Below are 72,089 nucleotides of genomic sequence, written 5' to 3' on the forward strand. Positions count from 1 at the left end.
TTGTGACAGCTCCATTGGCTAACGCAGGTTTGAGGGATAGAAAAATAGTGTCCGCCTCTTGTTGGAGGGATATGTTATCACTTTGCAAGCTGGGAAAGGAAAAAAAATGTGGTTATTTTTACAATCTACTCCAGGGACTGTCTCTGTTTTGTTCACTTGTGCATCCCCAGCATTTAAAACAGTGCCTGGCTCAGAGAAGGCTCTCAGCAAACATTTGTTTAATAATTGAACAAGGGTAACTCCAGAGAACTAAGAAACAGGGAATGCAAAATCAGCCTGAACACTATCGCTACTGAACACCACTGCTGAGACCATCACCACCGTATACCCACTATCACCCCAGCACCCCTGTTGCCATGAGGATGTGCACCTTTCTCCTTGAACCAGGAGAGCTTTCTCCTTGCTCTCCTGTTCAAGGTATGAACTCCTAGTAGGAGATTTTTGTTAACCCAGCCTAGGTCATGAGATTGCCCTGGCTCTTAGAGGGTTGAGGGAAGGAGAATCGGGCTATAAATCCCCATACACGTTGGGGAATTTCCCACAAAATAAGGAGGAGATGGAAGCTGTAGAGGTAGGTTTCCCATAATCCCTACAGATGTCCAGTACAGATGGACTATTTAGAAACTAACCTCATGGTCTGTTTTTTTATTCATTAATAACAATGGCTAATATGCATCTGGATTCTACACACACACAAAAATTAATTTGCAGAGGAAGATAATATTTAAATTCAGACAAATAGCTATTTGTTCTAAAAACAGCTGTTTAGTGAATGTAATAATTATTCTGTTCCTTAAGAAAACATTTAGATTGCATGTAGAGGCTGCAAGTTTTTCAAGTACAGAATGCTTGCTACCCATTTATCTCACAAAGGATCATTAGGATGAGTGGATTAAAAAAGTGCTATAACGCTCACTTAAAGTCATCATAGGAAATAGCACACAAAGACCTTGTGCCATTGTCACTGGAATAAATACGTGAATTAAAAAGTAGAGTACCTAGAATTGGTTACCGTCACGCAGAGCAGAAGACAATTTCAATTGTATTATAGAAAGCCTTAGAAACAATAATAGTATATTGTGGCCTTTAAATCAAAGCTTCTTAAGAAGAAAAGGCAAGCTATGGAAAATACCTAAACCACATAAAACTGGTATGATTTTTCATTGTTTCCTCCGTTGTTTAAAAAAAAAAAAAATTTTTTTTTTAAACAGTGGAGGAAACAATTAGAAGACAGTTATATAAACCACACACAAACACACACAAACCTATACACTGAACACAGTTGAACACTATCCCAATTTCCAATTTGGGCTCAATATCCCTTTTTTTTCTTTTAACTCTTGGCCTAGAAGGGGTAAAACGTGATGGTGTCCCTGGAAGCTATCTGGAATGTCCCATCCAGGATCAAACTCCTAGTTTCAAAGCCTATGGTTTCAAGAACTCCAAGGAATTTGTAGCAGTTTGGACAGTACCCTAGCGCCATGCCCATATCCCCTTGCCTTTTCCATTTCAGTAACTTCTGGCCTGATTTCTAGTGCCAGCACCTGCTTTTCTTTGAGAGTTTTCTCTAGCCAAGGGAGCCTGCTTTGCCATCCATGTGGCAGATCAGAAGCAGCAAGGAAATAACACTCTCCACCCTAGCAGGCTCAACCAATGACCAAGAGAGGAGTGTATTAATATCCAAGTTTCATTGCCACTTGAACAGGATAATTCTGAGGCATATTAAGATCCAATGTCCCACAGAGGTAACTTCTTGATAAAGCAATTGTTAGTGGCTGCCTTCCCTTCCCTGCTTTATTTCCCCAATCCCTTGCCAGGGGCTCCTTCACTTCTCAAATAAATGGCTTGCTCTGCAATTCTTGACTCAGAGTTGGCCTATGGAGGAAACAAATAATCCACCACCACTTGAACACGTGCAAACACAATCCTCCCCTAAGTCCATGGGTTGGTCTTGCAGCTCAGTGGTTTTCATCTGTGGTTCAGATGAAAATGCACAACCCCTAAGAGAAGCCTCCTCTAAAGCATCCTGAGCCATTTATAGCTTAATGGGCAAAAAGCATTTGACAACATGCTTGGCCAATGAGTATAAGGAGAGAACAAAGAGGATGGGATTCAAAGAGTCCAGGCTGTGCAGAAGGATATAGCCAGGAAGAAGGACAAGGAGGCTCATCCCTTCATTCTTTCCCTTTGTTGGGAAAAAGGTATGTTAGGGTGGACTGCTATAGACTGAATTGTGTCACCCCAAAATGTGGGTTGAAATCCTAATCTCTGTACCTATAAATATGACTCCATTTGAAAATAGCAGCTTTCTTTTGTAATGTTAGTGAGGTCATACGAGAGTAGCGTGGGTCCTAAACCTAATGAGTTCTGAATTATTAAAAGAGCGAAATAGACACAGAGACACACACAGGGGAAAGACACCATATGAAGACACACAGACATGGCCGATACATCTGCCTGCCCCAGAATGCCAAGGATTGCTGACTCCTAGAAGCTGAAAGAGACAAAGAAGGACATCCCCTTAGAGCCATACCCTGAATTCAGACTTCTAGCCTCCCTCCTAAACTGTGAGAAATAAATTTCTGTTCTTTAAAGCCACCTACTTGTAATACTTCTGTTACGACCTAACTATGTAGCTAAGACACAGACGCAGCTCTAACTCAAATCAGAACACTGCAGATGAAGCCCAATCCCCTCTATTTCACTTGAGCAAGTCCTGTGTTCTCTTTAAACCTTGATTTCCTCATCTTTACAATGGGAAGAAAGAATACCTAACCAGAATGCTCCCTTGAAGCAAGAATGCCATGACTTCATCTTATATACTTTGCACATGTTGTCAGGAGGGATCAGTCCCTGGAGAAGGACATCAGGCTTGGTAAAGTACAGGGTCAGTGGAAAAGGGGAAGACCCTCAAGGAGATGGATCGACACAGTGGCTGCAACAATGGGCTCAAGCAAAACAACAATTGTAAGGATGGCTCAGGACAGGGCAGTGTTTCGTTCTGTGGTACATAGGGTCACTATGAGTCAGAACAGACTTGACGGCGCCTAACAACAGCAACATAGGTTTGTTAGAATTAAATGAAATATTCCACATAGAGCACTTGGCACAGTGCCTGGCACATAAAATTTAAGTTTTTTTTTTTTTATTAATTAATACTTTCTCAAGATCACCTGTATAATTTTAAACAATATAATTATACCCTGAATTTTTTTATTTGTCCTCCTGGTCTACCAAGAAGTTGCCATGAAAATCATCTACCAAAGCAAACAGTAATCGAAAAAGCCTGAGCTGGTGCTAATAACTCTACCTCCTGTCTGACCCCACCCCTAACTCTCTCTCACAGGCACACATACGGCAGCTCTGCTGACTGTTTTTCCCTGTGCATTTCCTTCCTGAACTATGACATGGAAACCGTAGGGTGAGGGTGTGGAGGGACAGGAACCTAACACAATTTGGTCCAGTGCAACTGCAACAAAACACAAAAGGGAGAGAGGGCCAGTAGTACTCATGGCTGCAAGGTTAAACTCCCGTGTAGAAAGCTCATTATCTCCTGTCTTCTCCCGTCCAGCTCCTCTCCACCATGTGAGCTGTTCTGTGGCGTCGGCAGCCTTCCAGAGCCATTTTTCAGGCGTTTTGCAACAGATGTGATAATTATAAAATGCATCATCAAAGGACTTTGGCATTTATCTGCTTTCCTTAATTTCAATTTTTACTACCTTTCCTTTAAAGACAGCAAGACACAGATTGAACCATAAACTGACAGATTCCCTGTCTTATGAGGCTACTGTTTTGTGAAATGTGAGATGATTTAAATTTCCAATCAAACGGACAGATAGGAAAACGCATGGCAACTCCAGCAGGAGTTGTAAAGCTCTCAAGCCTTGTTTTTCCCCGTTTTAATCTTTATCAGCTTGGTGTATTGATATGGACATAGAGAAAATAATTGCACATTCAAAATTAGATGCAGTTTGTCAGAGCCAGGCACTGGGTGGTTGGAAGTAATTCTGGACTCCTCACTGAAGATCCCCTCTCCCTACAGTCTGGTGGGTTTAGACTGATAATATGCTGGATATGATGTCAAGAATCAAAAAGATTATGCAAGCTACAGGTTAAGAACCTGTAGGAGGGATGGCTGGAATTCTGTCTGGAAAGTAGTTTTGAAAGCCAGCCATGTAAAAACTAATACACTTGCAAAGACCAATTCAGACAATTAGGACAAGTCCTCTGTGGACTACACAACAGATGTTGCTAGTTTTTGTTGTTGCTGTTGCTCTTGTTTGTTTTCACTCTGTCTGTTTACACTTTTAAACATGATTTCCCAGATGAGATCCTTTGCCTGGCAACTTTAACACCTTGAAGCTTGGGTGGTTCTCCCAGAACTAGATCTGAGATAAGAATTTGAGTGCTAGTAGTTTAGTTGGGAACTGATCCCAGGAAATAGCAGTAGGGGAGTGAGATGGGGAAAGGAAGAAAGCCAGAATACAGTGTGCTACTAGTAGGTTTTTGAGTCCCTGGGTGGTGCAAATGGTTAAGTGTTTGACTAGTAGCAGAAAGACTGGCTGCTTGAACATATCCAGAGACACCTCGGAAGACAGGCCTGGTAATCTGCGTCCAAAATGTCACAGCCTTAAAAACCCTATGGAGTAGTTCTGTTCAGCACACATGGGGTCGTTGTGAGCCGGAACCGACTCAACAGCGACTATCAACAAATAGCAGGTTTTCACTGTGAGCAAATGGAGATCAGTCCTGCTGGGACCCCCGGGTGACTGCATACTGCAAGCCTCAGAGTGGCCCACAGAAGGGGCAAGGAAATTGGGGTGTTTGCCTATGAGACTGAACGAGGTCATTCAGGGGTCATTCACTCAAAGGACAAGCAAAGCAGTGGGAGACTACAGGACAGTGACTGCTGAGAGGATGTGGGCAGGGCCCCAGCAGCATCTGATACAAAGCCCCACTCTTCCATGCATGTGCCCTATTCCAGGCCCAGGAGCAGCTGATGGCCAGCAGCCAAAGAAAGCAACAGGAGAACCTGATTCCAGTAAAAGCCAGCAGCCCTAAAAAGGAAGTGGTACTACAAACACGTGGTGATGTTTTGCTAGGCGCGCTATTGTAGGTTCTGGAAAGGGTCCTCTGAGAGGATTTGCAACGCCTATGGAACCGTCCAGAAAGGAGCTTCCAGCTTGGTGGTGGAATGGTGTTCAATAAGTAACAGGCATGGAGAAGTGAAGGTCGCCTGGGATTTTGGGCTAATTAAATGGAATCCTGTTTCGCCTTCCTTCGCTGTTGAAACACATAGCCCAAATCTCCTAAAAGTCCTGAATTTACAGTCATATTCATCTCTTTAATTCCTGTGTCTGGTGCACTTTATTTGCAACCATGGGAGCTTTTTACAGAACTTCCACATCTCAGTGCGAGGTGTCAAAGAATCATAAAGACTCAGGGGGGAGAAAGGAAGGAAAAATTTCACTCAGGGCAATGGCTGAGCTACTGGCCCTTCTCTATGTCACTGAGAAGTTATTTAAACAGCTCAAAACTGAAGGAAACTTTAGTTGTCAAAGCACCAAGGGCTGAGGGACCCTGGGACTAGGTTTAAACTGAGAGGGGACAGACCAAAGTCATGGCTGGAATGGGTGCCATGTGTGCCACCCAGATGCTTCCCTTCAATATCAAGGATGTATTTTCCCAGTTCCTGGGAGTGTTGCCGTCTAACAGCTCCTAGCCTGGTTTTTTTTTTTTTAAGGAATTGTTCTTAAAAAACTGCCCAACCCAAGGATACCTCATCTCCCTAGGGGTAGCCCTCATTCAATAAAGGTCTATGGGAGTTATAGGCCCTTCCACATTGCCTCAGTTTGGGACATCTCTGAAGGGCCATACGAACTCCAGGGCTCCCTGTGGGATAAACTGAGGCCTTTGTTGCACCTGCAGTTTAGCTCAGTTTCTCTCTCTTCCCTGCTTCCCTCACTCTTTCACAAATGTCATTCTCAGGAGCACCCCCCAATAAACTTCCTGCATATAAATTGCTGCCTTAGAGTCCTTTCCTCAGGGAATCCCATCTAAGGCAGCTGGCCACCATAGATGTAGGATGAAACGGCAAATATGGTGAACCCCTTTTCAGGGCTTTCTGGAAAGCACTGTGTTGCAGGTAATGTCCTGAGGGTAGGAAATGTACCCCAAGGCTGGTTGAGCAGAAACTGGGTGCCTGGCATTTCTTTCTGTGTTATTTTACCAGGTTCTCAAGACATTCTGGAAAAATTAACACATTTGGTATGATTGAAAACATTACTACATGAAAATTTTTTAATTTGCATTACAAAATAAAGAACTACATAGCATTAAAACCAATCACTAGAGAAGGACATGTTTGGTAAAGTGGAAGGTCAGTGAAAATGAGGGAAACCCTCAATGAGATGGATTGACACAATAGTCCCAGCAATGGACTCAAACTTGCCAAGGATCACGAGAACGGCAAAAGACCTGGCAGCAATTTATTCTGTTACACATTAAGGCCACCACGAGTCACAGCCAACTCAAAGGCAACTAAAAACAACCATTAACACGGTAAGACATGTGAGAAACTGGGGAAAGTATTTGCAACATATGTGATTGACAACAGGATACTTTTCGTAAAACATAAAGAACTCTTGAAGATCTTTAAGAAAATGACTAGCAATCCAAAAATAAAAAGAGCAAAGAGCATAAACTGAGTTTGCAGAAAAACAAATGACAAAACGACCCCTTCATCTATGAAAAAATATTCAGTCTAACTCAGAAGGAAATAAACGTAAATTAATACTAACCCAAGATGGCATTTTTCACCTAACTGATGAAGGAAGATCCAAAAGTTGAATACCATGCTGTGTTGGTGTCTGTGTGAAGTAACGAGTATTCTCATAAAGTTTGGCAGGAGCATAAATTGGTAAAACCTTTGGAAGGCAAATTAGCAGTTTTTAATGCACAGACCCATTAACTCAACAAGAATTTGACTTCTCCTAAGAATTTTATAAATCCCAAAGTGTGCAAAGGCCCAATATGGAGTTATTCATTTTAACGTTGTTTTGGTAGCAAAAGATCAGAAGTCATCATTATGTGATTGATTAAATAAGTTTATGGTAAATCCATCAATAGAAAATTTTTCAGCCTTGAATGTGCTGACCTCAAACCCATCTCCTGCATATACTGTAAAGCGAAAAAATCAAGGTTCAAAACACAGTGTGGTTATATTTGTTAAGAGAACGGTGGGCGGGAAGGAAGTGCACATATGAACATATACAGATGTGTGCACGCCAGATGGATACTTGCATTTTGTAGCTAGTCTCAGAATTAAAACAGATGAGAACAGAGGAGAGAATTGAAGCACTGGCCAGCAGAGATAGGAAGGTGACTTTTCACTCTTTGTTCTTCTGCTCTGTTTGACCATTTCCCCCGAGGGACAACTATTACCTTTTTAAAAAATCCAGAAATACTTTTCAAATGGACTTGAAGAATCCTGAGGAGGTTTTTTGATAGGATCTGTTTTCATTAGGCCAATCTGAGAACACTAAACCTAGAAGAAGCCTACCCTCCAGGTTGTGTTCAGGACTATCTGGGGTTTCTTCTGTTCCATTATTCATTCGTTCATTCTAAGCATTGTTTGGCATGTATATGGTATGCCCAGCCCTGCTCTTAGCACTAGGAAGAGATTTTTCTTTTTCTTTTTTTTAAAGACACATGGAACAGACTTACCTCCCAGGCCTCAGAGTTTCCTTTCAAAGTAAAGATGCCCACGCAGGAAACATTGAAAGAACAAGAGGAGGTGACACTCAGTGCCACCACTGGTGGTGTAACTTGGCTCTGCCTTGCTTACCTGCAAAGACTCAGTTCCAGGGGCCACTCTGAGGTCAGGAGAGCTGGCTGCAAAGCAGGTGAGCCTGGCCTAGCACTCCCACCCTGCACCCACCTTCTTTCCTGGGCTTGGTCGATTTTAGCATCATTTCTGGGCAGCAGGACTAGATTTAATAAGCTTTACAATCTATTTTGGAAACCCTGGTGACATAGTGGTTAAGTGCTACGAATGCTAACCAAAGGGTCAGCAGTTCGAATCTGTCAGGCGCTCCTTAGAAACTCTATGGGGCAGTTCTACTCTGTCCTATAGGGAGGCTATGAGTCGGAATTGACTCGACGGCACTGGGTTTGGGTTTTTTCTTTGGTTTGCAATCTATTCTGTGCCTATGATCAACCTTTGATGTAAAAAATGTTTCATCACCATTTATATGTTAACAGGTGATGCAGTTGTTTGTTCTGATTTATATTAGTCTCTCAGTTAAAAATTATTTATAATGTAAGTGTAAATTATGATACTTAATTTTTGGATGTTCAAATCAATCCTAAGGAATTTTTTTTCTAGTAACTTTTAGGCAGCAGGTTTATTAAGTAGCTTTCATTCAAAGAATGATTTAAAAGCAAATCTTCCACAGGTTTGTCCCATTTGTTATGGTCTAGAGTATCTTTCGAGTCCCTGTATGGTAAAAGCGGTTAACGTGCTCAGCTATTAACAGAAAGATTAGAGGTTCGAGTGCACCCAGAGGCATCTCAGAAGAAAGGTTTGATGATCTACTTCTGAAAAATCAGCCACTGAAAATCCTAGGAAGTACAGTTCTCTGATACACATGGGGTCTCCATGGATCAGATCCAGCTCAATGGCAGCTGGTAGTGGTGGATGTCAGCCATAAGTTTCTGTGCTAAGGGAGCAAGAATATTTAGAGCAAAACTATCTTAGAGTGCATTTCAAGGTACTAATTGCTAAAAAATTAATAGAGAAGAAAATCAGAACTTGCAAACCCAAAAACCTCAGAAAATTTCATCAGCTTCTTCTATGCAAGAAATTAAAAAAACAAAAACAAAAAACCAGAAAGCTCCTGGACATTCTTTAGAGAGAAAATTGTAATCATGAAAGAAGAGTTACACAAGACTCCAGTGCTCCTCAGCCCATTGCCCATCCACCAGTAAACACTGCCCCTTCCCCAAAGAGGACAGTCTGCATGGCTGCTTCATAGCAGGTATCATATACACGGCAATTTTTTCTAATTCTGCATTACGCAACTCTGCATAGAACTCTGCAGAAAGATTTCCAATGCTCATAAACTTAGAATCACACACCGGATTTCAGATCACAGTAAACCTAGATTAACACACACTGTCCACTGACTCAGCCGCACCATCAAGTCCCCTGCATATTGCAACAAAGGATTGAAGAGATGGATTGTGCTGCGCCTAGTCAATTCATTTCAGGTGTCAAAATGACTGCCTTAGAAGGCACAGGGATATTTCTTTATTTGTGCAACTCTTGTGATAAGATGGGGGTGGGAGGGTTTAGGAGAACAGAAAAACCATCCCTCATGTTACACAAATGAACTAATGCATCGTCCATCATTGGTATCTGAAAGCACTTTGGGTCCTGTGACGCATTATTCTCTACTGTAACCTGCATATAGTTGTTAATTGGTCTAAGCTTCATCTTGCACCGTGGCCCTAAAAATGCATGAGCGAATACTTGCTTGCAGTTTAGAGAGTGACTCCTCCATTAGATCTCTTAGCAGTTTAAGAGTGAATGAGTGGACTTGGCAAGAAGACTTTCTGAGCTGTGTGTTGATTAATAACGTGCCTTGCCCAGCCTCAGTCTCTCATCATCTTTTCTCTCCAGGCGCTCCCCCTAAAGCTCCCCAATGCCAGAACCGTCCTCCTCCTTCTCTCAGGCACATTTTCCCACAATGCCCTTGCTCCTTTCAATTCTAGGCCAGGAATTTGATGCAAGGGCTGGAAGCTCTAGGGGGAGTCAGTGTTGGAGCTTAAGGCACAGCAAATGAAGTGAGTGCTGAGAAACTGGCAGGGAGCCTGCTTCTGCCTCCTCAGGCTGACGTATTGTGGGAAGCAGTGCCAGGGACTGGTAGGGACAGCCCGTTTTATTAGGAGTCAAGGCTGCAACATGGAGCCCTTCCAAGGCGTCTTTCACATGTCTTTGCTACTCCTCTAACAAACCAGGATTAACCCTAAGTAAAGCACATGCCACCAGAAAGAGCCTGAAAGCTTCATCTTTCACCGTAGCCCTAAAATGCTGGCCTTGATTTTGGTGACCACAAACCGAAACAAATGAGCAGCCTCATGCTTGCCTCTCCTCCACACAGTGCAGGACACACCTCTCAAGATACAAGTTTATAAAATATGTGTCCCGACGTGGGATGCAAGTGGGGGTTTACTTGAGGGTAGCTCTTGTGCTCTGAAACCAACACATCCTTTTTTCTAGGGCAGAATCAATGTTTCTCTTCCACTATCCTTCACACTCTCACTCGCTCCTGGCCAGGGCCAGCTTCATGGACATTCAGCCTATGCAGTTACACAGGGTCCCGTGTTTAGAAGGGCCCCACACTTGGTTTAATGCTCCCAGCTGCTGCTGCCATGTTGAAATTCTTAATACTTTTTGCATTGGGCCCCACAAATTCTATAGCTGGTCCTGCTCCTGGTTAGAGGTCCTAACCCAAAGGAAGACTCCCTAGGACTGCCGAGCACTGCGTAGGACAACCTCTGCTGAAACACCTCATAGGTTTTGTTTTCTGAGATGAGGGCTACAAACTTTCCAATTTGGTGTTTGCTGTGTTGCCTTTCTTCACTGTGATCTTTCAGCCTGAACACCTCCCTTGGCAATGTCTTTGAAACATTGTAGAAATCCATGCTTACACAGTGAATAGTAAATTTCAGGCCACTTCTGAACACTTTATGTGCATTTTATCATGTAATCCTCACAACAGCATTGTGAGATGGGCTCCATCATTACCGCATTCTAAAGATGAGGAAATGGACTCTAAGAGACTTCAAGCAATTTGCCGCAAATCAAACTCAGATGTAGTTAACTCCAAAACATGTAGTTTTAACCACTAGACCATAGAGCTTGATTATAGGTGGAAAATATGTTCTCCATTTCATTGGCAGTAAGTTTCTTGATTGACGTGCTGATTGATTGTGAGTTTGGAGATGAAGACTGGTTTGAAGGAAAAAATAATAATAGAAAAGCTTTCCCCCCCCCCCCCACTGTGTACACAGGAGAGTATAAACCAATACTGCCAGAGTGCCATAAAGGAACAAGAATCTCCTGTAATTTTTTCCTGTTCACTTTGGTTTAGGCATTACTTTTAAGACTGCTGGCTTGGGAAGCGGTGAGCACTTTTGGTTCTAGGACTGTGGAATTCATTATCCCAAAACGGCTTCCAGACCTCACAGTTCCATATCTTCTCAGCGTGTACCTCCATAAATGCATTCAGCAGCCAATGGTATCCCACAGGCCAGCATCAGAGAACTCACCATGATAATAATAACCATCATCATTTAATAACCAAAGCTATTGTTTATTGAGTAATCGGTTTGTACCAGTCAGTGTACATACATAAACTTGTTTAATCTTCAAAATGGCCATATAAGGTAAGTATAATTATTGTCATTTTACAGTTGAGGAAACTGGGGTCCAGAGAGACTAAGTAATTTTTGCTGAACTTACTTAGCTGATAAATTCACAGAGCCAAGACTTAAATCAATCCAGTCTCAGGCAAAAATCTATGCTCTGAACCTCTGCACTATGTAAAAGCTGGTGACGTTTGTCAAAGTCACTGGTCTGCTGACTGAAAATGAGAAATTAATAATCAGGAGCATGACAGCCAATGGGGGGGTCTCATGATCCTGGAATGATAGTGTCCTTTCTTTCTTGACCTCCTCTTATTTACATACCACTGACTGCTGTAAATATCCATTCACTGGGAATGAGACCTCTGTCACGACACCACAACCAGCACCAGGGGCTAAAGGGGCCATGGACCAAGTGGTTCTTTATTGATCCTGATTAGTATATTAGAACTTCCTACAACTCAAAATTCCAGGATTGGCATGCGAAAGTTGGAAACAAAGAAGAAGGATCAGTAGTTGGAAAATAAGACCTTGGTGATAGAAACAACGCCGGAGATCAAATGATAGAATTTTGCAAGACCAACAACTTCTTCATTGCAAATACCTTCTTTCACCAACATAAACAGCAACTATACACATGGACCTCACCAGATGGAACACACAGAAATCAAATTGACTACATCTGTGGAAAGAGATGATGGAAAAGCTCAATATCATCAGTCAGAACAAGGCCAGGGGCCGACTGTGGAACAGACCATCAATTGCTCGTATGCAAGTTCAAGCTGAAACTGAAGAAAATCAGAGCAAGTCCACCAGAGCCAAAATATGACTTTGAGTATATCCCACCTGAATTTAGAGACCATCTGAAGAATAGATTTGATGCATTGAACACTGGTGACCGAAGACCAGACGAGTTGTGGAATGACATCAAGGACATCATCCGTGAAGAAAGCAAGAGGTCACTGAAAAGACAGGAAAGAAAGAAAAGACCAAGATGGATGTCAGAGGAGACTCTGAAACTTGCTCTTGAGCATCAAGCAGCTAAAGTAAAAGGAAGAATTCATGAAGTAAAAGAACTGAACAGAAGATTTCAAAGGGCGTCTTGAGAAGACAAAGTAAAGTATTATAATGACATGTGCAAAGAGCTGGAGATGGAAAATAAAAAGGGAAGAGCACACTCGGCATTTCTCAAGCTGAAAGAACTGAAGAAAAAATTCAAGCCTTGAGTTGCAATAGTGAAGGATTCCATGGGGGGAATATTAAATGATGCAGGAAGCATCAAAAGAAGATGGAAGGAACACACAGAGTCATTATACCAAAAAGAATTAGTCAGTATTCAACCATTTCAAGAGGTGGCATATGATCAGGAACCAATGGTACTGAAGGAAGAAGTCCAAGCCGCTCTGAAGGCATTGGTGAAAAACAAGGCTCCAGGAATTGATGGAATATCAGTTGAGGTATTTCAACAAACAGATGCAGCCAGGAGGTGCTCACTCATCTAGGCCAAGAAACATGGAAGACAGCTTCCTGGCCAACTGATTGGAAGACATCCATATTTATGTCTATTCCCAAGAAAGGTGATCCAACTGAATGTGGAAATTATAGAAAAATATCATTAATATCACACATAAGCAAAATTCTGCTGAAGATCATTCAAAAATAGCTACAGCAGTATATTGAAAGGGAACTGCCACAAATTCAGGCCGGTTTCAGAAGAGGACGTGGAATGAGTGTTATCATTGCTGATGTCAGATGGATGCTGGCTGAAAGCAGAGAATACCAGAAGGATGTTTACCTGAGTTTTATTGATTATGCAAAAGCATTTCACTGTGTGGATCATAACAAACTATGGATAACACTGCGAAGAATCGGAATTCCAGAACACTTAATTGTGCTCATAAGGAACCTTTACATAGATCAAGAGGCAGTTGTTCGGACAGAACAAGAGCATACTTATTGGTTTAAAGTCAGGAAAGTTGTGCGTCAGGGTTGTATTCTTTCACCATACCTATTTAATCTGTATGCTGAACAAATAATCTGAGCAGCTGGACTATATGAAGAAGAACAGGGCATCAAGATTGGAGGAAGACTCATTAACAACCTGCATTATGCAGACGACACAGCCTTGCTTGCTGAAAGTGAAGAGGACTTGAAACACTTACTATTGAAGATCAAGGACCACAACCTTCAGTATGGATTACACCTCAACATAAAGAAAACCAAAATTCTCACAACTGGACCGATGAGCAACATCATGATAAATGGAGAAAACATTGAAGTTGTCAAGGATTTCATTTTACTTGGATCCACAATCAACAGCCATGGAAGCAGCAGTCAAGAAATCAAAAGACACATTGTATTGGGCAAATCTGCTGCAAAGGACCTCTTCAAAGTGTTGGAGAGCAAAGATATCACCCTGAAGACTAAGGTGCGCCTGACCCAAGCCATGGTATTTTCAATCACATCATATGCATGTGAAAGCTGGACAATGAATAAGGAAGACCGAAGAAGAGTTGACGCCTCTGAATCGTGGTGGTGGCGAAGAATATCAAATATACCATGGACTGCCAAAAGAACGAACAAATCTGTCTTAGAAGAAGTACAACCAGAATGCTCCTTAGAAGCAAGGATGGCCAGACTGTGTCTTACATACTTTGGACATGTTGTCAGGAGGGATCAGTCCCTGGAGAAGGACATCATGCTTGGCAGAGTACAGGGTCAGCGGAAAAGAGGAAGACCCTCATCGAGGTGGATTGACACCGTGGCTGCAACAATGAGCTAAAGCATAACAACGATTGTAAGGATGGCGCAGGACCGGGCAGTGTTTTGTTCTGTTGTGCACAGGGTCGCTATGAGTCAGAACTGAATTGATGGCACCTAACAACAATAACAACATAACTAAAAAATCTAATCTTCCTAAATTCCCTGCCTAAACCTACAGCAGACCTATAACTAGGTAATTTAAGGGAACTTAGTTTTCACAGTTACTTCTTGTAAAACTACTCAACAAAAGATCAGATCCATAAGTGAATGGAGAAGACATTTCATAGGCTGTGGTATATCTCATTTAATTCCTCACTTTCCCCCTGAGAGGAAGATATCATTATCTCCTTTTATAGATGAGAAAGCAGGGGCTCAGGGACATTAATATCTTGCCCAAACTCTCATTGCAAGTAAATGATTGGGCTAGAGATTAAAATCCTGGACTGTTGAAATAAAACCCGTGGGCTAAACAATTGAACCACACAACCTCTCAAATACTGTGTTGTGAAGACCAGCACTAGTCCACCATCTTGTGCAACTTACTTCTCATCATGAACTACATTTCCAAGGCCAGGTGTAGCCCCCAATTCTCCAGGCCACGGTGTCCTAATAGGTACTAGTTACTCATTGAGGTTTTGTCACCCTTGAAAAGCTTCAGCACAAACCTTTTTCCTTAAGACTGTATCACACTAATTCAGAATCATTTTAATGGAACAATTTCATGTTTGTAGAATATAGTAATAGCAACTTACCTTCTACCAAACCTATCAATCTTCTTTTTTCTTTCCTGCCTCTCCTCTAATTCTGTGAGTGTGGGAACTGAGTTATACTTTACAAAAAACATCACGCTAGATGTTGTTAAAGTTGCAGCTGCTCTGATATGAATGACAGTATAAAGAGAGAGCTTCTCTCCCTCCCTCTGCCTACTCACCACCACAATATGTATATAAGCACCTACATGCACACACACACACACTCAATCACATAGGCAAGCCCACAAGGCCTACACACTTGTACACACATTAATGGACACACACATTCACACACATATGTGCATGCTCATATATACACACGTACGAAGGCCCATATATACAAATCTGCATCCACATATATGCACACACACATTTGCCCATTCCCTGCAACTTGCTGACTGGGTGAAGAGGTTCTTAGAAAACAGGTCATTCAGGTAAACAGTGTTCTGTTCTGGGAAACTGCCTCTGCTCTCTTCTTTCAGACACACCCTTTCTTTTCTAGAAGTCAGCCTCAGGAATTTGTCTGGTGTATTTTATTAAAACAAAGGCTACATGTGGAGCCAACATGGCACTATAGAAAGAAGCACCACACTGTACCTACACAGCAAAGACCTGAAAATCTAAGTAAAACAGAGAAAAACTTCAATCTTGGAACCGTAAGAGTAAAATGAAAAGATAAAGTACTCAACCAAACACCAAATGGTATAAGAAACTGACAGAGAACAGAGACTGAGGAAAGTTATGGGCGGAGGTCCCCTATCAGCTAATACAGCACGAATCCACCTCCACCACCTCTAGACAGGCTGTACTGCACGGCTTGAGAGTTGCTTACCCGGCCTGCAAAGCCACATCGGTGGGATCCCTGGGGCATTTTTTGTTTATTATAATTTTATTTATTTATTTCCTTTATGTTTTTCTATATTTCTCACTTTCTAGACACTCCTTGCCAATTGTAGGCTCCCTCAGCACTTTTATTTTATTTTTTGGGGGGGTCCTGTTTCTGTTTCCTATCTTCTTATCCATACCCAACCTAGATCCACACATTGCAACCTCCTTTTTCCCCTCCCTCCTGTCTATCTGCACTGTGTGCTGAACATTGCCCTCCCGAGCCACACAGTCACAGCTTACCAGAATCTGCCCTGCATTGATTCCCAGCTCACTTTTGCAGCCCCAGTACATGCCTCAAACAACCCATACCAGCCCTCCCTCTTCAGCTGGACCTGTCCTGCTACACCATACCTGACCAGCTGGTCCTGACCATTGGATAAGAAGATGAAAAATATACTGTCCATAGACGAGCAAACAACAAAGAACTCACAACCTGCCTACACAGACATAACCAAATAAAACAAAAAAAGCAGGATGAAACAAACAAATCTACAACCAATAAATGAAGAAAATAACTACTGAATGTCCTGAAGACAGCAGACAATATCAAAACATATTTCAAAAAAAAACAGGATAGGACGGGTCCAGTAGGCATCCAAAATAAAACACCAGATGACTTTCCAGTAGAAGAAAAGGCACTAGAACTACCTGATAGGGAATTCAAATCTCTAATATTCAGAGCTATCCAAGAGTTGAAGCAAAAAGCAGATAAAAATGAGGGAAAAATAGACAAATTCATGGAAAAGCAGACAAATTCATGGAAAATATAGACAAAAAAATGGAAGAATTCAGGAAAATAATACAGGAACAAAACGTCAAAGTAAATTCACAACTACAAATCATATAAAAACAACAACTAGAAATCTAAAAGATAAACAATAAGATTTCAGAAATGACAGTGTCATAGAAGGGCTGAGGAACAGATCTGAAACAATGGAAGACAGGATAGCAAATCTGAAGACAAACATTTGGATATAACTTTGAGGAAAAGTGAGGAAAAGAACAAAGAAAAATGAAAAAACCCTGAGAATTAGGTGGGATACAATCAAAAACAAAATTTTGCAAGTGATCAGAGTTCCAGAACAGAGGGAGAAAATGAAAAATACAGAGAGGATCATTGAAGAATTGCCTACGGAAAGCTTCCTTAATATCATGAAAGATGAAAAGCTGACCATCCAAGAAGCTCTACGAACACGGTATGGGATAGACCCCAAAAGAAAATCACCAATGCATGTCATAATCACACTCACTGAAACCAAAGACAAGGAAAGAATCCTGAAAGCAGCTAGAGAAAAATGAAAAGTTACATACAGAGGGGAAACAATAAGACTAAACTCTGATTACTTGGCAGAAACCATGGAGGCAAGGAGGCAATGGGATGATATATATAAAACCTTGAAAGAAAAAAATTGCCAACCAAGAGTAATACATCCTGCAAAACTTCTATTCAAATATGATGGTGAAATTAGGACATTTCCAGATAAACAGAAATTAAGGGAATATGTAAAAACCAAACCAAACTTACAAGAATTATTAAAGGGAGTCCTTCTGTGTGAGAACAAAAAACTTCAGATGATAGCCTAAATCTAGGACACAAGATTATACCAGTCAGATACCAACCTAGGAAATGAACTCTCAAGGACTGTTCAAAACCAAAAGATTTACAACAGGGAACCACAGAGGTTAATCTGCAAATGACAACAGTGTCAGAACAATAAAAGAGGGAATAAATGATGTAGGTATAGAACTTTCTAATGGAGAGGAAGGCAAGGTGATACCAAGTAATAGTAGACTGGTTCAAACCTAGGGAGGTAAGGGTAAATTTCAAGGCAACCACAAAGAAAATTAACAAACCTACTCAACAAAATAAAGAAGAAAAACAAAAAGTCTCAGTAAAAACAAAATCTGCAAAACCAAAAATTAAAAAAAAACCCACAAACAAAAGGAATTCAGCACAGGAGAGTAAGAGGAAAAAAGAAGTCATCAGTACCACAAAAAAAAAAGCACTACAAAATGACAGCAATAAACTCACACCTATCAATAATTACACTGAACGCAAATGGCCTAAATGTACCCATAAAGAGACAGAGAGGGACAGAATATAAAAAATAAGATCCATCAATATGCTGTCTACAAGAGACACACTTTAAAAACAAAGACATAAATTTATTAAAAATCAAAGCATGCAAAAAATATATATCAAGCAAAAAAAAAAAAAACCCAACCCATTGCCGTCAAGTTGATTCTGACTCATAGCAACCCTGTAGGACAGAGTAGAACTGCCCCATAGAGTTTCCAAGGAGCGCCTTGCAGATTTGAAATGCCGACCCTTTGCTTAGCAGCTGTAGCTCTTAACCAATACGCCACCAGGGTTTCCATATCAAGCAAACAGCTATCTAAAAAAAAGAGCTGGAGTGGCAATACTAATCTCAGATAAAATAGACTTTAAGACAAAATCCACCATAAAAGACAAAGAAGGGCACTATATCATGAGTAAAGTGATGATCCATCATGAAGACAGAACCATAATAAATATCTACACACCCAATGACAGGGCTCAAGATACATAAAACAAACTTTAACAGCACTGAAAAGAGAAATTGACAGTTCCAGTATAATAGTGGGAGACTTCAACACACCACTGTCAGTAAAGGACAGAATATCCAGAAAGAAACTCAACAAAGATACGGAAGATCTAAAGGCCACTATCAGCCAACTCGAACTCATAGACATATATAGAACACTCTACCCAACAGCTACAAAATACACATTCTTTTCCAGCACACATGGAATGTTCTCCAGAATAGACCACATATTAAGCCACAAAGCAACCCTCAACAAAATCCAAAACACTGAGGTAAAACAAAGTATCCTCTCTGACCACAACACCATCAAGGTAGAAATTAACAACAGGAGGAGCAAGGAAAAAAAATCAATTACAGTGAAACTGAATAACACCCTGCATAAAAACTACTAGGTAATAGAAGAAATCAGAGGTGGAATCAAAAAATTCCTAGAATCAAAGGGGAATGAAAACACATCATACAAAAACCTTTGGGACACAGCAAAGGCAGTCCTCAGAGGTCAATTTATAGCAATAGCTGCACACATCAAAAAAGAAGAAAGTGACAAAATCAAAACATTAGCTACACAACTCAAACAAACAGAAAGAGAATATCAAAAGAAGCCTACAGCCACCAGAAGAAAGGAAATAATAAAGATCAGAGCAGAAGTAAATGAGAGAATTAAAAAAACAATAGAAAGAATCAACAAAACCAAAAATTGGTTCTTTGAAAGCATCAACACACTTGACAAACCACTAGCCAAACTGACAAAAGAAAAACAGGAGGGGATGCAAATAACCCAAATAAGAAGTGAAATGGAGGACATTACAATAGACCCAACTGAAATAAAAAGGATCATAACAAAGTATTATGAAAAACAATACTCCAACAAATTTGAAAATCTGAAGGAAATGGACAAATTTCTAGAAACACACTACTTACCCAAACTATCAAAAATTGATGTTGAAAATCTAAACAGACCCATAACCAGAGATTGAAAATTTAGTTAAGAAAAAACACTCCCAACAACAACAAAAAAAAGCCCTAGCCCAGATGGCCTCACTGGAGACTTCTACCAAACATTCAGAGAAGAGTTTATACTGGTACTACTCAAATTATTTCAGAATATAGAAAAGGAAAGGATACTTCCAAATTCATTCTAGGAAGCCAGCATAACTCTGATACCAAAACCAGACACAGGCACCACAAAAAAAGAAAATTATAGACCAGTATCTTTCATGAATACAGATGCAAAAAATCTTAACAAAATTCTAGCCAATAGAATTCAGCACCATAGCAAAAAAATAATACACCACAATCAAATTGAATTCATGCCAGGTATGCAAGGATGGTTCAACATTAGACAATCAATCAACATAATCCACCACGTAAATAAAAGAATCACATGATCATCTCAATCAATGCAGAAAAGGCATGCGACAAAGTCCAACAACCATTCCTGATAAAAACTCTGAATAAAATAGGTATAGAAGGAAAATTCCTCAACATAATAAAGGGTACCTATACAAAAAAAAAAAATTTTTTTTTATACAAAACCAACTGCCAACATCATTCTTAATGGAGAGAGGCTGAAAACATTCCTCTTGAGAACAGGAACAAGATAAGGATGTCCTTTATCACCACTCCTGCTTAACATTGTGTTGGAAGTCCTAGCTAGAGCAACAAGGTAAGGAAAAGAAATAAAGGGAACCCAAACTGGTAATGAAGAAGTAAAACTGTCTCTATTTGTAGATGATATGATACTATATATAGAAAACCCAAAAGACTCCAAGAGAAAAGTACCGAAACTAATAGAAAGATTCAGCACAGTGGTAGGATACAAGATAAATATACAAAAATAAGTTGGATTACTACACACCAATAAAGAGAACGACAAAAAGGAAATCAAGAAAACAATACCATAGTCCCTAAAAAATAAACCCCCATGCGTCTCTCAGTTTGTTGTACTGTGGGGGCTTGTGTGCTGCTGTGATGCTGGAAGCTATGCTACCAGTATTCAAATAACAGCAGGGTCACCCGTGGCAGACAGGTTTCAGCTAAGCTTCCAGACTAAGACAGACTAGGAAGGACCCAGCAGTCTACTTCTGAAAAGAATTAGCCAGTGAAGACATTATGAATAGCAGCAGAACATTGTCTGATATAGTGCCAGAAGATAAGCCCCTTGGTTGAAAAGCACTCCAAATACTAGGGAAGAGCTGCCTCCTCAAAATGGTCGACCTTAATGATGTGAATGGAGCCAAGCTTTCAGGAGCTTCATTTGCTGATGTGGCACAACTCCAAATGAGAAGAAACACTGCAAACATCCATTAATAATCTGACTTCAGAACCTACTATACAGCTATACTACACAGCTATGGTAGTCAAAACAGCCTGGTACTGGTACGATAGACACATTGACCAATGGAACAGAATCAAGAACCCAGATGCAAATCGATCCACCTACGCACATCTCATCTTTAACAAGGGCCCAACGTCTATTAAATGGAAAAAGACAGCCTTTTTAACAAATGGTGAGGATAAAATTGGATGTCCATCTGCTAAACACTGAAACAGGACCCATACCACACACCATACACAAAAACTAATTCAAAACAGATCAAAGACATAAATACAAAACCAAAAACTCTAAAGATCATAGAAGAAAAAATAGGATCATTGCTAGAGTCCCTAATACAGGGCATTGATAGGATACAAACTATAATTAACAACAAACTCCAGAAGATAAGCCAGATAACTGGGATCTTCTAAAAATTAAAAACTTATGCTCATCAAAAGACTTCACCAAAAGAGCAAAAAGACAACCTACAGACTGGGAAAAAATTTTGGCTATTCCCAGTCTGACAGAGGTCTAATCTCTAAAACCTACAGGAAAATCCAACACCTCTGCAACAAAAAGACAAATAATCCAATTAAAAAATGGGCAAAAGAAATGAACAGACACTTCACCAAAGACATTCAAATGGCTAACAAACACATTAGGAAATGCTCACAATCACTAGTCATCAGAGAAATGCAAATCAAAACCACAATGACATACCATTTCACCCTGGCATTACTGTCACAAATCAAAAAAACAGAAAATAACAAATGTTGGAGAGGCTTCAGGGAGATTGGAACTCCTATGCACCGCTGATGGGAATGCAAAATGGTACAACCATTTTAGAAAACAATATGGCACTTCCTCAAGAAGCTAGAAATAGAAATATTGTACAATCCAGCAATCCCACTCCTAGGAATATATCCTAGAGAAGCAAGAGCCAGCCATCACACAAATAGACACGTGCACACCCATGTTCACTGCAGCATTGTTCACAATAGCAAAACTATGGAAACCACCTAGATACCCAACAACAGAAGAATGGATAACCGAATTATGGTACATAAACACAGTGGAATACCATGCAGTGATAAAGAACAACAATGAATCTGCAAAGCATCTCACCACATGGATGAATCTGGAGGGCATCATGCTAAGTGCAATAAGTCAGTTACAAAATGACAAATATTGTATGAGGCTGCTACTATGAAAATCTTTACACATAAAAAGAAACAATCTTTGATAGCTATGAGGGAGGGGAGGGGTCGGAATGGAAAAACACTAAATAGACAATAGATAAGTGGTAACTTTGGTGAAGGGTAAGACAGTACACAGTACTGGGGAAGTCAGCACAACTTGTTCAGGGTAAGGTCATGGAAGCTCCATGGGCAAATCCAAACTCCCTTAGGGACCAAATTACTGGGCTGAGGGCTGTGGGGACCATGGTCTCAGGGAACATCTAGCTCAATTGGCATAACATAGTTTATAACGAAAATGTTCTACGTTCTACCTCGGTGAGTAGCATCTGGGGTCTTAAAAGCCTGTGAGCAGCCATCTAAGATACTCCTCTGGTCTCACCCTTTCAGGAGCAAGGGATAATGAAGAAAACTAAAGACACAGGGAAAGGTTAGTCCAAAGGACTAATGGACCGCAACTACCACAGCCTCCACCAGACTGAGTCCAGTACAACTAGATGGCGCCTAGCTACCTCTGCTGACTGCTGTGACAAGGATCACAATAGAGTGGCAGAGCTGGAGTAAAATGCAGACCAAAATTCTGACTCAAAAAAAGACCAGACTTACTGGCCTGACAGAAACTGAAGAAACCCCGAGAGTATGGCCCCCGGACACCCTTCTAGCTCAGTAATGAAGTCACCCCGGAGGTTCACCTTTTAGCCAAAGAGTAGACAGACCCATAGGACAAAACAGCACTTAAAGGGGCACACCAGACCAGGGGTAACAAATAGAAGGTAGGAGGGGACAGGAAAGCTGATAATAGGGAACCCAAGTTTGAGAAGGGAAAGTACTGACATGTCATGGGGTTGTTAACCAATGTCATAAAACAATATATGTACTGTTTAATGTGAAGCTAGTTTTTCTGTAAACCTTCATCTAAAAAAAAAAAAGTACGATAAAAAAAATTTTTTTTTTTAAAAAGGCTACTATCACTTCCTAGGCAATGACAGTGATATGACTCCACATTGTGAACAGAAGTCCTATTTGTTGAGCAACCCTGTCCTATCCACTCACAACTTTTTTTCAGACATGTTTCTAGCTTTAGTCTATATATGTAGTTACGAAAATCAAGAATAATTATTACTTGGAAGTGACTATTTGCTTTATGAAAGACTCAGCACTCTTTGAAAGAAATCCCTTGGTGCATATAAACATGACTCCATCGGTAAGGTTTAACTGTGTGCTTGGCTTTTCAGGCTCACCCTTTATCACAGAGAGTTCTGGAGGATAATCACTACAGGCCAAGGTGATGGATTTAAACTGTGACATATTGGCCTCATGGATAATGAAAAATTAAGGTTCTTCTGAGTAAACAAAAATTATGATGAGAGAAACTCTTGATTTGAAATCACAAGTTAAAATGTGTTTAGTGGAATTAACTTTTTAAGAAAAGAAAAAGGAATGTTATTTCAGACATTTAATGGAATTAACTTTTTAAGAAAAGAAGAAGTTATTTCAGACATTTAGTGGAATTAACTTTTTAAGGAAAGAAAAAGGAATGTTATTTCAGGTATAAATTCTGAAGGTAAACTCAGGGACGAAAATAGATGCATTCTGCAAGACTTACAAATAAAGCGGAGTTCCTGGGGTCCTTCCATAAGTGTCCAAATCTTCAGACTACTTCTGGAGACTGTATCTAAACTCCTTCTCCTTTCTTTGCTGGAGCTGGCCCCAGGGTCATCAAGCAGTGCTAAATATAGGCCAGACTTTTTTCTCTTTGCTGGGAAAATGATCATATTTTAGACCAGATGAAAGTAAGGCAAACAACTAGTTTTCCTGGAAAGCATATGTTTATAATCCCTAATTTTGCAAGAATTGAGCAGCATAAATTTATTTTATTTAAATAGGAATTTAGCACATTTGTAACAGAGTGGTGATATTTATTCTTACTGAACTTGAAATTATCTTGGATGATAAAAGAGATCTTTAATTATGCATAGACATAGGACAATAGAATAAAATGCATTTTTTTTATCTTTCCCAAGAGTAAGAAAATGATAGGTTAAACATTTAATGTTCTTACAGCTTTCATTTCATTTCTATCAAGTTCCAAAGTAAGTAAATTTTTATTTTGGCATAAAAACTCCACTATATGAGAAATACAGGTTTACAATTGGCCAGATTTTTCCCCGTTGGATCCAAGAGGATACTAGGAATTCACAAGAAAAGCCTTCTCCAATTTTCCATGGCACCTGAGTTTATATCCAGAAATAGCCAGAGAGTAATAATTGTGAAGTGCTATAGAGTTTGCACAAGACATTTACATACAGTATCTCATTTTGAGCCTCAAACAGCCCTGTGATATGAGTTTAACTACTATCTCTTTCGATCCCATTATAATGATGGCGTTAGAAGGGTCATTTGACAATAAGAAAAGCAAATTCTACAGAAGTTAAGTAACTTGACCAAGGTTCCGCAATTAAGAAATAGAGGAACCAGAGCTAGAATTCAGACTTCCTGACTTCCAAATCAGTCCTTTTTTGTTCACACTTACCATCTGAATCTTCTTTTCCAGTAGGGTCTCATAGCCATTGGCAAAAGACCTCCTGCATAAACAAAGAGATTTCATAACAAGGGACTTTCCTGGCAGTGAAGCCGGAGAGTTAACCAGGCCTTCTGAAGGATTCTGGTGTGCACACGCAAGCTCCATTCTCTCCCAGCTTTAAGCAGCTCCTGCTCTCTGTGCAACGGAATTGCATCGAATCTTTATCTCCCATGCCAATTCCAACTGATTGGTAGCAACTGCCAGGAGCACCAGGTTGAGAAGGATTCTTTGGCTGATCCTAGGATCAGTGAGCATAAATGCTATATGGATTGCACAGTGCTTGAGTGCAGGAAAAGGGAATGTGATCTGAAGGGGCACGTTTCCTTACAAGCCTGCCTTCCTGTCTTAAACATTTATTCTGGACATCATTTTGACTTCAGATAATTAGGACTGCCTTTGAGAGTGCAGATCTTTGTTTTTTTTGCTGGGGGGTAGATGATGCTGGAGGAGCAGCAACACCCAGTATAAATCATACTCATTAAAACTTTAACTCCAGTACCTTTTTTAAAATCAGATTTTTTGTCAGAACTGGCAAAGGTTTCAAACTGGGAGTCATTCCAGCTGATAGAAGCCTCCCTACAGAAGTGCTTTATTGGGAAAGCACTGAAGCTATCAATGCCTTTGACTTGACAATCCTAGACAGCGTGCGTGTTCCCTTGCTCACTAGAGGCCCCACCGCCCACACTGCATGACACCCAGTGCTTACCTGCCTGCCTGTACAGGTGTCTGAATTGGTAGCCCCTAGACTTTTTTTTTTTTTTTAGACTCATCCACAAGGAGTGGATATTTTCTGACGAGAGGTAGGGAACGGATTAGCAAGAGGCTCCGATCTAGACAGAATGTGGTATCTTCTCTTTGGGGTAACCAAGAAAAAGAGTGAGATAGAAGAAGAGAGGGTACCAAAGGAGAGGTGTCACTGAGACACAAAAAATTAACTCAACAGTTTTGCTTATCATTGAACCCCCACATGAGCTTTTTGAGTTCCAGCTTCTGCTGTTTTGCAGACAAGCTGACCCCTCAGCACCAAACGTCATTAGAGAGTGTAGATACATCCCCACTCCCACTCTAGCCCTGCACAAAGGCAGGGGGATTTTCAGTAGACACTTTTTCTCTCCACAATGGCGCAAATGGTAGATTTTGTTCCTAATCCCATGTGCGAGGAGTGGGTGGCCTGGTGAATAACTTCCTGTTTTTTGGACATGCTCTCTCATCTATTTGCTCTCTCTAGCCTCTCTGCCTCATGACAAATGATCACTTTATACAGCCCCTGCTCCTATGCTGCCCTGTGTCACGTGAAGAGACTCTTACCACTTTTGGTCTCTTTTTGATTAAGTAATCTCTTTGCATGTTCAGATTTGTTCTTTGTGTACAATCTTTTTAAACTGATGAAAAGGCAAAGGTAAAGGCAATGCATTCTTTGATTTTTATCTCCTGCAGATTGAAAATGAATTCTAAGTGTGTTTTTAGAAGTGACTTGCTTCCTTCTAGATTTCATTATCATGAGGCTAGGAAAGCAATTGAACAGGGAGTGGGGATTCCAAGAACTACAACTGTAGTCATGTATTAGGTATGTGGAACTCTCTGGCTATGTTCAGATTGAGTGCATCAAACGATCCTGAAGTACCTTTTCCTATGTACTTCCTTTCTTCATTTTAATATCTGAAATTACAATGAGGAACAAGATCGTTGTTTTATTATTAATTTATGTTTATTTTATTTATATCCTGCTTTGTTTTAGAAATATTTAAAGCAATGTAATATCTGAACTTTTGATCTGTGTGCAGGAGCAGTTTCATTTGATTTTTTTTTTAATCAAATCACTTGTCAATGATTGATATGTTAATGATTTGATTAATCCATTAGGCTTGATTAATTTACATCATCATTTACATTTCATCAAAATATGTTTTCAAGGAGACACTTGATGTCCTTCTCAAAATGTTCCATTTCTCTGCATGGGGAACTTTTATTTGCCATAAGCAAACAAAATCTGAAGCTTGGAAGTGAACGGAGAGAAGTTAAAATCTAAGTCTAGAGATAGTAAGTAATCTCACCAAGGTTCCACAAATCCAGGAGGAGCTCGCTTTGTCTTATGTTTGTGTTCTTTCTGGACATTGTATTTCTCTATAAAATACATAAATCTATAAAAGAAATCTGAATAACAGCATGTTGGCTGCCCACCCTCAGCAGGCTAAGAAAATATCCAGAGGGGTTCAGGCCTGGGGTATTGTTTCAAGAGCCACCAGCTTGCTCCTTAACACCAAGTGAAGGAAGCCATGCCCATGAAGTCTTTCTGCTGAAACTCACAGTCAGGATGCAACTGTCTGGGCATCTTTGTAGGTACAAGAAGAATGGTGCCAATGTAAACTAGAGTGATTAGACCAGGGCAGCAATTGCAGTTGTTGTTAGTTGCCATCAGTTATGCTCAGGCTCATGGCAACATTACTTAATAACAGAACTAAATCTTGCTTGGTTCCTCTGCCATCTTCACAATCATTAGTACGTTTGAACTGCATTTACCATAGTGATGTTTGAGATGATTTTAGCAGAATATAGGTAGTACAACAAAAAATATTCAATATGTATAGAGAAAACTGTTCCCTGCTTTCAATTCTCTTTCAGTCCTTCCAATCAATTTAGGGAGAATGTCTCTTTCCAGTGTTAAAAAATTAGTTACCTTCCAGTCAGCTCCAACTCATGGCAACCCCAGAGTAGAACTGTGCTCCGTAGCATTTTCTGTGGCTGATTTTTCAGAAGTCGATCACCAGGCCTTCATTCTGAGGGGCCTCTGGATGGACTTGAACCTCCAGCCTTTTGCTTAGTAGCCAAGTGTGTTAACCATTTGTACCATGCAGGGATATTTAACACTCCTGTCATGCCTGCTAAGTTCAATTGCCAACAAAGAGCTGGCGTTAAGCTAAGAACCTTCAGCAAGCAACAGTAACTAGCTACCAACAGTAACTATCTACTGATAATTTTTGTTGTATTTGCATTTATGTTTACCTTCTCTTTCTATCAAGGAGCCCTGGTGGTGCAGTGGCTAAGACTTCAGCTGCTAACTGAAAGATCCACCAGCTGCTCCATGGAAGAAAGATGTGGCAGTCTGCTTCCATAAAGATTTCAGCCTTGAAAACCCTATGGGGCAGTTCTACCCTGTCCTATAGTGCTGCTATTGAGTCAGAATCAACTCAACGCCAACAGGTTCGGTTTTTGGGTTTTTTTTTGTTCTATCAAGTGATGCTAGTTTTCCATTTGAGATAGTGATATAAAGTTATTTTTTAAGATAAATAGATTAAAGTTTTTAAATAGTCTATTTAAAATATATTAATAAGTAATAATACTTGCGATTCATGAATGATGAAATTTGAGATAACAAGAGGAAAGAGGAAAAGGGGCCTCAGTGAAAGATAAGCAGCTGAGGTCCTGGGAAAGAACATGGCAGTAACCCCAGGAGGCCTGAGGGGTGAGGCCCTGACTCCTAATGACAAGGCGCCTGAGGTGAACATCTCGAACCACCCTGGTTAATGGTTTCCCCATCTGTAATCTGGACATAATTAAAATATTCATTAACTACTTCACAGATTTGTGGTTAAGGGTCAAATGAGACAGTAAAAGACTGTAAAGGGAGTATAACAATAAATGAGGGAGGAGGGAGGATAAGAGACTAGAAGTAAAAGGAAGTTATTTAATTTGAAGGAAATTGGTTAATTTGCTAGGAAGGAAATTCTATAGCCACTGAAACTAGATAAGCCTAATACTTGGGAAAGCAGGAAGCTGCCCAGTTTGTGATTTGTTTTGTACTAGGGTAAGATCATTCATTTCATTTTAGTTGGATCCACAATCAATGCCCATGGAAGCAGCAATCAAGAAATCAAATGACATACTGCACTGGGCAAATCTGCTGCAAAAGACCTCTTTAAAGTGTTAAAAAGCAAAGATGTCACTTTGAGGACTAAGGTGTGCCTGGCCCAAGCCACAGTGTTTTCAATTACCTCACATGCATGCAAAAGCTGGACAATGAATAAGGGGGACTGAAGAAGAATTGATCCCTTTGAATTGTGGTGTTGGCAAAAAATACTGAATATACCACGGACTTCCAGAAGAATGAACTAATCTGTCTTGGAAGAAGTACAGCCAGAATGCTCCTTAGAAGCAAGGATGGTGAGACTTTGTCTCATGTACTTTGGAATGTTATCAGGAGGGAGACCAGGCCCTGGAGATGGACAGCATGCTTGGTAAAGTAGAGGGCCAGTGAAAAAAAGGAAGGCCCTCAACCAGATGAATTGACACAGTGGCTGCAACAACGGGCTCAAACATAGAAATGATTGTGAGGATGGTGCAGGACTGGGCAGTGTTTCGTTCTCTTGTACATAGGGTCACTACAAGTTAGAACCGACTTGATGCACCTAACAACAACAGGGTAAGATCAGAGGGATTAAGTTAAAAACAGAAACAAAACAAACAAAAAATACTGCTTCAACTGGAAAGCCCACCAGGAGAGAAAAGAAAGCTCCATAGGCTGGCAGTCTTGTTAAAACCATCCAGAGGGTAAAGCCACTACAAGATGGATTCTATGTCCACTCCCCATTGCACCTGCTCTTGTCTGTCCACAACATGTGGTTGGATCCTATAAAGCCTGTGAAGAGTCCAGCTCCTGGCTCCGGACTCAGGGCCTATATGTGATTTTACAAGTCCAGTTGTAGATCCTCACAAAGGCTTTACCTGGCAGGCCTCAGGCGAAAGCTGCCCTACCCAGCCAAATGTGGTGCACAGCCAGCGTATTGCAGTCTCTGAAAGGAGCTGCAATCTAGGACTCAGGCCTTCCTGGCCGGCCGTGCTCTTACACATATCTGCACTCCTAGCCCAGCCACCTCCATTCGGAGGCCTCTTTATCAAGAACACTTGGCTGAAGCCTTCCCCAGGTGCCTCGGCCAAGATCTCCTTACTGGGGGCGTAGAAACCTTGAAGACATTTTTCTCTATTTGACTCAGTACTCAGTGCTTTTCCACTCCCAGCCCTTCCCCCTCTCCCGACTCCTGACCCTGGGTCCATAAAACAGCAGGAACCTCTACACTGGTTCCCCTGGCTTTCACTCAGCAACGTCCCATGGGGAACAATGGAACAGTGGAGGAGTTGGCACTTTCTTCGGGTTAGCCTCTTGTTTTATACTTGATTAAAATCTTGACTGCTACTTTCATTTTCACGGGTTGTCTTAATTGGCTGCTCTGAAACCCGGCAACTCAGCGCTGCTCTCAGCTCAGCTCTTGACACCTTATATGTGCAGTAAGTAGTTTGGGTCCAGTATGCATCCCTGACTGCCAAGTGGGTTGGTTGATCAAGACATCCTGTATGGAGAGAGATGAGAACAGTGAAGTAAAACCCACGAGGCAGCAACTCTCAACACACAGAACCCCGGTACAATGTCTGGCCCAGAGACAGCACCCAGTAAATATTTGTTAACTGAGTGAAAGGAAGGAAAAAGAGAAGAAAGGAGTGGGAGGAAGGAAAAAAGCTCAATTTCCCAGACCACAGCCTAAAGAGCTCAGACAAGCAGTGAGACAGCAAGGCCGCCTCCTCTCTCTAGATGTGAAAGAGAGGAGGCAGCTGACTCTCCTGGATGGGGCCTCAGAGTGCAGTATTTAAATTTCATCTTGGCCACTTACTAGCTGTGTGACCCTGGGCACATTGATAACTTCTTCAAATTTTAGTTTTCTCATCTGTACCATGAGAATGATTACACCAGCCCCACAGAGCTGTTTGGCTAGTATTAAATAAGATAATAAATGTGCAGTGGACAGCACGTGGTAGCTGGGCCAGGATTAGAGCTTTAATTATTATTGTGGCTGTTATTACCTATGCTCTATAAAAATGCAGAGAAATTCTTTTGATTTCTGTTAAAAGTGTGACATGATATGGATTTTCATACCATAAACAAATTCTCATATTTTGCTTCCTAATTAGACTGTATCTGTCATGTCTGTAATTCCTGTGTAATTAAATTGAAATTAAATGTCAATTTACTTTGAATTACAGAGTAATTTTATGTATACATGCCACGCAATCTGCATTTTGTTGGAAGATGACAACCAAAAATATCCTGACAGTCCCCCTGTAATTACACAGTGATCTGATTAAGATCAGCTTGACAAACCACGTGCCAAGGTCTGAAGAAGAAAAAGTCGTGAGGATGGCAGAGGGGTCGGCAAAGGTTAGGAACAGAAGGAGTGGGGAGAGCGTAAACTTGTCAATGACCTCGCTATTCCCCACCAACCTCCGAATCCTGAACCAAGAGCAACTGCATTCACAAGCCGTGGGGGTGATCCTTTAATTACAGAACACATTAGCCGATGTTGCTTCCCCTTCACTTCCTAACCTAGCTGCTTTAATTAGGCTGGTGTCTGAGTTCACCAATCCCCATGCCCCAAAGACAGAAATAAATGGAGAGAACATATTTCAAGCCTCATCCGGGAATTTTATTTTTCTGTAATCCACAAAATGGCTTCCATCTTCAGACTGAAAAAAACAATCACAGTGTCTTGGAAATGCTTTATATTCTATTCTTCTATAAACCAGTAAGCATGTTAATATCAATATCATTCTAGAGCTTAAGTGGCTTCCTTATTCCATATGGTTGTTGGAGGAACAAATTAGTAGGGAGGGGGTACGGTAGTGGGGCAGAGGAAGAGGAAAGTTTGAGCACCAAAGAGCCAGGTCAAGGGCACTGAGCAGCAGCCCAGATGGTATTGGGCTTCAGTCCAGTAAAACACTCATGGCAAATGTGTGGCAGCATAAAAAAAGGGAACCCTGCCACTATACTTTCTCCCCAGTTCATTCTCCTAAATCTACTCCAGTGTCCATCAATGGTCACTTCTTCTGAGCCTCCCTGTGTTTGGCTTTGCACCTCAGTGACATTCCCACCCTGGTGCTGCTTTGAGTTGCAGAAGCTGGTTATTTCACATCAACTGAGTGAAAGACCACTTGGGTCTGCTCCTCCCTGGCCTGGGACGCCCTCCTGACTAGATCTTCAGGGCCCCAGGGTTAGTCTTCAGAGGAAGGGCAAGTGTCCTTCCAAGGTTAATGCACTAGAGAGAGGCTGCTTAAAGGACCCCCCCCCCCCCCGTCACATTCTTCCCTCCTCAGCAACAGAACGGCAGCAGGGGACACTGCCAAGAACATCAAAGCCAGAGTTCCAGGTTCCAAAACATGCTCTGTTTCTTACTAGCTGTGACCCTCTGCAAGTCATTTAACCTCAGGTCTGTCAAATGTAAATTGAGATTAACATAAATTCTCCCCCTGCCTATTTCATACGGTTGTTGGAGGAACAAATTTACTAATGTAGATGAAAATGTTTGGAAAGCGTAATGACCTGTTCAGGTTTGTTGCTATTATTATCATCATAACCCATTGCCATGGAGTCAACTCCGACTCACAGTAACCCTATATAGGACTGAGTAGAACTGCCCCATAAGGTTTCCAAGGAGTGGCTGGCAGATTCAACCTGTCGACCTTTTGATTAGCAGCCAAACTTTTAACCACTGTACCACCAGGGCTCCATTATCATCATAACCCAATTATCATCATAGGAGATATTTCAGACAGGTTTTCTCTCTTGCAAATGGCTAAAAATCCAACCTAGCTTGAAGGGGGAGTGGAGGGGAGAAGGGTATTTTGGAATTTTGGGGATTCTGTTGCTAAAATGTCCAGGGCAAATGCAGCTTTAGGTATAGCCAGGTCCAGGGGTCAAAGGTTGTCCTTAGGTCTCAGTTTCTCTGCATCTCTTGGCTCTACCTTTCGTTCTGTGGCCTTCCTTCAGGCTCCAAATAATGCTGCATGGCTGTTTTGAGTTCAAGGCCTTCCCAGCTCAATGTTAGCGAGAAAGAACCTGTCCTATCCCAGAAGTTTCCGCTCAAATCCCCGGCTCTGTTCTGCTTTGATCAATTGGGCCACATACCCACCCATAAATAGAGCAATGTGGCTGAGGGGATTTGGGAGCTGACTGGTGCTGATCCCAGATTCCGGTCCTAGACCAGAGGAACCGCCATCACTGTCTAGCTGCATCAAGACCTGCAAAAAGAAAGGGATGGTGCCCCCAGGGAATTTAGGAGGGAAAGAAGGGAAACCTGACAGGACAGTAGCAAAAGTCCACTTCAGAATCAAGGAAGTTGGGGTTGGACCCAATCTTAGAATGAGAAGCACGGACATGAACCAAGATGGACAGTCCTCCCAGCAAAGGACAAGAGAGGCACAACTAGGGAGACTCTTAACTGAAGATAACGGATAACACAAGGAAATGGTCAAAAGCAAATGTGTCCCTATTTCACACAGCTTTGGGACACCAGAAATGGATAAGTCCTGATGTGCAGCTAAGGGTTATCTGAATATTGCTTTCACATCTAGAGGTAGGACCACACCTTCGTGAGTATTTCCTCCCAAATGTTTCCTTCCTGCAGCAAGTTCATCAGAGTGTTTTTCAGGCCCTCACTTGTTTGCCATGTGACCCTGAGTATCGTGCTTCACCCGCATAGTCCTCTCTCATTCTTTTTCAATGGAAAGCTAATGCACATCTCTAGACCGGCTGCTGTGGAGGCGGCATTCGGCCAGCTGTACACTCACCCCCTGGCCAAGGACATCAGCAATGTGAAATGGATTCTGCTACGTCTGCCTGAGAATGTTTTAAGGTCACTGTGCTTGTTGCATGTGTCTCTTGTGTTCTGAATATTTCAGAATTTTGCATAACGGGCAACAAGGAAAAGTCAACGTTTTCCTTTTTTTGTCTGCCAAATTCCACTAAAGATATAAAAAGTCTGACACTGTCAATGAAAAGGAAATTATTACAAGCTGAGTACCTTTTGAAAGTAAACATATTATTGCTCCGAATATAAAGTCATCTATCATCTGTGATTGCCTTTTCTGTCTATTTGATCATTTTGGAATTAAAGAGGACCCAAATGTATCTCTAGCACTTCAGCTCTGCACATTATGAGCTTGGCTCTTCCTTTAATGCCAATTTTAACTCGGCATGGTTCTCTCCATCCAGAAGGTCAACTCAGCTGTTCACAAACCAATAAAGCAACATGTTTGTCCTTGCTTTATGTTTTCCTTTTTGTTTTATAACTATTATTTGGACATAGGAATTTAAAATTCATAGCATATATAGAAGGATATATTATGAAGCAGGTCCTCATTCCATTCATGACTCCCAGGCCTCTTGCTCAGAGCCAAAAAAAAAGAAACCAAACCCACTGCTGCCAAGTTGACTCTGATTCATAGCTATCCTATAGGACAGAGTAGAGCTGCCCCATAGAGTTTCCAAGGAGCACCTGGCAGATTTGAACTGCCGGCCTCTTGGTTAGCAGTCATAGCACTTAACCACTACGCCACCAGGGTTTCCATGCTCTCTCTCTATATACACATATGTATGTATATACACACACATATACATAGTACAACATGTGACATAATATAGCATATGTACATATACATATATATATATATATATTTGTTGTTGTACCCTGTTAAGTCAATTCTGACTCACAGTGACCCCATATGACAAAGTAGAACTGCACATAGGGTTTTTTTTTTTTAACTGTAATCTTTACAGAAGCAGATCTCCTGGTCTTTCTCCGGTGGAGCTGCTGGGTGGTTCAAACCACCAACTTTTGGTTAGCAGCCAACAGGACTGTTGCACCAACAGGACTCTCTCTCTCTATATATATATATACTTTTTACTCAAAGGAGAGTGTAGTATACACATTTTTTGCAACTTGCTTTTGTTTCTGAGTTTTTCATTGCCCAATATGTCTTGGAAAGCATTTGATGTCACTACACATGGGATTCTTTTTTACAACTGCTACTGGTAGACTAGGCTTTGTTATTATAAACAATACTGTTAGATTAATTTTAGTGGTAGAATTGCTAGATCAAATTAATATGTGGGTTTTATTTTTTATTATATTAATTTTCAGGGAGAGTATATTCACATGGTACAGTAATAAAAGGTATAATGAAAGTATTTAGGGAAAAGTAAGCCTCTTGTATACCAATGTTTGAAAGCCATCCCGTTCCCATTCCTGGGGTAACTTTTGTTACCAGCTTCTTTTACGTACGCCAAGAGACATTCTATGCTTATCTAAGCAAATACAATGCCTATAAATTATTTACTTATATGCATTGTAATCATTGCTAATTGCCGTGGAGTCAATCCTGATTCATGGCAACCCCATGTGTGCAGAATAGAACTGTGCTCCATAAGGTTTTCAAGGCTATGACCTTTTAGAAGCACCTCTGGGTGGATTTGAACCCCGAGCCTTTCAGCTAGTAGTCCAGAGCCTAACCATTTGTATCACCCATATATTCTCTTATTACCTTTTAACACAATTATTAACATTCTACATGTACTGTTTTGTACTTTGCTTTTTCTCATTTAACCATATTATCTTAGAGATTCTTCTATATTGGCACGTAAAGAAATCTTTTTCTTTTTAGAGCTGAATAACATTCTATGGTGGGATATGCCATAATTTAATTTAGTCATTCCCTTATTGGTGGATTATTTAGGTTGCTTCTAGTTTTTGCTAGTCCAAATAATACTAGGAAACTCTGGTGGCATAGTGGTTAAGTGCTACCGCTGCTAACCAACAGGTCGGTAGTTCGAATCCTCCAGGCGCTCCTTGGAAACTCTATGGGGCAGTTGTACTCTGGCCTATAGGGTCGCTATGAGTCGGAATCGACTCAGCGGTACTGGGTTTGGTTTTTTATTTGGTTTTAAATAATACTACAATAAAAAATCTCCTATATACATCATATGGCAAAAGGACAAATACCTCTGAAAAATACATTTCTAGAAATAAAATTGTTGGGTCATAACATGAAACTTTTAAACATGGTAGATATTGCTAAATTGCCTTATATAGACATTGTGCTAGTTACATCCTCACCAATAATTTGTAGGAGTGACTGTCTCCCCACACCCTCAGGTTACCAGAAAATACACAATGTAGCAACATATTTTTGAATCGTTGCCAAACTGATAGGTAAATGGTATTTCATTATAGTATTAACCTGAGTATCTCTTCTTATGAGTAAACATTTTTTAATATGTTTGAAAGTCATTTGTATTTCCTTTCCTGTGATCTGACTATTCACATTCTTTGTCTATTTTTCCTATTAGTTTGCTGTTCTCATTCTCATTGATATGTAGGAGATTTTTATGTATTAAAGAAAGTAGCTATTTGTGTGAATTATAAATTATAATTTGCCATTTGTCTTTTGATGTTACAATATTTGTCATGGAGAAAAATTATTTTTATATAATCTAATTATCAGTCTTTGCGGTTACAGGTCTGATGTCATCTTAGAAATGCCTTCCCCACTCAGGGGTTATTGTTTTAATTTTTTTCATGTTCATTTCTAGTATGAGTATTTAACATTTTTTATAGATGTTGATAAATTGTCCTGCAAAGAGACACTTTAAGGGACCATGTATATTTACTCATTGAAGTGTCTAATACTTATCTCATGTGAATTGTCCATCCCTTTCTAAAGCTTAACATCCTTGAGGGCAAAGGCTATATATTCTATTCAGTTTATTTTAGGTCATGGTACCAAGCACAGAGCTCCGCACGTGAAGGGCAGCCAACCACTCCATCCAGTGTATGGTACTGGGAAGACGGGTCACTGGGCATCTGAGCTCATAGTTTTTGAAGCACAAATTAGGACTCTTGGTCTAATTATTTTTGGATTTGTTAATTAATTTATATATAAAACCTTGCAAAGCATAATAGTAAACTTTTAATTGCATATCACAAGTATTCTTTTTTGAGGCACTAAAAATGCATGAAATGGGGTCTACTCCAGAAATTCAAAAATGTTATAAGTTAGGACACTCAGAGAGCCACATTGATCCCTGAAGGTTAGGTTTCTGGGGAAATAGAGAAGGCAAAGAAAGGAACCACTGCCTGCTTGAAAGTAAGTATGACAGCTAAATAGGGTATCTATTTTGCATTATAAGAGACTTGGCAAATAATGTTCAGAATATTATTAAGTATGGACCTGCTGGCAGCATATAGGCTCTCAGAAAACAAACATCACTCCAGTTGCCTGCTCTCCATGGGCTTATGTAAGCTCAATTCACTCTGCTCAAAAAAAAAAAGAAAATATAATTAAGTATGGCACTTTAACATAAGCAAAAGCCTTCTGATGAAGTCAACTCTCTTTCTCATCACACTGGCAAATAAGGAGATAAAAATTGCGTATATTTGTAGAAGAAAAAGCTGGTAAATCATACTTAGATCTTTCTGAAATCACTAGATTTTGCCCAAAGAATAGGTCCTATCTTAGTCATCCCTCACCATAAGTCAGTGGTAAAAATTTCCATGGTGGGAGGTTTCATAGTTGAGAAACGTAAGGCCTTAGGAGATGTAGTGGATATTTCTTGTCCTTTGCTTGCTCAGCATGTCCTTTTGATAACAACACTTCAGTAGCCCTTACGTAATATTCCTTGAGGGGCAGGCTTCTTAATTTCTGTGTGTTGTTAAGATGCCATTGGCACCATCACTACATGTATTAGCATGTGACTCAAATCTAGCAAATCAAAGTAAGGCTGAAGGGCATATGGGAGTTACTGAGTCCTGAAGACATGATGTGAACCCCTGGACCTAGCTATACCAGAAGACAGGTCATCAAATTAATCCTTAAACTGTTACAAGAATGATAAAATTCCTCCCTCCCTTTTTTATGCAAGTATGAATTTGGTTTCTGTCAGTTGCAACCAACATAGTCCTAAGACAATGGGAGAAATGGGTTAGGGGACTTCTGCCCATGAGCGAATCTGTGAAAGCCCTTGAAAATATGTTCCCAAGTCAATCAACCAAGAAAACATATTAAGCATGAGAATACCTGTGGTGTGTTATAGAAACATTTAGCAATAATGAGTCAAGTGACATTACAATTTCAGTAAAATGCTTGTACATTCATTTTCATTTTATGCAGATAATATATGTATAAGGCATTCTCTGTAACTCAACTTGAAATCATTACAGTCAAGGGAAGAGGTACACAGCCATACAACAAAGATCCACATATATGGAATTTTATGTCAAGGCACCTCATCTTCACTTAGGCTCACATGCAGCTTAGATGATTTAGAAAAAACAATTTAAGGAAAAAAAATTAATGAGAGATATTTGAAATAGATTGCTAGGGAAGGTTCCAGAATCACTTTATCTGAGAGATTCTAAGTGTAGAATGGGAACCCTTACTTGTTAAAATAGGCTCTGCTTTACGGCAAGAAAATGTTCTAGATCAATGTTTCTCAAACATGCTTAGTAAATCAGAATCACCTGAAGAGAGGATTTGGGATAACACCTAGAAAACTGTTTTTCCAGGTCTTATCCCATACCTTCTGATTTACAACCTGCCTTCTAGCTATAGGAGTCAAAAACAAAGCTAATGGTAAAGTGTATGACTTAAAAAAACAACAACAACAAAAAAAAACTGTATGTCTATACCTACGTCTATATCTACATCTATGCCTATGCCTACATTTACATCTATGCCTATATAAGGATCTCTGGTAGCTCAGTGGCTAAACACTCAGCTATAACCAAAAGGTCTTAGTTCGAACCCATCAGCTGCTCCACTGGAGAAAGATATGGCAGTCTGCTTCTATAATGATTACAGCCTTGGAAACTCTACGTGGCAGTTCTACTTTGTCCTATAGGATCACTATGAGTCAGAATCAACTCAATGGAATGGATTTAAAGCAATATGTCTGTATGTCTATCTATCTATCTATGCCGTTTATTTGTACCAGGTTCTGATACTTTATCTCATTAAATCCTCACAATAGCCTAAGGAGAAGGTACTTTAACCTATGAGATAGCTATAATTGTTATGCCCATTTTTACAGATATGAACCCGGGGCAAACCCACGACTCCAAACCTAGACTCTTAACCACTCCAGATACAGATATGACAGGAAGTGTCATGGGTGACGCACAAAATCATTGAACTTTACAAATAATGTTATCAGAGATTTAGAATAGTACGGCTCACAAAGGAAAAATACGCATGGAAACAGCATTTCTAAAACTAAAAGCATGTGGCATAGAGGGATGGAAGGAGTTTTTTTCTAACTCCTCCAAAGACAATTTTTATAAAAGAAAGAAAAAGAGAGAGAAGAAGGGAGGGAGGGGGGAAAGGAAGAAAGGGAGCAAGGGAGGGAGGGAGGCAGGAAGCAGAGGGGAGGAAGGAAAGAAAGGAGAGAGAGAAAGAGGGAAGGAGGAAGGAAGAATGGAAGGAAGGGAGGAAGGGAGGGAGGAAGGAAGGAAGAATGGAAGAAAGGGAGGAAGGGAGGAAGGGAGGGAGGAAGGAAGGAAGGAAGGAAGGAAGGAAGGAAGGAAGGAAGGAAGGAAGGAAGGAAGGAAGGAAGGAAGGAAGGAAGGAAGGAAGGAAGGAAAGGAAAGGAGAAAGGGAGGGAGGGAGGAAGTGAGGTAGCTATTGCCAATTTACTTAAAGGGATTTACATACAAGAGACTCTATATTCTCCATTATTAAGAAGACCTAGCTCTCATCTCTCCCTTTAATAGCTAATTCAGGTCCCACCAGATGCATGCAAATCATCATTATCTTTCCTCATTAAAAACAGAAAATCGCTTTTCTGAAGAGCCGATGTGATGTTTCTTTAAGGTCATAATTTAAAAAAAAGTGCTCTATTTCCCTTCAACAGTTTAACTCCTGCCATTGTACTAAATGCTGGTGTGTGGGCCCAGAGAGGGCATCTACAGGTGTCTAATACATATCATTAATGGCCATGGTAATCGGAGTGGGGAGAGGGCATCCATTTTCAGTGTGTTAATTACACAAGCCCTTTTTTTCCCTCTTGTTCCTACTAAAAAAACCCAGTGCCGTCGAGTCAATTCCGACTAGCTCCAATTAAACACCACCAAAGTGATACACTGATGAATTTAATACTTGTTAACCCCTTCACCGAGGAGGATCAGGACCAAGGAGATTGCAAATCTTTCTAGGCAGCAGGTAGGATACAAACTGATTAACAAACTAGCCATCAGTATATCGTGATGAAAAGGTTATGATGAGAAAACAAAATTGCAAGTGTTTGTAACAGACAGTTTAAAGAATCTTCCCCTGCACCACGTAACGAAAACGACTGTGCCGTCCCAGGTCCCTTCCTGGGTTTGATTTATTCTATCTCCTGAAGACATGCTTACTGGGAAGTTAATTATTTATTTTTTTATGTGTTAATAAAATCAGGAAAACCTCATGATGTCATATAGGTTATTTATATCACAATTCTCTGCCAGGGTCAGGGCATTTTGTATAAGCAGATCTTGAGTCTTTCATCTCTGGCCATCAGAACCTCTAATGGCATTGGGAGGCTGCCGGAGCGTTTTTAATGGCATGCATCTGATATATCACTGGTTGCCAACATCCATATGCTTTTGCAAAATGTCCTGCTGACTGGTACTGAAAAGCTAATGGAAAAAAATCACTCTTTGATAATAAAGCATCAATGCTTGACTTTCTGGCTTCGTAAAGCTTTTTTACATTAGGGATGGCAAATACGGCTCCGCCATAATGTCTCCCAAAGAGATGTACATACTTGCAATTGTTCCTCAGCAATTTGTGATAATGGTAACTTAAACTGGGACAACTTTACAGATACTTAGCATGTTGATGTTTTGGGTTGGTTTTTCCTGTTTTAGGATTCACATTCCTCTTAATTTGTGGCAATGAAGATTTTTTGGTTCTCTGAATAGTAGAAGGGTACTGTGACATTTATTTATTCCTTTAGCTCGTTTATTGATCCTGTACTAGACTCGATGGCAGTGGGTTTGGTTTTTTTTTGGGGGGGGGGTACTAGACTCATCCCCAGCGTTTAATCCTCGCAGTCTGGTGACAGGTGAGAGAGAGGGATAGTGTGAAAAAAATACATAAAAAGCAGTATTGTCCTAAATAATCAAGTACTGTAAGGGAGATTTAAAAGAGTGCTTAAGAGGCTAACGGAAGTCTTCGCAGGAGAGATGACATTTGAGCTGAATATTGAAATAAAGAGTCAAACAGGAAGATAAGAACAGAAGTAATTGCAAGTAGAGGGAATGGCACATCCAAAACCAAAAACATATTAAAAGGCACAGCATGCTTAGGATCAGAAAGTACTTCAGTGAAGCTAAAACACCAAATGCATGTAGGGAAATGTCAGGAAAAATAATACTGTAGATGTAGCTAAGTGGCAGATTCTGATGTGCCTTACATGACATGCTAAGTAACTTCATGTTACCTTGTAGGCAAAAGGGAGTCATTTAGTAAAGCATTTTAAGCATGTTAGTGATATGCTCAAATGGCTAGTATGTATCAGTGTTACCTCATCTTCACTGAGGTAGAAATAAAAAGAACATTGGTTACTCTGTGGCATGAGAAACTTTGTTGAGGCACAAAGAAGTATTTACTGACAGTAACATTTACTAAATGTTGGAATGTATTCCCTAGAGGGGTTGGAAAAATCACCTCAGGAGGTCTTTAAGAATAGACCAAATTACAATTTATCTTAGATACTACTTCAGATGTGTCTACCCATTAGGGCAAGGGAATTGACTCCAATTCTTCTCTGGATTTACAGTTCCATTGTTCGTAGAATATTGTAGTGAATAGAGCTCTAAGTTGGTTAGTAATTTGTACATGATCCTGTGGTTGCAGACTGATTACAAGATTACAGAAACAGAAGGTTCTGTTTAGAACTAGGCATAGAGTGAATACCATATGCATGGGAAGCAATCGAGCTGGAGAAGATAGAGCAATCTGGCTTACAAGAGAGGTGAATTTTCTCTTTATTTCTTATAGGCTTGTGATATAACCTTGATGTAACTCCATTTTTCTTAAGGTTATCTGAACATTATGGCAGGTAACATCAGGGATGAGAAGACACAATAATAAGCTATGGTAGAAATAAAGGAACTCATCCTAGATTAACTCGCTATTCGGGGGTGCCTTGCGTCATTGCTCAGGAAATTAGTTAAAACTAGCTATTATCGAAGGTGCCCTCAGAGACTATTAATAATCCCCAGAAATGTTATTGCTTCAGAGTTTAAAAAGTACAGCCACATGTATTACTATAGCTGCTCTTCCCAAAAAACACTGAAAAAGGGTTTTACAAACAAGACACCAGGGCTGAGAGAATTGCAATAACCTGTGGGAGTATAGAGAGCAACTTAAAGTAGCATAACCTGGAGTTAGCCACTCAGAACACCCTTTCAGAAACACATTATCTGAATCTCAGTCCTTGTAATATTTCCAAAGTAAGGAAACAACAGCTTGGAAGAATAGGGGAAAAGGGGAAAAGAAAGCAACTATCTAAATAAAATTATACTAAATAAAATGATTCTTAGAACCCAGAACTTAATCTCATTTCAGGGTCATGAATGATATCAAAGCTGATTATCAGTTTGCAAATGGCTGCTCTTGGTAAACAACAGCCTTAAAACTGAGAAAAATCTCCTAAAACACTGATAAACTAACAGATTAAGGAGAAGCAAAAAAAAAAAAAAAAAAAACATTAATTCTAATAGTGAGAGCTCTGATCTAGTTCCATGTGACACATTTCATTAGTAATATAACATCAATTGATATTTTTATTAAACTATGTATTAAAAAAAAAAAAAAAAAAAACCTCATACCTCTGAGTCAACTCCAACTCGTGGTAACCCCATGTGTTCAGAGTAGAACTGTGCTTCATAAGGTTTTCGATGGCTGAGTTTTCAGAAGTAGATGCCAAACCTTCTCAGGCAGCTCTGGGTGGATTTGAAATTCCAACCTTCAGCTTGCAGTTGAGTTTGTTAACTATTTGCAACACCCAGGGACTCCAAGCTAAAAACCCGTTGCCATCTAGCCAATTCTGACTCACAGAGACCCTCTAGGTCAGAGTAGAACTGCCCCATAGAGTTTCCAAGGCTGTGAATCTTTATGGAAGCAGGCTGCCAAATCTTTGTCCCACAGAGCAGCTAGTGGGTTCAAATCACTGACCTTTCATGTAGCAGCTGAGTGCTTAACCACTGCACCACAAGGGCTCCTAAACTTTGTATAATAACTGAATATTATTAAACCTAAGACAGTATTGATTAAGAAATAAACCATGACCTTGTGTCATGCCAGGAAAGAGAACATACTATCAATTTGACTGCAATATGTCATCGATTTAAAGACATATCATGATTCCAGAGATGCTAAAATGAATGAGAACAGGAAAAGAAAAAAGCCTGAATTTTAGAATCTATGAAATATAGTAGTTAAATACGTCATACCAGAAGTTTAAAAATAATTATAGGTACTGAAGGGGTACATCAACCTCAAGTCTCAAGGTGATATGTTCTGGCTGGGTTTTATATGAGTAGAGTATCTTCTCTACAATAATGAAAATGCTATATACCAGGGCTTAGTTTTATGTCAGAAACTTCATCCTTAGAGGTAGAAAGCAGAAGATTTTGTTCTGAATAATCATATAACAAAAACCAAACCCACTGTTGTCGAGTCAATTCCAACTCATAGTGACCCTACAGGACGGAGTAGAACTACCCCATAGGGTTTCCAAGGAGCAGCTGGTGGATTTGAACTGCCGACCTTTTGGTTAGCAGCCATAGCTCTCAACCACTGTGCAGTGGGGCTCCAAATAATCATACAGAGGAGGGTAATAGTAAACAGACAAGAACTCTACTAATGCAAAATGCTCAAGAAAACATGAACTAGGAACAAGGAGGTATGAGCCTGGGTTCATCTAAACAGACATAGGCAGGGATCTGACCTATGAAAACCCAAGACTAAAGGAGAACCACCTAGTCAATTGACTCTGGGGTGTACAGAACCCAAGGCCTAGAAGAAGCAGGTTACCAAAACACGTAAAGGGCCTTTGTACTGATTTAACCTGAAAAGATTCAATATAATAAATCCTGGATGTGGGATTTTCTACCAAAGGGTAGACATATTTTAAATTGTGAAAATGTTGCCATAATTTATAAGAACCAAAGTGTTTGTGGAAACCCTGGTGGCATAGTGGTCAAGAGCTATGGCTGCTAACCAAAAGGTCTGCAGTTCAAATCCACCAGGCGCTCCTTGGAAACTCTAAAGAGCAGTTCTACCCTGTCCTATGAGTCAGAATCGACTCGACAGCAATGGGTTTGGCTTGGTTTTAAAGCGTTTGTGAAGAATATTGGAGATACCATGGACTGCCAGAAGAAAGTTGGAAGAAGTACAGTTGGAATGCTCCTTGGAAGCTAGGATATACTTTGGACATGTTATCAAGAGGGACCAATCCCTGGAGAAGGACATTATGCTTGGTAAAGTAGAGGGTCATCAAAAAAGAGGAAGACCCTCGAGAAGATGGGTTGATACAGTGGCTGCAACAATAGGCTCAAACATAGCAACAACTGAGGATGGTGCAGGATGGGGAAGTGTTTCTGTCTGTTGTACACAGGGTTGCTGTGAGTCAGAACCGACTCAGTGGCATCTAGAAACAACAACGAAAGCATCTGAGAATTCTTATTTTCCCATTCTCCCACCATTCTTATTTTCCCATTCTCTCTCTGGGTATTGTCAGTTATTAAATGATTACAAATAGATGAAACATGAAAAATCATATCTCATTTTAGTTTAGATTTTAATATTATTGGCGAAGTTCAGGAGGTTCTCCTTTGTTTGATGATCAGCTGTATTTACCCTTCCAAATTACCTGTTCGTAGGTTTGTGCATTTTCCTATTGGGTTTTTGTCTTTACTCCATTGATTTCTAAAAAACTCTTTATGTAGCCCTGACATGGTACTTCTGTATGGTACATGTTTTTCCTTGATCTATCATTTACTCTTTAATGCTATTTACAATGTTTTTTTACCATACTAAAATCTGAAAATTTTATATAAGAATGTATGTTAGTATTTTTCTTTTTGGTTTATGGATTTTGCATATATTTAAAAGGCCTTAGTTACCTAGAGATAACAAAGTATTGCCCTTAGTATTTTAGTCTTTTTTTTTTTACGTTTAGCTTTTTAATCCAATAAAAAAAATTTTTTTATATTTGATGCAAGATAGGGATTTAACATTTTTTCAAAGAGAAATGCAATTGTCCTAAGATCATTTATTGTAAAATGAATACTGCCTCATAGATTACAAATGCAATCTGTTTTTAATGTAATAATTAATGGGCCCTCTTTACTGTTCCAGGAGTCCTGGTGGTGCAGTGGTTAAGAGCTATGGAGAGCTACAGCTGCTAACCAAATTGTAGGCAGTTTGAATCCACCAGTCACTCCCTGGAAACTCTATGAGGCAGTTCTACTCTGTTTATAGGGTTGCTATGAGTCAGAATGGACTCAACGGCAATGGGTTTTACTGTTTCATTTATTTTTCAATTTTGCACCCCATCACAATGTTTTACTTGCAGTATTATTGTAGAATTTCTTAATATCTGGTAAGTTAAGTCACTCCATAGTAAAATCCATTAAAATATTTAGAAAATAATTTTACTCATATTGTCTTTCAAATCATCCTAAAAATAACTTGGTAAGTCCTTTTCTACTCACCTCCCCACATAACAACATTGGGGTTATGATGGGAGTTTCAGAAGATTAATATATTAATTTGAGAAAGATGGTATCTAGAATACCTGTATATCTGGCCAAAATATTGTTGCTTTCTTCATGAAGATTTATGCATAGCTTATTACATTTTTTTTTATTATTATATTTAGTCTTCGGCTTTTCATAGTTTCTGTTGTTAACATTAATGAGATTTTAAAATTAATGTAAACGGTTGCTGATATAAATAACATGTCTGTATTACTTCCAAAAAACCTTTGAGAACCCTATTATTAGTTTGAATTCTATTTCATTTACATCTACAAAATTTTCTAGGAATATAACCATGTTCACCGCATATAATGATGACTGTATCTTTTCTAATACAGATGCTATGCATTTATTTTCTTATACTGACTAGAAAGAATCTTCAAAACAATGTGAAATAAAAGTGACAATAGCATCTTGTCTGGTTTTTTAAAACTTTAATCTGAATACATTTAATATCTAATGCAACTGATTTTTATTTATGTCTAATAACACTATTTTTTATATTTAGAAATGTTCCATTTCTTCCTACTTTTTGAGTTTCCACTAAGAATAGTTGCTAAATTATAACAATAGGCTTTTTTGCTTTTATGTAGTATGTTTATGTTTTTACTCCTTTAAGTTATGAATAATAATGATAGATCCACTAATGTACTACCCTTGTATTCCTTGAATAAACCCCAAGTGATTACACTCTGTTGGTTAAAATAATTTAAATTATCCTTGCACTCCCAGAATGAATCCCACTTACTATGAAGAATTTCTTCATATAATTTTAAATACACCCTTTAAGATTTCTGCACATATAGTCATAAAAAAAAGTAAGACTAATTGTTCTCCAAAGAAGATACAGAAATGGCCAACAAACATGAAAAAATGTTCAACCTCATTAGTCATCAAGGAAAGGCAGATCAAAACCATAATGAGACTCCTCTTCACATTCACTAAGCCTGTTGCCATGATGTTGATTCTGACTCAAGGATACCCCATGTGCCAGAATAGAACTGATTATCAATTTGCACATACTTCTCTTGGAAAATAACAGCCTTGGTGTTGTTGCTGTTAGGTGCCATCAGTCAGTTCTAACACATAGCGACTCCATGTACAACAGACTAAGAAAAATCTCCTGAAACACTGGTGAGGTTTTCAATGGTTGATGTTTTTGAATGTAGATTTCCAGGCCTTTCTTTCTAGGGATCTCTGGGTGGACTCAAATCATCATTTCGGTTAGCAGCTGAGCATGTTAACTATTTGCACCACCCATGTGCTCCTTTTATTAAAAAAAAAAAAACAGAAAAATAAGAAGTGTTGTTGAGGATGTAAAGAAATCAGAACATTGGTATATTGCTGGTGGGAATGTAAAATGGTACAGCCACTGTGGAAAACAGCTTGGTGGCTACTAAAAAAAACAAACCTAGAATACCATATAACCCAGTGATTCCACCCCTAGGTATATACTCAAAAGAATTGAAAGCAGCCAATGAAACAGACATATGCACAACAACGGTCATTGCAACATTATTCAGAATAGCCAAATGGTGGAAATAACTCGTGTCCATCGACAGATGAATGGGCAAACAAAATGCGGTACATACATACAACGGAATATTATTCACTGATAAAGATAAATGAAGTACATGCTACAACGTGGATGAGCCTTGAAAATGTAATGCTAAGTGAAAGAAGCCAGGCATAAAAGACCCCATATTGTATAATTCCATTTGTATGAAATGTAAGTTTTGATACATGCTACAATGTGGATGAACTTTGAAAACGCTATGTTAAGTGAAATAAGCCAGACAGAAAAGAACAAATATGGTATGATCCCACTTACATGAAAGATCTAGAATAGGTAAAACCATCCAGACAAAAGATTAGTGGCTGCCAAGGGCTAGGAAGAGGGAGAAAAAGACTAAGGAGAAGGAGTTGGGGGTAAAAAAGTCAGCACACACTGTGAGGTTACATGTGTTAGAGGTGGTTCTGAGTGATATATACACACTAGAAAGAAATGCAAATTGCATCATATTATACCCCTGCTTAAATTCCTTCAATATGTAGTTGCAATAAAATCCAAAATCCTTAATATGATTTACAAGGTCTTGAACACTCTGAGGGGAGGAGTGGGGAGGGTGGAAGACTGCTTGTAGTTTGGTTACTACTCCTCTTGGTGGTGAGCTCAAATGTCTCCTACCCTACATGAGCTCTGAGAATTGTTCTGCCTATAACTTCCCAGTCACTCTTTGTGTCTTACTCTACATATACTCAGCAAAGCCTCAAGGAACCCTATATAGGTTTGGGAACTTTTAAACTGGTACCAGTACCAGTATCCGTTGCTGTTGAGTTGATTCTGACTCATGGTAACCCCATGTGTACAGAGTAGAGCTGCGTTCTATAGGGTTTTTCATGTCTATGACCTTTCAAAAGATCTTCAGGCCTTTCTTCCAAGGCACCTCTGGATGGGTTTGAATTGCCAACCTTTCGGTTAGTAGTCTAGCACCTAACCGTTTGTGTCACTCAACCGAAAAACAAAATAAACAAACAAACAAACAAAAATACACCAAGTTGTTGCCATTGAGTTGATTCTGACTCATAGCAACGCTACAGAACAGAATAGAACTGCCCCATAGGGTTTCCAAGGCTATAATCTTTACAGAAGCAGACTGCCACATCTTTGTCCTGCTGAGCGGCTGGTAGGTTTGAACATTTTGTTAGCAGTGGTTAAGCTGAGTGCTTAACCACTATGCAACCCAGGGACTCCTTTTTATCCTGTGCAGGTCCCTAATTTTTGGAACTCTGTCTTGCAGCTTCCAGCTGTTTCCACCTCCCCAGATGCCAATCTTTATCTCCTCTACTCAGCTCAGCAAGATTTTGCATGGCTTTCCTCTCCCTGTGTCTACGTCTGAAAATTGCCTCCAAGCATTAAGCCAAGATGTTAGGGCTCGCCTCATCTCTTCCCTTCTCTCAGAAATCATGGCATGTACTACCTATTGTCCAGTATCTAAAAATAGTTGTTCCATATATTTTCTCCAGTGTTCTAATTGTTCACTGCAGAAGGTTGAATCTCCTCCTTAAAACTCCATCAAAGGACAAAAGCAGAATTCCAAGTGCCCTTTAATGATAGATATTTAGCTCCCTTTTTCATTTCTTCAGTACTTAATTCTTTGTTCAAGTTTTGTTTTTGTTATCTCTTGAAGCAATTTGTGTAATTTTGATTTTCATACAAAATTGTCTAATTCATTAAGATTTTCAAACTTTTGAATAATATTCTCTTTCACTAATAGGATTGCCAAATTTACCAATAAAAATACAGGTGTCTTTTTTTTTTAGGCTGGGTTGCCTAGAGAAGCAAAACCAGTGAACTGTTTTTATGTCAAGGAAGTGGCTTACACAGTTATAGACGCTTACAAGTCCCAAGTCCATGGGCCAGGCATCAGGCATCAGGCTTCTGACTCACATAGCTGCAGAGGCTGACAAGCCCAAGATCAGCAGATAAGACGGTAGCCCACTGGCTCAAAAGCTGTGGAGGCCAACTAATTCCATGATCAGCAGGCAATAGGTCAGGCAGCTGGTTCAAATTCCAAGAAACAGAGGTCAGATGATGATGACCCAGATTCAGGATTCAGAACGAGCAAACGAGCTTTGCCAGAATGTGTATATATATATACCCAGTGCCGTCGAGTCGATTCCGACTCATAGCGACCCTATAGGACAGAGTAGAAATGCCTCATAGAGTTTCCAAGGAGCGTCTGGTGGATTCGAACTGCCAACACTTTCATTAGCAGCTGTAGCACTTAACCAGTATACCACCAGGGTTTCCAGATGAAAGCCATACCCCCAAGGAATGTATGACTGATTGGCCAATAACATCAGATCGCATCATGGAGGATGACTTCATCATTATGTAACTGCCAAACTACACCATTGCATAGCTGCCAAACCACTGAGAGTCATGGCCCAGCCGAGCTGACACGCAACATTAACCATTACAACAGGACATCTAGTTAAATTTGAATTTCAGATAAAACAATAAATAGTAATTTTTTGGTATAAATGTGGCCCAAGTATGAGATATACGGACCACACTTATACTAAAAAATTACTAATTGTTCACCTGAAATCCACATTTAGCTGGGTATATGGCATTTTATTTGGCAAGCCTATCAATTAAGCAGTTTTGTATAGAATCAAATTTTGGCTTTATAAAGTCTAGTATTTTGTAGGTGTTTTATTTCTCTTGTAGATTTTTTTAAATACAGTAATTTTTTCCTTGTCTTCATTAATTTCTTACTTTCATTTGTGGTTTATTTTGTTATTCTTTTTCTATCTTCCTAAATTGAGTGTTTGGTTCATTTGTACCAAAATAGTAAAGGAGTTTAAAGTCATAAATTTTGCTGCAAGTACATCTTTATTTATATCATGGAGATTTCTAGATGAAGAAGGCTCATTTGCATTCATTGCTAAATCATTTGTAATCTCTTTTATATTTATTTCCTCTGATTCAAGAGCATTTAAGAAAGATTATTTCACATTAGAAGCGGGTGTTTATTATTTTGTTTTATCATTGAAAACTGATATTTTGGTTTGCTGGGCAGAAATGTGTCCTACAAATTTTCTAGTTTGGGAAAAAAACATTGAAGCTTTTTTTTTGTGGGCCAAGTATGTAATTAATTTTGTATATGCTCTATGAGCATAAGGGAAAAATGTCTATGCCCTGTTTATTGAATTCAGATAGAGAAATTTAACAATGTTGGTTAATTGTGTTATTCTAATTCTTTAAATTTATGTTTCTTTTTGGCTCAGTTAACATCGAACAAGAGCATGACAAGCAGAAACTGCACTGAACTTCCGTTCAATAGCTGCAAATCCAACAAGGTTTGCGCCCCTTGATTTATGAAGCGTTTTCAAACATGGCAGACTTTCTATGAAAAAGTGTCCTTTTACAAAGATTTACTAGATTATGTACCATTCAAGGCCAATTAACCTTTTGTCCAGAAGATTGTAAAGGCCAAAAACATGAATAAGATTATGCAGGCAAAGTGCCTTATATATTCACTGAAGCCAAATTTGCCCATTCTTCCACATAAAAAGCATGGTAGTCATTGTTTTCATCAATAGATTGCCTGAAAGGATATAGATAAAGCTGAGACAGATTTTGTAAAATGTTAGCCACAAAAGTGAAAGCCTGGAAAGGCAAAATCAGAATTTTTACCCTCCCCTAAAAAGTTGATAAATACTCATAAGAAGTTGAGTCAAGTAAATTAAACATACAACTAGAGCCTGGATTTGCCTAAAGCAAACTAGTCAATCACAAAATGAAAGAAATCAAGAGTTACGACCACATCCATGTGTAATCAAAAAAACTTTCAAAGGGAGTTGTTATCTGTTTTCAGGTGTATCAATCACACATGTCTGTGCAATGAATACACTGGAATTTCAAAATATGGAATTGCTTTCAGTTTTCAGAGCTTTTCAATGAATTGTATCCATCTTTTAGAATACTTTCTGAAATGCCTGGGCCATGAAGCAATATTACAATTGTACCAAGAAGCAGGGACTCTCTGCTATGCATTGAGGTAGCTGTTCTCTATTAAATTTTCCAAGTTTCTTAGGAAAACGAAAACCACCATGAATTGCTAACCTTCCTCTAGATAATAACACTAGATTTTAGCTATCTTCCATTGTGAGGAAGTACAGCATAGCAGTTTAAGCAAAACCTAAGAAACTGGACATCCTAGGCTCAAATTCCAGCTCCGACACTTAACAGAAAAATTATTTAATCTCTCTCTCTAAGGCTCAGGTCCTAAATATTAAAATGGGGATGGTGATGATAAAGGTCTCCCTCAAAAATTAGATGAGCTGGCCCTTGCAAAACATTTGCCACAAACCTAACATTCAATACATGTTAACTATATTTAGATAATATTGTGTAAAAGTATCTAATCTTGATTTTGCAGAATCTATAATTTTTTTTTTTATATAAATAGAAATGGTTCTCACGCTGTTCCTTTAAGGGCTTTCAGTATCCTGGTTCTCAAGCTTTTGAAGCGCAATGAGATGCCTTTTGCAGTGGGCAACCCAATTAAATTATCAAGACAACAATGGTTCTGTGTTCCAACTATTACAATGACATATTTTATTTTAGAAAATTAAAGAAAAGGCTTCACCTGAAGCACCAATCTAGTCAACTCAGGGACTTTGGGTATGTAGTACAAATTATTTTCCCCAACAAGGATGCTTGCCAAAAATCTCCCTCCAATTCACCCAAGAAGGATATTTCTGGTAATCCTTCCTGCACTGAAAAAGCTCTGCAACTAGACTACAAGTTCCAGAAGAGCCAAAATCCTGGGTTGTTTTTTGCTTGTTTGTTTGTTTCATGTTATATCCAAAACTAAAACAATGCCTAGCTCATATTAAATATACAATACACGTTTTTGAACAAAGTATCAAAAAGAATATATTGATACAGAAATTGCAGAAAGTGCATTTTTTAATTCTTCAAAATTTATAAAGATATAAATTTTTTAAAAATATCCCCACTGATATCAGCCTCGTAGATGGAAAAGAGAACATCAGGTCTGATTTTCAGAAACTGTGGTGGGATTAAAATGGAAGCAAACGGGCTGAGAGGCAGTGAGAAATAAAGGAAGGCTCACAGGTTGGGAGTCAGAGGCTTGGTTTTCAGGCCCAGCTAAGCCCCTGGACAAGCTACTTTCTTTAAGTCTCAGTTTACTGGTTTGTAAAGTCGCAGTTGTTGTCTTCCTATCACAGGAAGTTTCAAAGAAGACAAAGGCTACAAAAGGCTTTGGAAACTGAAAAGGACTGTACAATGCAAGTTACTGTTTAAAAATATAAAGTATAATAACTATTCTTTACACCAAGAACATCACCAAGATGAGTAATACAGAAAAAAATTGAAAGAAATATCAGTATTTGGCAAACTGTTCTCTTAAAAGAAAATCCAAAAAGTGTATCAAGATAGCCAATGTTGTGATTTTTAAAAAAGAACATCTAATTTTTTGAATCATATATTGGAAACCCTGGTGGCGGAGTGGCGAAGTGCTACAGCCGCTAGCCAAAAGGTCAAATTCAAATCCACCAGGGCTTCTTGGAAACTCTGTGGGGCAGTTCTACTCTGTCCTATAGGGTTTCTATGAGTCAGACTCAACTCGAGGGCAATGGATTTTAATCATATATGCTGTACTCACTGCTGGCAAAAGCCATTTTGCTTTGTATAATTTTTTTCTCATCATTTTAATGTAAAAATACACTTATTAATTGCCTCTATATGTGGAACATGAAATAACTCGGCTGCTTACATTGTCCCTTTCCTATCTTGTCAACAGAGCCTAGAAAATGCATGCAATAAGCTGGTGGAAAAATTAAAGAATCTCAGAAAACCCGTCTCTTACTATCTTGTGCACAAGCATAAAATATTGCAGGAATAAAGAGAAAAAGAGAAACACGCTCACATACAAACACACACACTAACACATAAATTCCTTCTAGTATGTCTCTGAAGAAGTAACTAGAATAGAACTTTAGTAAACTTTCACAGTTGTTTACACTGCTGAGATAGTTAGCTAGTGACGCAATTGCTTTATAAAGAAGTTGGGATGATACCAAAATACCAGTTGAAACTGCTTTCTTTCATTGGTCTGTTTGATGGAATAGTCTGTATAATAACTCTGCTACTTAAAAAATCTTTGGCTTATGGATGGCTATTGCGAAAATAAGCCATGGACAATGTGAGTAAATATTTTGACCAGGGTACAGAAACTCTTGGCCATGAATTTCTAAATGTTTTGAACTTTCATATACATGTACATACATGGCCGTTAAGAAAACACAAGGTCCATGGTTTATCCTTTGGGAAACAGTGTTTCTGAGGCGGGAAAAGTGTATTTTTTTTAATTTCAAATAGTAAAAACTTTATGTATCTTTTCCTTTTGGCGAGTGCCTTTCGTAGTTGAGTAAACTTTCGCGACTCGGTTTCTCTTAAAATCTACTTTTTGTTTCCTTTCACTATCTTTCCTGGAATTATAATCTTCTCCTTAGCACTGCATCATTTCCATCAGCATACAAATACTTGTTATTCCTCTCATTAAGAAAAGTGCATTGACCCCATGAATCCTTCTAGTTACTATCTCATTTCTTTGCCTTTTTTCATATCAAAACTTCATGAAAGAATTCTCTATACGTAAGATCTCCACTTCTCACCTCACGTTTTCTTCTCGCCTCACTCCAATAAGCATTTTATTCTTACTGCTCCACTGAAACCGCTCTTGCTGGTGTCACCAATGACCACCATCTTGCTAAAACCTGTGTTCGATTTTTCGGTCTTCATTTGACTTGGCCTTTCTTTTTTTTTTTTTTTTCATCAGCATTCGACACAGGTGCTTGCTCTCTTCTTTTCCAATTATTTTCTTCACTTAGTTTCCAGGGAAGCACTCCTTGTTTTCTTCCAATTCCATGGGCCACAACATTTTAGTCTCCTTTGCTGGCATTTCCTCCTCCCAACCTCTAAATTTTGGAGGGTCCCAGCATTTAGTCCTTAGTCTCCCCACCCCTCCCCTGTTCTCCAGTCCTCTCTCTTTTCTCCTCACCTCTCTTCTTCTCCATTTATACTCACCTCTTCACCCAGCAGCCCTGCAGGAGAAAGATCTGGCGATCTTCTTCTGTAAAGATTACAATCAAGAAAACCCTATGGAACAGTTCTACTCTGTCACATGGGGACGCTATGAGTCAGAATTGACTTGATAGCACCAAACAACAACAGCAACATAGTTCTTTTCAGCCAATTCCAAGACTTTAATTAAATTTGAAATGATTCCCACATTTACGTCTTGGTCCTGACCTGTTTCCTGTGCTCCAGACTCTATGTATACATATTCAAGATTTTCACTTAGATCACTAATAGGTATCTCAAACCTAATCCTTTCAAATCCAAACTCAACTTTCCCCTCCTACCCTAGAGCTTCTCTTTGCCTAGTTTTCCCCAGGTCAGTAAATGAGGATCTCAGTCACCCGCTTGCCCAGATTAAAAACATAAAAACTATCCTTGGCGCCTCTCTTTCCCTCAAATCTTACATCCCATCCCTCACCAAGTCTTTGGGGGCTATCTCCATGATATATACAGAATCTGCCACTTTTCACCACCTCCACTGCTACCACCCAAGTCCAAGCCACCGTCATCACTCACCTAAGGTAGTCTCTTATTTTCACTTTCATGCTCTAAAATCTATTTCTCGCCAGCAACCGCAGTCATCTTTTTAAAAAATATATTAGTCTCATCGCAATACTTTCCTAGCAATAACTCTTCAGTCACATCCTATCATACTCAGAATAAAATCCAAATTAATCTATTTGCACTTAGTTAAGTCCCTCACTACATTCAAATCTCTGTTTAATACTTTCTCTAAGAGGTGTTTCCTAGCAAGCCTACCTAAAATAGCCCTCCGCTCCCTTAGCACTCTTGATCTTCTTAAAGAATAAATTTTACTTTTCTTTATAGTATCTATCACAAGTAAAAAAACAGCTTAATTGGACCAGTAGCAGCTTTGTGAATGTGGCTAGCAGCGTCCTTACTTTCGAAGGTTGGCAACACTGCATCTTCTGTTATCTTCTAATCATACTCCTATGTGATGACTCTAGAGGAATAAGAATTAACAACTTTTTATGTGTCTGTGTTTGCATGGACAAAATTGTGGTGGAGAGTAGGGTAATGCATGCAATAAAATTGACCTCAATAATTAAATAAATAAATAGAATTTTATCATTCTCAATATCTGTATAACAAATTAATATATAAAAGGTACAATCTCACTGCAACTGGAAAAATGCAAATAAAATCTATAGTGAGATACTCAGGCAAAAGTAAAAAGACTCCCAATACTAAGTATTTGTCAGCATTGAGAACAATGAGAACTTTCATACATCATTGATTGAAGTGTAAATTGGTGCAATTAATATGGGAAACTGCTTAACAGTAGCTACTAAAATTAAAATTACACGTATCCTAGGTCCCACAATTCTACTCCAATTTATATAACCAAGAGGAAAAATAGACACTGTACATGTATACCAAAAGACAGGTACTAGAAATGTTCATAGTATCAATATTCATAATAACTAAAAACTGGAATTATCCTAAATATCCATCAACAGTAAAAGAAGTAAATAAGCTGTGGTATATTCATACAATATAGTACTATTCATCAGTGTCAATGAATTAATTACAGTCATAGCCAAACCCTGTAAGCTGAATGAAAAAATGCATAGTACATGTTTCCATTTTTATAAAGTTTTAAATGGAAGTAAAACTATATTGTTGGCAATCAGGGGAGAAAAAGGAAAGGATGAGGAATGGAAGGATCAATGAGAGCAGTTTTGGGGTGCTAGTAATATTCCATTTCTCACCCTCATTGGTGGTTACACAGGTGTGTCCACACAGTAATAATCCATTGAGCTATACACTTAGGACTTAAGCACTTTTCAATATATGTGTTTATTCCTATTAGAAATTTTGGTCTGAAGTAGCTATATAATTGGTCATCTTTTCATTTTATTAGCCCATGTAAAGCTCAGCAGATCCATTTTCCTGACTGAGTGAGCATGGGCTGAATCCAAATGAACATAGACAATAACTATACAGGCCTAATTTACAAATGGCAGCAGTTTAGAAAAGGCGGAGGGGGAAAAACTTCTTTAAACTACACCGGCAGAAAGTTTCATTGAATACGGAAAAAAAAAAAAAAAACTTTCTAAACTAAAAACATACCTTAACTATTCATCAAAATATAATTAGTAGATGATATCTATGCTGATATTTCTCATCAAATGGTGATATTCTTTAGTAGTTTTGGTATTTTTCGAAGCCCTCCAGTGATAAATTAGTATCTTATTTACTGCTTTGTTCCCAAGGCAAATAGTTGCTTGGGACATTATTTTGTGTTAGTGCTGTTTTTAACATGTTTTAGATGTCCCACACACCTTGTATCAGCAGGTAACATGTATAGGAAAAATGAGAACTTAGAAATGGAACACAACTTAGGTGAAGTAGCCGCCAAGAAACAGATGCACGATTGGATTTTTACCAGTTGGTAGCCTAACTCCTCTGTATCTTTTCTTTCTCACCATCAAGCAAAAAATGGGGGGTGGGGGGGAGGAACCATTTTGGATAGAATCTCCTGCTCAGTCCGATTCTGAAGGACCCACATTTGCAGGTAATCTGGCATAGTACATAACATCCAATTAAAAAATTTGCCTTGAATTGAACTTAACCATTTTTTGGTTGATATGAAAACTGCTTTATGTGCTTAAGTTAAATGTCATTATAGTCTACACACCCTTAGGTGAATAAGGGGTGTGTGTGTGTTTGTGCGTGTGTGCACACATGTAAAATAAATTATGGTATTTTCATACAATATAATCTTGTGAAAACTGGAACCTGTATAAGAAGGAAATTGTCCAAGAAGGAAAACTCAAATATTTTCCACTAATAGAGATAGAAAAGTGGTAAGCTGCACTCTGTCAGAATGGAAAACTTGTGAGATCTGAAAAAAAAAAAAGCAGCCCTGTCAAGTTCCAGCTCTCACAGGCTTCACTGCACCTTACAGCAGCATGTAAATAAATGAACTGTGACTCAGTCTAAAACCTGACTGGATCTCAAACATAACATTAAGTGAAAGAAGTTGACACAAGATAATACATAACACATATCTTTATTTTTATAATTTTTTTAAAAAACACGAGAAGTTAATTTATGGTGTTGGAAATCAGGAGAGGAAGAAGAAAAGGATATATGCTTCCTTTTTCAAAATAGTGAAAAACCACAAAGTCACATTTATGCTTCCATATAAAAGTAATTTATTCCACTAATTTTTCTTCAGCCTAATTTTTTCTACTCTCTAAAGCTAAATCTTCCTCCGGGCTCAATTGTAAAAGGGCTTCCATGGATGTGGAACAAAAAGTGAGAGAAAAGGGGGACCTGTGGTCCAGTGCAGAACGTTCTTCCCTGGAGTGCTTGCCTGCATTCAGCTCCAAGGCCAGGCAGTCAACATTTCCAATAGAAAAACATTCGGTGGCCCTCCCGCCCTTATCTCACCCTGGAGCCTTCTGAATTTCTCCCTTTCCTCACTGCAGCCCATGTTCTACTTCAGAAAGAGCTGCATGGTTGAGATGGGACAAGTGACTTCAGAATTACATCTAGTTTGTAAAGAACTCTGCTGTACTGGGGATAAAAACACTCTGCATATATGTGATTATTGTTGCATTAGAAGTAACCTAGGATGAGAAAGAAATCCATTAACACGAGTTTCTGCTAAATGCTTTCTCAGGTGGCCATTCAGAGATACATCTGAAGATGAAAAACGTAGGAGGTTCAATTATATCTTCTTGATAAGCAGTATTTTAAGTGTCCAACAAGTGCTAATCACGAAAAGCCATCAGAGAACTGCAATTTCTAATACAAGCAAAAAGCAAATCGTTCCCTCAGGGCCAACAGCCTGAAGACTTGGTTTAATAATACCATTTTAGAGACTTTCAAAATAACTTGCCTATATTTACACAAACAAAGGTCATAATAACAATTTGATCTTATAGTTTGTCACCAGCCTAAGGGATTTGAAAAGACTGAAATTCTCTATCACTGTCTTAAATCTATAACGTTGGATCAAAGCCCAGTGTTTAGAAATAGAGTAGAAATGAAACCAGAAACTGAAATGCACATTTTAATGTTCACAGCACATCCTCTTCTTTTGTCTGAAAAACTTTAGGTTTTATAAGAACCATATTTTACGCAAATAATGCGCGTCTCCTACTTTTGTTTGCCAACCACACTCTCCACCCGTGAGGTATTTCTGTGCACTATGCTAACTTTTAAAGTGTGCTTACAGAAATACATTGAGGAGGGCAGAGTGTGTGGCTGGCAAACGAACATACAAGGTACATGTTATTTACATAAAAATACAGTAATAAGCATATGCTCAGACTTTGCAGATGGGTGAAACACACTTTTCAGCCAAAATATAAAATGTAAACGACTTTAGCCAGTGACCACATAAAGGACACTCAGTGAATGTTAATTATTCTCCCTTTTCCCCAGGTGTTACCTTGTTCTTCCAAATGTGTTTAATCCAGTCTGAAAAAAATTTTAACTAAAAACAAGAAGCATCTTTCAGTTGTTATACAGTATGTATGGTCATTATGGAAGTCACTATACATTAAATACTCTCTAATTTGTAGGGTGGCACAAATAATTTGAGCTCAGCTATTAACTGGAAAGTTGGTGGTTCAAATCCACCTAGTGTCACTGCAGAAGAAAGGCCTGGTGATCTACTTCTATAAGATACCAAAAAAAAAAAAAAAAACCTGTTGCTATGGAGTCAACTCTGACTCACGGTGATTCCATATGTTACAAAGTAGACTGCTCCATAGGGTTTTCTTGGCTGTAATCTTTATGGAAGCAATTTTCCAGGCTTTTCGTCCATGGTGCTGCTGGGTGGGTCTTAACCACCAATTTTTAGGTTAGTGTTTGAGCTCAAACAGTTTACACCACCCAGGGACCTTTCTGTAAGATCACAGCCATTGAAAACTCTATGGAGTACAGTTCTACTCTGAAACACATGAGGTCACTATGAGTCAGAATAGACACATCCTTGACAGAGGCTTTTGATGGGATAGATAGTATTATTATCCTCGTTTACATATGAAGTAAAGAAAATTGCCCACAACTTAGATAGTAAGTTAAAAAGGAAGACAACCTCCTCTCCCAACCTAGTCAAAAGGGAATATCCAGAGACTTCTTCAGACTCATTGTAATGAACCTGCAAGACTGGAGATGTCTGGTTCTAAACTCTGACCTCTGTGTGCTTAGTGTTCTGCTGTTATCTATAAGGTTTTCAATGGCCAATTTTCTCAGAAGTATATTGCCAGGTCCTTCTTCCCAGACTGTCTTATTCTGGAAGCTCCCCTGAAACCTGTCACCATGGGTGATCCTGCTGGTATTTGAGATACTGGTGGTATAGCTTCCAGCATGCAGCAACATGCAAGCCACCACAGTATGACAAACTGACAGATGAGTGGTGGTTGAAGTTGAAGTTGAAGAAAATTAAAATAAGTCCATGAGAACCAAAGTACAACTTTGATTATATCTCACCTGAATTTAGAGACCATCTTAAGAATAGATTTGATGCTTTGAACACTAATGGCTGAAGATCAGACAAGTTGTGGAATGACATCAAGGGCATCACACATGAAGAAAGCAAAAAGTCATTAAAAAAACAGGAAATAAAAAAAAGACCAAACTGAATGTCAGGGAGGCTCTGAAACTTGCATTTGAACATAGAGTAGCTAAAACAAATGGAAGAAATGATGAAGTAAAAGAGCGGAACAGAATATTTCAAAGAGTACCTCAAGAAGACAAAGTAAAGTATTATGATGAAATGTGCAAAGGCGTAGAGTGAGAAAACCAAAAGGGAAGAACACACTGCGCATTTCTCAAGCTGAAGGAATTGAAGAAAAAATTCAAGCCTCGAGTTGCAATTTTGAAGGACTTTATATGCAAAAAAATTTCAACAACGCAGGAAGCATCAAAAAAAGAGGGAAGGAATACACAGAGTCACTATGCCAAAAAGAATTGGTCTACTTTCAACCATTTCAGGAGGTAGTATATGATGAAGAACTGATGGTATTGAAGAAAAGAAGTCCAAGCTACACTGTAGGCATTGGCAAAAAACAAGGCTTCAGGAATTGTCAGATTATTGACAGAATACCAACTGAGACATTTCAGCAAACAGATGCAACACTAGAAGCACTAACCCTTCTATGCCAAGCAATTTGGAAGACAGCTACCTGGACAACAGACTGGAGGAAATCCATGTGCCTGCCCATTCCAAAGAAAGGTGATCCAACAGAATGTGGAAATCATCAAAGAACATTAATATCACATATAAGTAAAATTGTACTGAAGATAATTCAAAACAGTTGCAGCAGTACATCAACAGGATTCAGAACATGGAACAAGAAATATCATCGCTGATAGCAGATGGGTCTTGGCTGAAAACAGAGAATACCAGAAAGATACTTACCTGTGTTTTATTAACAATGCAAAGGCATTCATCTGTGGATCGTAACAAATTATGTATAACATTTCTAAGAATGAGAATTCTAGAACACCTATTTGCACTCATGAGGAACCTGTACATAGAAGTCTCATGTACTTTGGACATGTTATCAGGAGGGACCAGGCCATGGAGAAGGACACCATGCTTGGTAGAGGGTCAGCAAAAGGGAGGAAGTCACTCAATGACGTGAACAGGCACAATGGCTGCAACAATGGGCTCAACCATAGCAATGATTATGAGTATGGCACAGGACCACACAGTGTTTTGACTCAAGGGCACCTTACAACAACGTGCTCTGTCCAAATCCTGAAAAAATCGAATCATTAAAGGAGAATGGTAAACTCTTTCTGTTTATAGAATTCATCTTCCAGGATCCTGTGTTTGTGGCAAATAACTAGAGACACAGAGTTAAAGTTTGGAAAATTGCTTTGGAGTTTCAGAGCAGAGAGATTACTTTTTTTTGTTTAAAGTAAGGGCAAATGTGTAGGCTTAATTTATGTAGTCCCTCATATGGAGGCCTATAAATATGTACCGTATGCCCTGGTGTAACAGAACACTCAGGATGTTATTGAGACCAAGCAGAATCATATCAAGAAGTCCTTCAGAGTTCAGTTCTCCTCGTGCTTGAAAATGACTTTAAATTGCTCAATTATAAATTATTACTGAAGACCACTATATGATTCCTGATTACTCTGCCATGTAGAAATTACATGGTGTTTCATTAATTACTTCTAGCTATCTGTTAAATTTTCTGATAGAGCAAGGTGGTTTTATTTGTGGGATCATTTCTCATAATGAAAGAAAATGTCAGCCTTTGAAACAGGTCACGTTCATTCTTAACCCCATAACTTCACTCATATGTAGGTCTGTTGGAAGAGCCATACCCTTATTTATTTAAAGTCTAATCATTCTTGAAGGCCTAATCAAATTTTGCATCTTCAGTCATCACTGACCTCTATCTCCCTCTTGTTTTCTTGATTGTCTACATCTTACCTCTCCTCTCTTGGTCCCTCTCAAGGCCTAACTTAGTGTGCTTAATGTAATAACATTCAAAATATACGGCTAGCGATATGTCATTTGTGGCCTGTACCTCGCAGTTTAGTACTTAGTCACTTGTTATTTTTACACGGTTCACCTTTGAGTCATAAGTGTTAGTCTGGCATATCAATTATATGTTCCTTAAGGGCAGGAACCAAGTGTTATACAGTAAAACCTGCAAAAGCTGGAACCTGTGTAAGGTAGAAACCTATCAGAGAAGGCAAACTCAAATATTTTCCACTAAAATTAGCAATAGAAAAGTGGTGAGGCTGTACCCTGTCAAAGGTGGAAAATCTGGGAGATCCAGAAACACAAGGCAGTCCTTTGAGTTCTGGCTCTCACAGGTTTCACTGTACTTTTTTATTGCCAAGCATTGCAACTAGCACATAACCAAGAGCATAGTATATGCTTGGGGAAAAGAACCCTTGAATCATTCAATGCGTCTCTCTCGTTGTACATAGGTAGACAGGTAGAGAGTCAGAGACCTGTGCATAACTCTAGGATAACCACTGAATCTCCGACTTGCTGTTTCTTTATCTGTAAAATCAATGCCCATACCTACCACACACACACAGAATGTTGCGAGACCTCAATAAGCTGATTCATGCGAAGTTTGTCAAATAAAATCTCTTAGGAAAAAAAGCACTTGCTAAGTACACACATGTGCTTGATATTTATTTACCCAAAGACCGTCATCTTCATTTGAGACACACATCAGAGTGACAAAAATGTAAAAGATAAACCATATTCAATGTTTGGGAGAGTGTGGAGAAGTGACACTTTCATAAGCTGTCAAAAATAAAAATCAATACAACCTTTTTGGAGGGAAATTTGGCAGTTCAATGTGACACCATACAATCACCTTTTTCTTAGATCTTTCCATTTTTTTAATTCAGCGGTTTTTTCCCAATAATACCTAGACTCATAGTACCTTTAACAGTTTCAATATTTTTGCATTTACTGAACATGATGAAGCTAATGATCAGTGTTAAAATACTTCAAAGAGAAACCCAAGCAGAGCAAACATGATTTTCACTAGTAAGTAACGCTGTAGAGAAGATAAAAATGGTGGGCAGTTGCTGCACTTTTGTTCTGAGGTTTTTCTTTTTCTTTTTGGTGTGTATTAGAGTTCTCATATGAAAACACTGAGACACTACTGCTGTGGGTAAGAGCACAGGTGCTGGAACCAGACTACTTATAGTCAAATCCCAATTCTACCACTTACTAGCTGGCTAGGTGACCCAAGATTTTCTATGCCTCAGTTTTCTTATCTGTAAAATGGGAATAATAGTAATATCTACTCATAGGACTGTAAAAAGGATTAAGTGTGTTAATAAATATCACACTTAGAGCAATGTTGTAGAATGCTATGCAAGTTTTATTTATTTATCATTATTGTATCACTATATATTGAATACGTGTTATATGGTAGGGACTAAGGATACCGTGGTAAAGACTGTATGAAGCTTACATTCTAGTGGAAGAGATTATATAGGTTGTTGAAAAAATTAGCAAATACACACATTCTTAAAATTACAGTAAATATTCTAATAGAGAAATCAGAAGCTAATATCAGAACTAACAAAGGAGGTTACCAAATGTACATTAGAGGTTGGGGCGTCATGAAAGTTTGTCCATGAATAAATGGGAAGAAGAATCTTTCAGGCAAGTGAAGAACAATGCAAGGGTATATTCAATAAACTGAAGGCCTCTGTGGCCTAAGACCAGGAAGTAATCCAGAGAGTATGACAAGATGACACTGGACAGGTGGGCAGGGGCCAATCAGGCATGGCCATTTGAGTCAGGCTAGGAATTCCGAATATTAGCTAAGTTCAGCTAAAAGTCAATGAAGAGGTTTTAAGCAGGGAAGTGGCCTGATCAAATTTAGATTTTAATAAAATCATCCTGGCTGGAATATCATGTAGATCTTGAGTCCTTGCATAATTGTACAGAGACAGAGGTACACTAAAATCTCCACACTAAAGGGAATTTTCTGTCTCATATAATTACCCAAAACCAAAACCCATGGCCTTTGAGTGGATTCTGACTCATAGTAACCCTATAGGACAGAGTAGAGCTTCCCTATAGGGTTTCCAAGGAGCAGCTGGTAAATTTGAACCGCCAACCTTTGGGTTAGCAGCCTTAGCTCTTAAACACTGTGCCACCAGGGCTCCATTTTACATAGTTAGGACTCTATATTTTAAGGAACCCTGGTGTTGCAACAGCTGAGCACTCAACTGCTAACCAAAATGTTGGCAGTTCTAGCCCACCCAGGAAGACCTGGTGATCTGCTTCCATAAAGATTACACCCTAGAAAACCCTATGGGGCAGTTCTACTCTGTCACATGGGGTCGCTATGAGTTGAAAATCAACTCAACAGCACACAACAACAAATTATATTTTGCATATTAATTTATCATATACGTTACTGTATAAACCCATTGTCATTGCGTTGATAGTACATAATAAATTAACATGCAAATATAATTTATATTAATTTATTATATACTAGGGCATAGTGGTTAAGAGCTACATCTGCTAACCAAAAGGTCAGCAGTTCAAATCTACCAGGCGCTTCTTGGAAACTCTATGAGGCAGTTCTACTCTGTCCTATAGGGTCGCTAGGAGTTGGAATCGACGCAATGGGTTTGGTTCTTTTGCTTTTATACATTACAATTGGTTTAAAGTCAGGAAAGCTGTGCATCAGGGTTGCATCCTTTTACCATACCTATTCAATCTGTACCCTGAGCAAATAATCCCAGAAGCTGGACTATATGAAGAAGAGCAGGACATCAGGACTGGAGGAAGACTCATTAACAACCTGCGTTATGCAGATGACACAAACTTGCTTGCTGAAAGTGAAGAGGACTTGAAGCACTTACTGAGGAAGACCAAAGACCACAGCCCTCAGTACGGATTATACGTCAACATAAAGAAAAAAAAAATCCTCACAACTGGACCAATAAGCAACATCATGATAAACAGGGAAAAGACTGAAGTTGTCAAGGATTTCATTTTCATTGGATCCACAATCAACACCCATGGAAGCAGCAGTCAAGAAATCAAAAGACACATTGCATTGGGCAAATCTACTGGAAAAAAACCTCTTTAAAGTGTTGAAAAGCAGAGATGTCATCACCTTGAAGAGTAAGGTGTGCCCGACCAAAGCCATGGTGTTTTCAATCACCCCTAAGCATGTGAAAGGTGGACAATGAATAAAGAAGACCAAAGAAGAATTGACACCTTCGAATTGTGGTGTCAGAGAAGAATATTAAATGTACCATGGACTGTCAAAAGAACAAACAAATCTGTCTTGGAAGAAGTACAGCCAGAATGCTCCTTAGACGCAAGGATGGGGAGGGATCAGTCCCTGGAGAAGAACATCATGCTTGGTAAAGTAAAGAGTCAGCAAAAAAGAGGAAGACCCTCAATGTGATGGATTGACACAGTGGCTGCAACCCTGAGCTTAAGTATAACAACGATTGTGAGAATGGCGCAGGATCAGGCAGCGTTTTCTTCTGTTGTACATAGGGTTGCTATGAGTCAGAACCAACTTGATGGGACCTAACAACAATAATAACATACATTACTGTTTACATTATACATTTATACATACATCATGACTTGGAGATTTGTTCTATACATGTTAAACCAAGTATTGTTATTTAATGAATTTACAAGTTAATTTTGCTTCCAGGTATTGTTGCCTTGAACGTTGACTTTAGAATTGATTAAGATGCAACTTCACTGTTAAGTGTGTTCACTGTAGCATAGCTTTTAAAAAACATATATACACATATAATAACACAATTGTCCACACAAGGGTAAGTCAAAAGGTATTGCTACTAGGGTTCTGGTTCATACATGCACAGGTTTATTTCAAGCAAAACATGTTTAAACAGGTCTCTGAGATCAGAGGATGGTTGCAGACAAACTCTCTCCATAATATATTTGTCTTAGTCTCGTTAGGTTGCCTTCAAAAAAGAAAAAAAAATGGATTTTTTTGTGCCATGAAAAAAAATGATTTTGAGGTCAGGGCTAATATCAAATTTTTAACAAGACTCATGTGTACATCCTCCCAGATCACTGAAGCTTTGCAGCAAGTTTATGGGAATGGTGCCCCACATAAAACAGTTTTTAGGTGGATCAAGCATTTTAAGGAAGTTTGGGAAGACCTCAAAGATGAGCCAAGAGAGGGAAGACCACTCGGAATTTTATGGCGACTATTTTTTGGGATTCCAAAGCGGTATTCTTGATAAGATGTTCTTGAATAACACAGGACGATCACAGGGGCTTATTGTGAAGAAATTTTAAGAAAATTAAAAACTGCATTAGTGAGAAAAAGTCCAGCAAAGTTGTGCTGAGGAAATTTTTTCCATCTCAATAATGTAACTGCTCATTCTTAAGGGTAGCAAGGGCCTTCCTTCAACAGTTTCATTGGGAAATCTTACTCCATCCACCCTACATCCCTGATCTTCCTCCTTCAGACTTCTTTTTGTTCCCAAAACTCAAAGGATATTTAAAAGGAACACAATTTGAGTCCCTCCAGCATGCCAAAACTGCAATTTTGCTGAGGAGTAAGTCAAAGAGCACAGAGTTCTTTGGGGAAGGGTGAGAGAGATGGAAACAACGCCTTCAGAAGTGTATAGACATAGATGGTGGATATGTTGAGAAATAATAGCTTCACATTTTGATATTTTTGTTTAATAAAGGTTTATATGATTTTCTAGCAATACTTTTGGCCTACCGTCATATATTCGGGGGTTTGTAAAATAAATTTTGCTGTATACATATGGAAACCCTGGTGGCATAGTGGTTAAGAGCCAAGGCTGCTAACTAAAAAGTTGGCAGTTTGAATCTACCAGGCACTCCTTGGAAAACAGAAACCCTATAGGGCAGTTCTACTCTATCCTATAGAGTGGCTACGAATCGGAATTGACTCAACGGCAACAGGTCTTTATATACATATATTGGACTACTACCCAAACATAAAAAGAATGATGTAGATCTATATGTACTGAAATGGAATGGTGTTAAAAATATATTTTTAAGGGGAAAAAAGCAAGTTCTGGGAACATATGATTAATATGATAAGAATTTTGTGAAAATAAAAGGAATACATACATAAATGTATAAAATATAAATGCTTATTTATCTAGATATAAAAGTATTATCTGTTAACATTGATTATGCCTTGGGTAGTGGGATAGGGTGAGGGGTGAGCATTTAAGATATTTCTGATTCTTTGAATTCTTTATAATGTCAATTTGTAGTCAATAGTAAACAATAAAGATACAAAAATTAATAAAGCTCAGTACAAGCTTCACTAAATCATTTTATCAGAAATAATTTATAGCATAATAAAGAACTTCAAGTAAGACACCTAAACCTGTTGCCGTCCAGTCAATTCCCACTCACAGCGATCCTATAGGACAGAGTAGTACTGCCCTGTAGGGTTTCAAAGGAGTGGCTGGTGGATTTGATCTGTTGGCCTTTTGGTAGCAGCCAAGCTCTTAACTACTACACAAGTAGTGGTTAAAGTGAAAAGAAGATTGATCAGTGCTATTTATAATTTAAAAAACGGTGACGTATAATTAAAGCATTTCCTGTTAATTACTGGTGGGCAGAGTTCAGGGATCCCTGTCAGCCATTATTGATCAGGAAATACAACCTGATTTCAGACTAATAGATTATCCTTATGGGGTGGGGTGGGAGACTGTTTTTCCTTTATTCTGCGATGGCTCTCTCTTCCTTCTCTTAGTAATTCTCCTACTTGCTTCAACTTATCTTTTTGAGAATATGTATTGACAGAGTTTTTTCACAGTGGGTGTAGAAATGAAAAGTCTACAAAACAATGTTGCCAAGTCATATGTTCCGTATCTGTCCACAGGTGTCTGAAGAAAATCAAAGAACTTCTTTAACATGTCTAAAAGTTAGAGTAACTAGCTAATTATATCATACCATTAAGATGTAGCCATATTAGACATGAGAAGTTAAAATTATATCATACCATTAAGATATAGCCATATTAGACATGAGAAGTTAAAGCTATCTAATTCAGCATGGGGGCCCTGGTGGTGAAGTGGTTAGGAGCTTAGGCTGCTCACCAAAAGGTCAACAGTTCAAATGGCAATGGGTTTGTTTTTTTTTAGTGGGTATGAAGTAATATCACATTATGGATTTTTTTTTTTTAATATTCAAGAGATACATGTTTTGATTCATAATCCATTGATATAATGCTTTTTTTCTAAATTTTATATATTTTGTTGTTGGGAATATACACAGCAAAAATAATACACCAGTTCAAGAGTTTCCACATGTACAATTTAGTGACATTAATTACGTTCAAGTTGTATAACCATTCTCACCCTTTTCTCAATTGTTCCTCCCTTATTAACATAAACTCAGTGCTCCCTAAGGTTCCTATCTAATCTTTTGAGTTGCTATTGTCAACTTGATCCCATATAGATAGTTCTTAGAAGAGTATAATGCTCAAGGCAGAATTTTTTAACTAACTAAGCTAAACTAGTTTAAGTTTTAAGAAAATTTCAAGGGAGATTTTTGGTTTAAGGTTTAAAGATTATTTCAGGGCAATAGTTTCAGGGTCACTTTGTGGTTTAATTTGCATTTCCATGATGACTACTGACTTTGAATATCTTTTCATGTGCTTATTGGCCCTTTGTGTATCTTCTTTGAAGAAATGTCTATTCAAGATCGGTTTGTAAATTGGGTTGTCTTTTTGTTGTTGAGTTGTAGTTCTTAACACAGTCTGTAAGTTGTCTCTTCACTTTCCTAATAAAATCCTTTGATGCACAAAAGTTGTGCACAAAAATTTTGATGAAGCCCAATTTATCTATTCTGTCTTTTGTTGCTCATCTTTTTTGGTGTTATATCTAAGAGTCCATTGTCAAAAGCAAGGTCTTGAAGCTTTATCCCTCTGTTCTCTTCTAAGAGCTTTATGGTTTTACATCTTATATTTAGATCCATTTTGAGTTAATTTTCATATATAGTATGAGGCATGAGTCCAACTTCATTATCCTGCATGCGGAGATCCATTTGTCCCAGCACCATTTGTTTTTTCCCCATTAAATATACAGATTACTCTTTCCTCCATTGAATGAACTCGGCATCGTTATCAAAGATCAGTTAGCCATAGATGTATGGGAATATTTCAGCACTGTCAATTCTATTCCATTGGTCTATATGTCTATCCTTATACCAGTACCACACAGTCTTGATTACTGTAACTTTATAGTACTTTTGAAATCGGGAAGAGTGGGTGTTTCTGCGGTGTTCTTTTTCAAGATTGTTTTGGCTGTTTGGGGTCCATGGTAATCTCATATAAATTTTTGGATCAGCTTTTCAGTTTCTGCAAAAAAAGGATGATTTTCTACAGGGACTGTGTTGAATCTGTAGATTGCTTTGGGTAATACATATTGCTTTTTTCCCATTTTTTCCCTTTAATTTTTTGGAAGCTATACATCTTGTTTCTGCAATTCCAGTAATTGAAATCAAAAAATTAACACATATATTCAAACTTATGTTAAATTTATGTAAACTCGCATTTCTCTATTAAGGTTGATTTAATCATTTCTTATTTTCTCCTGTTTTCTTCATTTTCCCTGAACCTCCATGATGTAGAAATTATGAGATTTTAGTTCTAAAATTCATTACATTTTTAATCATTAACACTCAGCTATAAATAATGCTTATTTCTTTCCTCACTACCACTTCTTGTTTTCTGTATCTTCCTTTTGATTTCGTTTTTTTCTATTGCTGAATTATATTGTCTATTAATTATTTCACATAAAGCTCACAAATGGCATATTTTTAAGTGTTTGGCTGTTTAAAAATACTCTATTTTGCATTAAGACTCAAATGATAGGTTGATGTGATTTAGAATTCAATTCTCTCTCAGCTCTCTGAAAATACTGATTATACTTATTCTAATGTCTCCTCTTGCTTGTTCCATTAATCACGTCTCCTCAGACTTTTTTTTTTTTTCTTGTAAAACATGATGCCTATCTTCTTTCATGATAGTTGTTTTCCTTTAATGTATCATAATTTTTGGTTGCAGGGTCATCTTTTTATTGTCCATTTCCTTTTAGCCTGTCTTTTTTATGACCACAGCCTGCCTCCAAATAATGATCAAGCCAGGGTCCTAGGCACAGGTGCTTATCATCCCTTTGGGTTTCCCCAACCTCCCAGAACATTGTCCTGTCTCCCAGATTTGCAGCTACTACCTAGGGGCAGGTGTCGTCACTGCCTAGTGCTTGACATGAGCAGAAGAGGCTCAATTTCAGGATGCTTTCACAGCAACCCTCCCACCTGGCCCCTGTTGTTCCCTGTATCCACCTCCTCTCAGCTCAGCACTCTCCTGCGGCCACCATCACCGTCTCCATCACCCTCTCTTGCATCTACTTTGGGCTGTGGATTCCTCCTTCTATTGGATCTCATCTAAAATCCAGCTTTCAGAGATTCCTCATAATTTCTGTTCCGCTAAGCCTACCCCAGGAGTCACTGGGTAGCACAGTCAGTTAAGTTCTCGACTACTAACCAAAAGGTTGGCGGTTTGAACCCACCCAGAAGCAGCTTGAAAGAAAGGCCTGGCCAACTGCTTCTGAAAGTCCACAGCTTTGAAAACTCTATAATGTGCAGTTCTATTCTGCACACCTGGGGTCTCCATTAGAATGGACTCAATACCAACTGAGAAAGTAGATAAGTAAATAAGGCTATCCTTTAGAAGTGAAGATGTCTAGGCTTCATCTTGCTTACTTTGGACATGTCATCAGGAAAAACATATTATGTCTGGTGAAGTGGAGGGTCAGCAAAAATGAGGGTAACCTTCCATGAGATAGGCTGACATGGTGGCTACAACAACAGCCTCAAACATATCAGTGATTGTGATGATGGTGCAGGACGAAGAAACGTCTCATTCTGCTGTGTCTAAGATCATCATGAGTCGGAATTGATCCAGCAGTAACTAACAACAGCTCTTTATGCATATTTTCTTTTTCTGTTCATTCTAAGGACTTGAGGTGAGAGAGAGAGAGAAAAAAAAAGAGAAAATGTATCTGTTCAGTCCACACTTAGACCTAATTCCTAGCCTCACTAACATTTTTTAGTTACTTTAAACATAAAACACATGCATATGCTGCACACAAACACATGCACACACACAATGTTCACATCTTAATGTTAAACCTAAATAAAGCAGTTAGAACTGCATTGCTCTCTAGCACAAATAGTAAACCACAAACGTTTCAGTGACCTGCTTGGATTTGACAGGCTTTTCTAACAATCTTTCTACCCAAGAAATAATTCCCTGAATTTATTTTTATCTTTCTTTTAGAAAGGAGATTTAGATGACCTGATAAGGAATTGTTGCTTTTTGATTTACTGGACCTTTGTTACTTTTGTATACTTTACTGCCTCCTTCCTTCTCACCCTCCCTTTCTCTCTCCCTTGGCCAGCCTTATCAAGCCCTGGCAGTCTGCATAGGACTATCAAGGGATTTTGAGTTCAGCATGTTTTAAGACTCCTTTCTTTTCTCAAAATCCAAACTTTGGAATTTGCATTTAGATGAAGTTATACAGACGCTGTCTCAGAAGCCCCAACTATATACTGAAGGCCAAATAGATGAGACTATAAAAACGCAGTCCAGACAATTTACCACAACATGCATACCACCAAGACAGGTGGGTGCACGTCACATCAGTCAACCTTTCCAGGAAAATGTCCAAGGAACACTACTGGGCAGCAGGGTTCTGTGCAGAAATGTGGATGCCTGTGCCTAGGGCAGAGACTTTTTTGGAAACCCTGATGGTATAGTGGTTAAGACCTACAGCTGCTAACCAAAAGGTCGGCAGATTGAATCCATCAGGCATTCCTTGGAAAACTTATAGGGCAGTTCTACCCTGTCTTATAGGGTTGCTATGAGTCAGAATCAACTTGATAGCAACAGGTTTGGTTTGGTCTTTCTAAGACAAATTTGCCTCTGACTGCTAATTATTTTCCCCCATGGTAATATGAGCAAACAAAAAATACGTATCAGTGGGTAAATTTATAGTGAAAGGCAATCTAGTATAGTGATTAAGAGCCCAGGCTCTTGCTGAATTCAGATTCTTCTGTTCATCAAATATGTGATTTTACACTAATTACTTAATCTCTCGGTGCATCAGTTTCCACATCAATAAAATAAAGACAATAAAGATACCCTTCTCTGAGAATGGTCATGAAGATTAAATAACTTAGTATGTGTAATGTGCCTAGAATAGTACCTAGCACACAGTAAACCCCATATAAGCATTTGCTAATAGGGCTATTAAAATTACTGGCAACTGTTTGTTCGATGTTCAGTATTAATTTTGATAGAACTAATCTGAGCCTCTATTTTTGGGAGAAGTGTATCACTTGGCATTTTTCTGACATCTCTAGATTATGGAAATGAGCATCCCCACAGAGCAGACCATGCAAGGGTCTGAAAATGACAAGTCACCTTCAGACTATTGGACTGGTGCCCAGAAATCCTTGAAAGAAGTTTGACGCTGTGTCTTTAAACCCCTTAGGAACCCAAAACCCAAAAAACCCAGTTCCCCTGAGTCAATTCTGACTCAAAGTACAGAACAACTCCATCCAGCTGGGTAAACTCATCAGCCTGCATCTACCTTAGGAATCAAGTGGCCCATAAGTGCAGAGCTGCTGTGTCTCACACTTTCGAGACAGAACTCAAAGAGCCAGCCACCACTACTCCGACAGCATGCTTCACCTTGGACTGTGTATAGGATCAG

This window comes from Loxodonta africana, chromosome 2, assembly GCF_030014295.1.
Source record: "Loxodonta africana isolate mLoxAfr1 chromosome 2, mLoxAfr1.hap2, whole genome shotgun sequence".
Taxonomy (NCBI): Eukaryota; Metazoa; Chordata; class Mammalia; order Proboscidea; family Elephantidae; genus Loxodonta; species Loxodonta africana.